Source organism: Bacillus rossius, chromosome 10 (genome assembly GCF_032445375.1).
Source record: "Bacillus rossius redtenbacheri isolate Brsri chromosome 10, Brsri_v3, whole genome shotgun sequence".
NCBI lineage: Eukaryota > Metazoa > Arthropoda > Insecta > Phasmatodea > Bacillidae > Bacillus > Bacillus rossius.
The window spans coordinates 21,591,311-21,663,399 of record NC_086337.1 but is presented as its reverse complement, the minus strand read 5'-3'; the positions used below and the strand labels follow the sequence as shown (position 1 = coordinate 21,663,399).

The window sequence follows — 72,089 nt, the reverse complement described above, 5'->3', positions numbered from 1 at the left end:
CTATTACACACTACTGACATATATTATAGTTTTTTAATTCATTTTAAACTACTTAAATATCCCACAGTTCTAGAAATCTTAAATGTAAATTTTGGATGCGTAACTATACTTGATATTTAGTATGGTGCAGTCTGATTTACATTACTTACAGTAGCTGACTTCTGTCAAATCTTTATAACTGAATGATTATTTTACAAGTCTGTAGTATTGGAATCATAATTTTTCTGCCCTGGCCCCTCTACTCCTCAAAACTCATAACTTACCAACGGAGTGAGTGAGTGCCGGAGACGTGAAGCGTGGGGCGCTGTTGCAGGCCAGCGATTGCGTCAACCGTGTATTAAATGGGGTCGTTACCACAACGCCGAAATACCACAACGCCGAACGTACAATAACGCCGAAAAAGAAATTAAAATTAAAACAAGAACCTTTTTTTAGGTTTAAAGTCGATTTTACAGGCTCTTGTGTGATATAGTTTAATTACTTTCAGGAAAAAAAGTTAATTTAATTTTACCTTGCCTCCTAAAATCATCAGAATTATTATGATATTAAAAGGCTAAATAATATTTAAGAAATATATATTTTTTTAATAATTTTAAATAATACGATGCATTAGTCACCAGAATTTCCTTTAAACCCAATACTTTTTTAAATTATATTAATTCAATTTGGTTCTCCTTATCAATATTGCACAAAAATATTAAACTTTCTACTCTGCCGGCTAATTATGCACTGTCTATATATATATTTTTTTGTTTTGTTTTAATTTTTTTATAAGTTCGGCCACTCGTAAAACCCACACGTTAAACCATTTTTTGCGTAAGAATAAAGCACGATCTGTAACGGGACATAGGCTACATCTTCAAACTGAGGAAACAACTGGCCCTGTATTCGGAAGCTGTGCTGCGCCGTAGCGGCGGGTCCCGGCTAGTCCCGGCTCTCACGGTCAGAGCACCAGTCGCTCTTGCTGGGCGAGGGTGGTGTAAGTCGGCCTTCGGGCTCCGTCCCGTTACCGCAGCGCTATCCCCCCCTGCCCCTTCACCCGTCACTGGCGTGAAATCAGTGTCGTGACAGCGGGGTGTCCGTCGTGTTTTCTGCTCGCCTTTACTGCTCTCGTAAAAATTATAATTTAGAACTCGGGGGGGAAGCTGTGGAAGGGACGCATGGACAGCTAAAGAGAAATAGAGAGAGAGAGAGAGAGAGAGAGAGAGAGGAGCAACTAACGCGATGCCCCGGCAGATAACAGAGATGGATCCCCGAGCCCTCCCCTCAAACCACGCTACTGGCCTGGAGCGAGTCTCCCCCGGGCAACAACGACCCAAGCGACCGCGCCTGCTCTTCGCCATGGTAACAAATAAACCACGTAAATAAAAAAAAACATAAACCCCTTCTTTCCTCGCTTTTAATTTGAAACCAAATTACACGGTCGATCCCGTGGGAATCGGCCGCCGGGGGAGCAAGACTGTTGCAAATTGGTTTTTACGTCGAGGAGAAGGAGGAAGAATAAAAATGGAACCATGACCGGTGGAACTGTGGAGGGCGTGACCATTGTGAGGCGGTAATTGAACAGGCAGCATCGCCGCTCCGTGGTTCTGGACGCATGGGGGGCGAACGGACGGGACATTAGTCCCCGCTTTCCACGTAACGTGTTTCGCTGGAGCACTTGAATCACAAACGATTCCAGACGTTCTGGATAAGTTCAGTTGGCGCCGAGGCTGAGTTGCGAGTGATCTGGGATCGCCAGAACGACAGTGCGTTCCTGGGCCTGATCGACAGACAGTGCGTCAACGAGTGCGTGTCGTGAATCATCGACGTGACTTGGCATCACGACACGGTCAAGCTGAGCTGTCAACTGCCACACAAGTAAACCACCTGAGGATATTCTTATTAAACTCTGAAATCCCTGAAAGAGATCTATTTGCCTGACAGCGTTTTGCCTACTTCGTTTTCGCTAAAATCGTTTTGTGCCTAACAAATTACGTTGTACCTAACTTCGTTGTACCTAACTGCGATTCCCTTGCGTGCTTTTTTCCTAAAGTTCAGGTGAAGACCCTAGGATGCGACTCGTTAATATTTATCATTAATTTTTCAGTTGTGTCTTTTCTAGTTAACCATTTTCATTTATAAGGTAATATATATTAAACTAAAAAAAATTATTTAAAATATTGATTAGTGGGTTTGATGTTTATCAAAATATTGTATTTTATTAATTTTTATTTTAATTAGTTTATTTTATTATTGATTTAATTCTTTATTTTTAATATTTTATATTTTATTGAATACAAATTATTTATATTTAATGGTCCAGTCAACAATAACTGATCGTTTTGAATGAATATATTTTTAAGAGATTCTCTCTTTTAATTTTGTGTTCAGTTATTAAGTTATTAACTATATATCCAATGATATATTTTTTATCGTTTATTTGTTTTATTGTGATGAAACAGCGCCACACTGCTACTGCGGCGGGGTATAACCTCCAACAACAGCGGCACGAGTTCGACTCCCAGTGGGTCCTTCCCGAACTTAGACGTCGTGGGCGTACAACCGGAGGCCGGATTTGTGCCCCTATCCCATTTCTTCCCTTCCCCCCTCTACAGACTTACGTTAGTCGCTGCTCAACGCCTAGTATGTCATATCGCCTTAATCACCAGAATTGGGGAAGCAACTGCTAAAGAATGAAATTCATCCACGATATTTTTGCTGGTGATATACGCCATATTTAATTCAACAGTTTGTTTGCTATAACATTTTTTTTTCGTTTAATATTAAAAATTTATTTTCAGTGAGGTAGAGATCACAATTTAAAATATTTTTAAAGCCAGTAACATAACATATACTAACTGTAGTATTACATCAGTAGTTATTCCCAAAAATTAATTCAATAATAAACGCAACTGACTCCAAAGAGTAAACTATTTGTAGCAGCTGTCACTATTAATTTCAGGAATTTATTTGAATTATTAACAATACTTTAACGAAGCCGAACTGTTCATATTAGATTATATAAAAATTTTACGGCAAAAAAACTGTTGAATCCAAGATGGCACAGTTATGAACCCGCCTGCCTGAAGCTCTCTGAGCAGCAGGCTGGGGTAGAAGGAGCTGTGAGGGAGACCCTGTGCTAGGACTGTCGTGTTCTGTGGGTTGCTACACAGGAAAATATTCCTGTACTTTTTACAAAAGATTCCTTTGTAAACCAGTTGCCAAGAAATGGTTTGTAACTTTGTACAATACATGGCTATGGTTATTTTTGCATGCATGAAAAATGTTCTTCAATTTTATACTGAGTATTTCTTATGAAATTTGGTTCATAACATTATATATTTCAATTGATTTTTCATAATATTTTTTTAACAAATGAAAATATAATCGAATATTCAACAATTTTACTTTATTTTTTTGTTGTGTCATGCTTATTTCGTGCGCGGTCAATACCGGGAAGTTATTCAGGGAACGGTTTAAGTGAATGTGTGTGTTACACACGTGGGTAAGTAGACGTGAACGTGAAGAAGCGCACCGCGCGCCGCGGCGGGTTCTCGAGGGTTGACCAGGGCGGGGGGGGGGGGGGTCACGGGCCCTGGCCCTGCCCTGGGCCGCGAGGCGGGACTGTGTGGTCTCTGTGGTCGGTCACTAGAGCCACTCGCCGCGGTAAACCCGGGGAACCAACCCCTCTTTTCACACTGCCGTCACACACGTCTTTAAACACACAAGCCTCGGTTTTTTCTCTATTCGCATTGTAACCAATTGTTTGATATATTTTAAAAAATAAATTTAATGAAAGGAAGTGTTTGTCGTTTTTTTAAGGGCACCAAAGTGTAACCATGCAAAAGTATAACAATGACGATACGTAACAGCTGTTGAGCGAGGGGATGAAAGGGTTGGCAGATATTTTTCCTTCAAAAAAATATATATTGAAAAAGATTTTATCGATTTAGTCCATCGCTAGTTTGGATGTAACTTCAGGCTTGTTAAGTTTCGTAGCGTTAACTGTCTGTGCAAGACCGTGGGACTAAAACAATTAATTACTGACAGCTTCACTACAACAAGGCGCATGAATAACCAAAAATAAATTACAGTTAAAATATGACAAAGTTAAAAAATTATTTCTTTTTTTTATTAAAACAAAGTGCAAATTGATCACGCGCGTGAATACTCTATCAGAAAGAAAGTGGCTAAGAACGTAGATAAAAAACAGTTTCTCGCAACAACAAAAAATAGTAAGATTCGTACACAGTCCTGCATTATGCTGATATTTCTTTAGATTCACGTCGAGGACGATCAGGCACATCTGACGTCACTGACGGAGCACTCAAAGGTCGAAGGGCAAACTGCGGCACAAAGGGCGGAGCAAGGGTTTTAAACGGCGATCCACTTACTTGTAGTCCAGGGTAGTCAGCGTGGTCCGTCTTCTTCTCACGCCCTCGCACTTCACGATCCTGGATCAGCATGCCTGCGAGTAGAGCCACGACCCTCCCTCTAGTGCATCACCAGCACACAGTACACAGCACACACACCTCGTGAACAGCCGATGCGCAGGCACCATCAACTCCCTACACCGCCGCGCAGCTCCGAACAGTCTAACACATGTCACGTGGACGAAACAAGAGGCACGCCCAGTGACACGTGTCAACTCGCGCCGCGCGGAGACCTGTGTGTACAGCCCGGCCACCGCGACTCGACTCCCAGTTCCAGTCTCCCTCTCTTGCCACCGCTGAGCACCGGCGCTAGTGTCGCACGTCACACGATAGAGACCCGAGTCAAAAGGTCTTACACGTAGAATATATAATCAAACATTGATATTCGCCCCACACAGATAATTATAAAAAATAAAATATTAAAAAAACTTATATAAAAAGTTACAAATTTACACACTAGTAAAAATTACAAAATTTGAATCTTTTAGCGCCTGCCGGCGCTAAAGCCAACCTTAGGTTAACAAAAGCGCAAGGAAAGTGGTAAAATAAAATACTAAAAGTAAAATTAATTAAATTAAAAACGCTCACCAAAGATTTTTTATAAAAAAATGATAATACTTTAAAATTAACATAACAGCATTAAACAACAAAGAAAAAATGTGCCAGTGGCATGATGATGCAACAAGTTGCCACAAGTGTTTCGCGTTTCTGTTGGCAGCGTGTGTTGACAACACGTGTTGCCAACAATGTTTCGCCCAGTGAGGGGAGGAGGGATTGCAGCGTTACCCAATCATTATTGGTGCTCTCGGTCCGCTCTGTTCAGGGAGCCTTCGGCCCACGCGTGGTAGCGCGCTGATTCGCCCGTCTGTGTATAGAAAAATCAAGAAATATTAACATTGAAAAAATCTAAAATGTATTATAATTATCGATTATATACTAAATAATAATGCTAATGTTAGCAATCTGATTATAATCAATCTGGCAACAGAGGGCGCAATTCGCTCTGTACTGCAATCTAAGCGTGAGACAACCTATAGAACCAGGCGCTGATCCCCAACGTGTTCCAGTGGCTTGTTAAGACTACCATACACATGACACTGTCTTCTTCGAGTACAGTCTCTGTCCCGTAGGGCCAACCCCTCGGGATACTCCGCCGGCTCCGGTGTCCCAGAGCTTACCGCGTTCTTTCACGCCCGGTTTCCGCAGTTACGCCGTTACGCCATTGATTCTTCACTATGAGGTGAAGTTCCCGCACCTTCGGCTGTTTCCTGCAGAGAGGAATTTTATACCTCACCAGATACATCTTTATAGTATCCGAGGACTGCCCGGCAGAGCTCACTATTGTAAACTCCGTTAGTGCCACGAGGAGGTAGTGAGATGCCTCGGTGTGGAGAGGCTGTAGGCTGTATGTTCGCATCCTGTTGTATCTGGCTCCGGTACTTTAGCTGGCGACAACTCCGACACCTTCCCCACCTCCCAAGACTGGAACATGATGCAGCGCTAATGGAAGATGCGGTGCAGCGAGGCAGGCGTCCGGCGAGGCAGCGGAGTGCGGCGGGCTGCCTGCCCTGCAGGGGCTCCTTGCAGCCTGGATGCCAGCCTCCAACAGTCCCTCGCGACCACCTGTCCGCTCGCAACCTCTCCTCCCGGGCGTCTGCGGACATCTCAGCACTGTTCCTTCAGAGTCACCCCATGCAGTTCAACTCGCCTCTCGAGAATTACATAACAGCAAGTGAAGCTTTTTGAAGTGAAGCACCTTTACAGCTGGCAGCTGTATGACGTCACCAGAGCGTAAAGACAGTACAACGCTCATACGGCAACAAAGAGTGCAAATATCAGGAGTGGGGCGCTCGATGGGATCATCGCACTATAGTAAATTTGAATATTTACGCATTTATAGACTACATATGCTTGTGCTCAGATAACTGCACACATTATACTACATCTGTGAAGTTTCACTTTTAACGCATGTGGTGGCCACGCATTCATGCGTTGATTTTTTTTTTCATTTTTAATCCACGCTTTCATGGTTTCGTAAAACTCCAGGAATCATGTAATTGTGTCTCAAGGTCCGGGCTGTGAACTGGATTCGGGAATCAATGTACATAGACCATTATTACATAGACTAATGACGATATAGAATAATTTTTCCTGCACGTGACTCCCGCTTGGCTCACGATTAGCCAATAGAAATCAAAATAACGTGATGTAAACGATAGCATGAGCGTTTGCTACCAAATTATATTTCAACAGATTCTTTCTTTTGTTAAAATAATGTAATGTGAAGCGTTATTTTGACTGACTGTTTTAACGCAACACTTTGTTGGAAATTGGACAGAGAAATGTTATCAGGCAAAGTAATATCAACAAGGTTACGCCTGTATCAACCGTGCCATCGAACAAACTTTGGGCTTAGTTTATAGTTTTAACACGTGTGCCGCATTTTTTAACCATTGGTGGTGGTGGTGAGGACGACTGAGAAACAAGTAGTGCATTCAAAATAACGATACTGAGATTTGAAATGGAACGTTCACCGACAAACTCTAGAAGTCGTCTGCTTGCAGTGACCTGAAAGGAACCTCCAGTCAGATGATGTTCATATTGAACTGAACATCCAACTGACATAAACAATAAATGTAAACAGAGAAAAGCTTTCGCCCATTATTAACACTATTTTGTTTAGTGGACTTTAGGGTTTACCTCTGAGAGGGCACAAGGATTATGGTCCTTCGTCAAATGATTAAAACACAAGTGTAAATTATGATGGTAAATTTAGGGCACTCTTAATTTTCAGAATTGAGTGCAGGAAATCTAACTTTGAATACCCATCTTGACAGTACAGGGACAAATGCAACTTACCTAAGAAAAGGTATTCAAAATGAGATAATTGATCTAGCAGGTGGTTTAGTGTGAAAAAGAATAGCACAAATACTAAACTGATGTTTCTGGCACGGGATATGTATGTTGATAAAGACAAAACAGGCGATTACGTAGTTCGTGAGAGATTTTTTTCACGACCATTTCTGTGTTTGGTCTTTGCGGATCTGCTTTGGCTTATATTTAATAGAAAATATTAATGATTTGGAGTAAAATTTAAAAAATATTCACGGATTTGGTTTTGATATAGCTGACAATGTGAGTGGAATGTTTAATGGTTGTGAAGCGAAAATTTTTATTCACTTTTGCCACCAGCTATTTATGTTCACTGTGATAACCATTCGTTAACTTCAGCTTTGAGTCATTAATTTATTGTTCCTCCAACCAATAACTCTTTAGGCAACTTTAAAATAAAATCATTACTTTTTTCAGAGCTTCGCGGAAGAGGGAAAGAGTTTTTAATGACATGATGTTACAGGTTGATGCTAAAGTAACAAGAATAAGACTAATGAAATTCTGCGAGACTCGTTGGGCAGAGAGGCTGAATGCGATCTTCCTATTTTAGAATTATTTCCTCTCATCCTCGAAAATTTTGACTAAAATTCAAGAATTCACAGATTCCGAAAAATCATGTCAAATGTTTTCATTCTTGGCAACAATACAAAACCAATATTCCTTTTTATGGTTGTTGCAAGTAAAGTTTTTAGCATTTCCCGTGGTTTTCCAGTCTACTGCATTCAAAGAAAATGGATCCTTACAAATGTGTTCAGCTGTGTGAGAACTTAGGAAAATAATTCGAGGAATTTTGGTTAAAAGGCAGAAAAAAATTGCATAATTTGCTGGTGTTACACTGCAGATTACGAGAAAAACAGGACGACAAACTCAATGTTCCGACAGACATTTCTGAGGAGTAAATTTTAGGTTGTCGGTTTTTCTTCCCTTCATTAACCATTTCATCAGCCAACTCAAAGATTTTAAACCATGAAGAAATTTTAACATCAATAAAACCTTTGCTGCCTAATAATATAATGAAAACGACAGAAGAAGACTTACATGCTGTCATTGATGCTGTTGTTAACCAGTGGCCGTATGATATTGATGCATCACCAGTTATTTTTAATGAACTAAAAATGTGGAGTGTAAATTAACTCTTTCGCCTTGTGTCATCTAATTTTATTTTATCTCTCAACATGTGCAGTGACATTATTTTCCCCTGCACTCACGAGCTGCTGAAACTGTTTCGTACACTTCCAGTAACCACACCAACACCGGAACATGACTTATCTAAGCACAGTTGCAACAGATCGAATAAATGGGCTGGCACTAATGTTTATACACAAATAAGTGGAAATAAAAGAATGTGAAGTACTAGATGAGATGTGTAAGAACTGTGTCGCCTATGGTTACTTCTATAGGACCAAATATGATTTTTGTATCATTATTAACATAGGTTTTTCTTAATACACAATGTTATAATATTTTTCAAACACCCCGCACCCCGGAAAAACTTACTGTATTCGCTACTGAGCACATAGATAAAAGTACATTAATGCCTAACACTGGATTTTTGCAGGACATGTACGACAATACTGTTACGAGCGCGAGAGACAATACCTCGAAGCGGGCTGGCTGTCATGCACGGCCACTGACGTCAAGCGCCGTCCATTGACGTAAGGCATGTCATGTGTCCCTGGCAGGATTATAAGGGTCCTCGCTACCCGTCCCCTTCCGCTCCCCGCGCACTGTCCCGCCTCGGGCTATTGTCACCTTTTAGCAGCCGCGAGGAGTGGCGTGAATAAGCGTCGCTGTTCTGGGTGTTTCGAGCGTCGGGTCGGCCCGGGATGACGCGACACGTCACGTCAAGTGTTAATGTTGCAGTGATCAGTGTAAGACTAATTGTTGTAGACAGAAACCTTGAGTGCATTGGTGTAGCTGTGTTCATAAAGTTGGGGGGGGGGGGGACAAATAATGATTTTGATGTAATGTAAACCCATTTTCCTCTTACTAAGACGGGGGGTCCGGGGATCCTCCACCAGAAAATTTTGATTTTAAAAGTGCAAAATAGCGCTTTTTAAGCAGTTTTTGTATCTAACCATTGGACACATCGATGTTAAAATTATTATTGTTTCCTTAAGATAAAATTTGAGAGTGAAGAAATTATAAATAAAGTTGGGCAGAATAATATTATAAAAACAAAATATCACGGTCTAGAAAGTTGGGGGGGGGGGGACAGTCCCCTCCACCCAAAAAGTTCAGGGGGACACGTCCCCCCTGTCCCCCCCCCCCCCGGTTCCTACGCCCCTGCTTGAGTGTAGTAATTAAATTTATAAAGTTGACATGAGTAATGAATAAATCTGTAATAATTAATTGGACTATCCCTTACGAACCCAGTTCCCCACATTATACTCGTAACAATATCCTTTATACTGGTTTTTATAATCTTATTTTTGCATTTAAAACACTAAATATTAACAAGAATGACACGGTGTGTAGGCAACTCGGAATTTAAAAAAAAATGAAAAACTTTATTTTAGACTATTTGTTGCATCCATAGTTTACGGGTCAGATTTCGGTTGTGTTTAAAGCATAAAGCGTATTAGTGGACTCGGAGTTATTTTTCAGTAACCTGCCACTATAAAGTCAGGATAAATATACACAGGATAAATTATTATAGTAACCCAACATGGTTAATTATATAATTATAACATTGCATGGTTTTGTGACAAATATGTGTGAAACAAATATTATACTACTTTTTTTAAAAAAAATCAGATTGTTTGACTTTATTGTTTAAGCTGTGAATATCTAGAGTGTCATTGGTCAAACCTAGTATGAATTACCTGAGTACTCTTAAAGGGTTCAACAGCACCGTTATGAAATCAAATGATCTTGTGACGGTTTGGATGGCCCTGGCCTGAACCTATGCCTCCCACGACGCTCCAGCAAAGAGCTGTCGTGGCACTGCCTTTGTGTTGCCATATTTATGGCGCCGCCCGCCCAGCCCGGGCGTTGCGCAATCCCGACCGCTCATCTGCACGTGCGCGATCGAGAACACCAAGATGGCGGCCGGCCGCCCGTCCGCCCGCGCGCCGCCTCGCGGGTTGGCGGGCACGCAGGTCGTGTCGCGGGGGTCCGGCGGTCATCGCACCAGGCCGGGGGGACAGGGAGTCGGCGGCAGGCCGCGATACACCGGCGGGGTCACCCCTCCGGGCCTGGCCAGCCGCGCCACACGGTTCGCATTGGTCACCGCCTTATCGCAGCGTCTTCTCCACGGCGCTATGGCCCATTCCACAATGACACGGACACGGAGACGGATCTCACGGAACAGAGTCTCTACAAAACCACGCCGACGTAGACGGGCCTATTCGGATTGCTGAGCTCTTCCGTTTACATTTCTCCGTGCCGAGCATTTTACTGCGGCGGTAGCCATGTTTATTCATGTTCTAAACATGTTAGAAATTCTTTTAAAAACCAAAATATCTAGTGTTCTATTATTACATTGTGGGTTATTTTCATCGTACATGTATATTCTGCCCATACTGTAATCTCGAGGCATAATATATATTATTTAATTGAATTAATATCTCGTAACTTTGAAATGCAATCTCATTGGTCGCCATCGTGGCGTTTCCGTGCGTTGTGTAAGTAGCAGAAGTGATGGTGATATGTTCCGGGAGATCGTGTCCGTTTCCGTGCCATTGTAGAACGAGCCTAATGGGGGCGATTACATCACCTTCAGTTGCAGCTACTCCATCCCACACTCGGGCTCAAATCCAGGTCCGTGCTTTGTCGGGTTAACCACGTCTTTGTGTTCATTTAGGTTTTACGTTCAGACCACCGGTCCCAGTTAAGCCATGGTGGTTTTCAATTATTTTTTTTATTAAAGTTTCTTTCATAAGTCAACACCTTCTCCTCCCAGGTTCCTAGTTAGCTTTTTGGCACAAAATTTAAGGCATTTATAAAAACCAATTATAATAAAAATATAGCCTATTAAAATGATTTAGTAGAAACATTTTTAGCTCGTTTACTGTGTTAGGCTACATAAGCTAGCAAAGGGTGGTTGTATGTCAAATTAAGAAGTATTAGAAGTCATCAAGTATTAACACTATGTATGTTGTTTGAGTATCATACTAAGTAATATAATAATAATGTGTATTGGTATTAATGCATTACATAGTGACCTTGGTGGAGTAATTTACGTAAAAATAAAAAGTATCAAGATATGTTCCACTGGTTCAATTAATTATTTATACATTGCCAAAAGCAAAACATTTATCAGCATACTAAAGAAATATAAGGTAAGTTAATCCGTTATACTGTAACGTACAGAGGTTAGATGGGCTCCAAACCACTTGGTTGGCGATTCAAAGCTCGTCGATTGCAGCCAACCCGTTGGTTAGGATTTGAACCCGTGATCCTCGCTACATGAGCGAAGCAAAATAGCCATCAGGCCCCCGAGGGCATTTTTCTACTAAAAAACATAATACATTATTAATGTTTGCGTTTTTTGACTAGATAAATGCATGGCGTATTCAGTTGCAATCGAGTTTTGCTCGTTCAAACTTTTTTTTCGACTGCAAACTCCAGCAGAAACAATGTCAACTAGCTTCTTTCTAAAAAGGCGTTCAAACGTTACATTTATACGCACTCGCTAATCGTCTTTATGGTTAAGAATAACATAGGCTCTTAAATTATGTTTATAGAATACAAAATACGCCAGAACGTTAAAAAAAAAATTGGTGTCTTTGTAGCGTAGAGAGAAAGTCAAACGTTATCAGATTGTCTGAGCGACAACTCGTGGCATGAAGTTTCGACGTGGAAAGACTGAAAGAATTTCCGCTCGATGATAATTTCCTCGTCGCTGTCGCCCGGACCCCGACACGTCGTGAATGAGTACGTAAGCTCGTATCTGCAGCGAGGATCGCGCGCCGCGCTGGAGAGAGCTGTCCCCGCCCCGGCGGGGTGTCCCCTCGGTGCAGGCGAGGGTGCTCCGGAGATGTGGGGAATGCACCCCCTTATCGCCGCGGCGCTCCCTAATTGGCTGGCTGCCCCTCGGGCGGCGTGCTGAGCGGCCGGTGCGCTGCCCAACTGCTAGAGGAGCGGCGAACAGGCGACCCTTCTTCCGGACCGCGGGTGTGAGCTGGTGCGCACAGCCCAGGGGTGGACACGTCTGCATGGCTACGTGGTTGGTGTGTCAAGCCGTTTATATACTACTCGGCTAACCGTTGTGCCACATTAGTTAAAAGCCCAAAAACACTGGCTGAAGTGAAGTGTTTGCAGTGTAGAAACAGTTTTAAATTCTTACTTTGTTTATGAAAGTGCCTGTTTTAACTGACGGAGATTTTAAATGATACTTACTGACTATCAACAGACGTTATCAAGCACCATTCCCGCGATATTTTGGGCGATGGCGAGGTAAAAAAAAAAAAAAAAAAAGTGACCTCAACTACCTCACAGAATTGCGTCTCCCGACAATTCCTAACTCCATGCCGGGCAGTGTGAACGTGGCAACAGTGTTCGCCAGTTCCCCTGTACGGCAGTCTAGGCGTGAGACAGACTGTAGGGGAAGTAGATCAGTCTCCGCGCCTTGCGCATCTGCCGTGAGGGCGACATCGGGGCGCGTCCAGGTATTTTAACAAATACAACCGGAGCCGGTGCTAAGAGGAGGGGGGCAGGAGGTTGAGGAGGGCTAGATCGGTTTCACCTGACGGAATTCCCAACGACGCGAATAGGACAAGGAGGGAACCCCGACCGCAGGGTAATTGGGAGGCGATCGAAATACTAGGCTCTTCCCCTCCCCCATCACCGACATCAATCCAGAGCTACGGGGCCGGTTCTAAATCTCCCGTCAACACCAGAGTGTCCTCGGAGACCGACCCCCCGAGCGTCCTCATTAATTACGTAGCTCATTAGCGGGCGGTAAAGTCGCGGCCACAAAATGAACCCTGCGTACCGCTGCGTTACCTGCGGATGCCATGGTATGGTATGTTATGGTATTGTATGATACACGGGTTTTGTGCCTCACACAATGATCAAACACAAGTGCCCTTGACACTAGTTAACCAAATAGGTACTGCGTGTGAGGATATAGATCGCAATCACAGTGTGCTAGGCTGCCATGTGGATTGGATGGTATGGTATGGTATGCTAATCTGTGTTGCCTCACATAACAATCACAGGTAAACACAGGTAAAATGCCTTTGGCACTAGTTACAAACTAGCTACTTGGTGTTTGAGCAGGTAGGTATATGTCACAGCATTCTACGGTGTTATTCGAATGGAATGGTATGGAATGGTATGCGAATGGGTTTTGTGCCTCACACAACGATCAGCCTTAAGCACTAAGTGCACTGGGCACTAGTTTGCCAACTATAGCCCGTCCCACTCTTAGATTGCAGTACACGGCTTATGGCGCGCGCTGTTGCCAAATCTCTAACATATTACGAATTTCAGGAGATGCGTGTCTTTGAAATTTGGATCGAACAAGAAGCATTTTAAGAAATCATATCGTAATTTATAATATTGTTACGACCGCTCTTGGCTGCAGTGCTTGGGGTCGCCGCTCTCGTTCGGCCTGTCTGCGCCCCCTTCCACCCGCATCCTCTCCCTAGTATCCTAGTGTCATACTATCTCGCAAAATCCTGACCTTCGCAGCGCGCACCTGCCTCAGATTGAGTTACTTAAAAGAGGCCGCAAGGCGGCATAAAAGGACTCAGACATGTTTATCGGCGCGTTTTGTGGGAACACGATGCTTGTTGCGTTCATCGGTGTTCTTTGAGCAGCCGCCGCATCCTTCGACAAGACTCACGACGCGTTTCTGGACATTTCTACGGCGAAGGTCACCCGATATCTTGGAGACATGCCCGATTGTTCTGGACGGGAACCCAAGGGCTATATAAGGAGGTAGGCCCGAGGACGAGAGTTAGGCAGTTCAGTGGGGAGTTCTCCCGCGGCGGAGTTTCCGGGCGATAGTGCCGCGGGTGCGGCAGAGTGGCGAAGTCCTTGGACGAAGGTTCCAGGGCAGGGAGTGAGTGAGTGAGTTCAGTGGAGTCGGGAGTTTCCGGGCGATAGAGTCGCGGGCGCGGCGGAGTCCCGAGTGAAGTGGCGAGCGAGTCGTCGTGTGGGATCTCGGCGAAGGGTGTGACGGCGGCGGCGGAGTGCGGCGACGGAGTCCCGCGGCGGAGACCCACGAGGGGTGCTGCGGCGAGAGTTGCGCCGGAAGTGCGGCCCAGCGATATGTGTGAAACGAGTGACTGGGGAATTGACATTTCTTTAAGTGTAGTTAATATTTGCCATCTTATAAGATTAATTGTAAGTGACATAAGTAGTGGAAATAAATAAAACTGTGTGTGTGAAATAAAATCTATTAATTGGGCTATCCTTTACGAACCCCCGCGGTAAATCGTAACAATATTTTATACTATTACACATATAAATTTGTAATAATGCCACTTTTATGTAAATTTCAAATAAAAACTACCTATTGCAGACGAAAATTTCTTATAGTTTTCTTTTCTGTTCTAAAAATCATATATATATATATATATATATATATATATATATATATATATATATATATATATATCACATTTTCATGGGCCCGATAAATGCCGTATTTTTGGACAAGTCATGTCCAAAATGATAAATAAAATACGGTAATGGAAATTCTCGGTCGAGTAAGTTAAATATGAATAATATCGAATCCGTTTTAACGTATGATGACTCGGATTACCTAATGCCGAAAAATGTTTTCTAAATACATGGGTTCGAAAAAAAATTTCACCGGACAAAAAAAACGTAACTGCCTTAGTAGACACCTTATAAAATCTGTTTAAATTGTTTGTAATAATATCATAATTATTTTCCAAAACTTTGTCTAAAACAATGTTTGATAAGATGCTTGGTGTTGAGAAGGATAGAAAAATAATTCAAAATTTTGTACCATGATCGCTATTGAATTCCTTCGTATTTATTTTATACATTTTACATATTATGTTCAAGAATCGATTATAATATTTTTTGTTGACTAAGGAAGCCATGTATTTGAAATTGCTTGTAGGACAGAACCCCACTTATCTAAACACACGACCCTGTTTCCTCTTACGACGGCAGCGCGCGCTCTTGTACTGATTAGACACATCTTTAACAGCTATTTCCACGGAAACTGTAGAAGCAATTGAGATGGGGCTGCTTTTAAAAACAAATTCAATTCATTGTGAACATTTTTCTCGCTTTCGTCCCCCATCTATCTTTAATAGAAAAATTTTTTTCCGCGGGTCGACTTTTTGATGTGTCAGTTTGTGAGAAAATGCATTTCAATATATTAAAAAAATTATTTAAGTGAAACCTGTACAGTTTTTGTCTTAACATTTGTTCGGTGGCGTCCTAAGGCATTAATTTACTAATAAAAAAAATCTGAATGAAATACACATGTAGGTTTTCTTTTTTTGATGTGAAACATATCGGAATACTTCAAAACAGTTCGCAGCGAATAAGTTATGTTTTTTAATTTTTTCGGACACTTAAAATATTGTTAAGTATTCAAAATAAGCATTGCCTGATGCGTATTTTGATTCTATACAATATGAAAAAAACCTTGGTCCAAAAATTAAAATTTTAAATTTCTTTTGATATTTGGCAACAACGGACGAAGAAACAAGGACAGCGCTAACGGCAATCGGCGTGTGTTAGAGAGAGAGAGAATGCGCCCATTTACTTCCACACTGCAATCTAAGAGTGGGATGCTCTATAGCTACTGGGTGTTTGATCAGTTTGGTAGCTATAACAGCGTTCTACGCTGTCATACGAATGGAATGGTATGGTCTAATATGTGCATGGGTGTGTGTCTCGCACAAAGATCAGAGATAAGCCCCAAGTGCACAGGGCACTAGATTACAACTAGCTACAGCATTGTTGTGCCTCTTTAGGCTCCCCTGCCTTTTATTTTACCTATTTATGTATTTTGCTGTAGGTACCTTCCATGAATTGTAAAGTGCTTTATGCTAATTATGAACCCTGGGGGAGAGGCCATCAACAAGGCCTCTGCAAAAATATGCTACTTACCGAAAAAAAAAAAGCTTCATTTAGATAATTTTTTAAAAAAAATGTGTCCCTTGTGTCATGTGGCCCGGTAATGGTTCTGTCGCCATCTTGTTCTGGAAGAAGGAAGTTGGTTCTGGTCCGAAGTTATGGCGAGGCGGGTGAGTATATAAGGCCCCTCGTAAGCTTTCGGAGGAGAAGCCCTCGGAGAGACTCGTCGAACCGAAGACCACCGCAAGGCCACTCGTTCCGGATGGTCACTATGCCCCTCGTCGTGCTGCCATCAACGCCGCCGCCGAAGAAGATTCTTGGTATTTTATCATCACTGTGTTAATGTGAAGAGAAAGAATCATTTCGAGAAGCTAGCAGTGGGACTTAGAATAATTTTCAAACACCGGTGATAGAATTTTTGAGAGAAGTCTTTTTTAGGTGTAATCTCACGTCGAAGTGACAAGACAACGAGGGTTCTAAGGACTTATGATCCACTTTGCTGTGTCGACATCAGTGACGAATCTGTTGAGCTGGAGTTGGCTAGGAGTCGGTAAAATAAATACTGCGACATTCATAGGCCTTGCGTTGGTCGGCAAACCAATAAAGAAAGATGTGTACGATATTTATGATGGTTACTTACGTTACATAAGGAAGTAGACTATGCTTATTTGAGGTCCTCTCACCTGTATCAACAACATTCTCACAAGCCAGAACTGTACCTAAAAGTTTTCTTCGACATTTATAACGGCTTACGTCAGGTGTACATAAACGGACTTAGGTTTTTGGCCTCCGATATGTGTCTTTTATGAAGATATTTCTTTGAGGCTACCATACAAGACTGCCAGTCTATTTGTGTTCTGCAGTGTGCTAATTGCTTTGTACGAGCTGTGCAGTAAATTACACAGTTTTCGCTTGGGCTAAGCCGCCGAAGTGGAAGATTACCTTAGGGCGAAACCTCAGGTGATCCAATGACTGCTAGCTATGAGTGCTGCCTGCCCTGGACTTCAGCTAGTACGAGGCATCATGTCGGCCACCATCTGGCAGCGAGAGCCCCGAGTGGAGAATTTCTCTGAACAGCTTTTTTATAAGGAGAGTTGTTATTTTTGGTCGTTGGCACCAACTGCCAGGTGCAGTCTTACTGCTTATTCATTCCTGTTCTATTTCTCTTGTTATTACTATTATGCGGTCTAATCATTGCAGTTAACGTGGTCTTAAAGATATATTTTTAATAATGTTGTTGCAAGCCACTTAATACTGTACCCTTTTGATGGCTTTGTGGCTTGAGTTGTGCTCTGTAAATCTTACTTGTGCCATTTTGACGATTTAAAGCTATTTTGTAAATTGAGATTAGTATGCCTAAAGTTTTACTGAATACGCTGAGTGTAAGTGCCCAAAGTAATTTTTCATAATGATGATATATTTTATAGGCTTTTTATATAACTTTTATTGTGAGCTTCAACTTGCTAGAGTCTTAATATTTATTGTCTTTCTATTGCTTGGTTTATGTATTCATGCATGGCTCGTGTGTAACAGTAATTCCCATGCCAAATCACTGATGAAAGTGATGGTAGCAGACCCCTCTGAGTTCTTCTATTTTCAGCATATGAAGTGTCCTATGTTTATAACATTTAATGTTTAATAAATGTACTATTGCCTCTAGTCGTCCCGCTCTATTTTGTTTGCCCAGTTCCACGCTTTGACACAGTGTGTTTGAGCAGGTCGGTAGCTATAACAGCGTGCTATGCTGTCATTCGAATGGTATGGTATAATATGTGGATGGGTTTTGTGCCTGGCACAATGATCAGAGATAAGTTATTCAACTAGCTACTGCGTGTTTGAGCAAGTTGGTCGCTATAACAGGGAATGTGTATGAAACATTGTCTGTTAAAACTTGCTTGCTTCTTAACAACAGGGTTTTACAAGAGGTTTTTCCTCTAAATCTTTAATCTCTTTATTTCATAGCTTTTAAATTTCTTTTTAATTAAATCAAACAATAGTGACAATGTTACTTACAAAACAGTCATTTACTTCAACTGTTGATCATGACTTCACAACCAATAAAAATACAGTAATGGCATAGTGAGCATGTAGTGCGAAAATAAGACCAGTCTCGCTGGAGCAAAGCGAGTAGCCGTGATTACACTGAGCAAGTGTATTTGCAGCAAGTTAATTCCTAGGAAAGTAGCTACTCAACTTGCCCAATGTAATTAAAGCTTTAGTTTCTGAGTTGACAAGTGAAACATTTTGGACATCCTTTACAAGGGGCCACTTTAAAGTTCCATTAGAAATTTTTATCAGAACCACTCACACTCACACTCACTCTCACACTTGTTAATCAAAATCACTGGCACTGCTGAATAGCCTGAAACATGTCAAATGCTAGGATTGATTGTAGCACCATTGGCAGGTTCTGACAGTGTTCACGGGGTCACAACATCAATGCTTTTCCTCTAACGCTATGAGCTAATTGAGTAATGACAGAATGAATAAGTGGGGGAAGCGAGAGTACTATGAGAAAACCCACTAATAACAGTAACATCCACCATGTTTTTACCCTTGAGAACAATTTTGGTGTGAGCTCGCTAGAAATATAAGATGTATCAACTTGGTAGGAAGCAAGTGAGATCACCAATCAAAAACTGCTGTCCCACAGAATGAGTACGAATTTATTAAATGAAAACTGCATAACTTAAAACCAGTATAACAATTCTCCCAAACGCTTATGCTTGAACTTTGTCCACCTTATTTTGAAAGAACCACATCACTGCAAATAAAAAGCCTCCAGGGCTTAGCACTTCTTTGCGTTGCAAGTATTCTCTCGTCTCTTGAAGTCCCATTTCACACACATCAATGCATTCTCCTTCTTCAGGATTGCCACCACCTTGAACACAATAAGAAATGGTGTAATAACAACTAATACACATCAGGCAGCACACCAAATACCTTAAAACAAAGACAAGACATAAAACAGAATGTTTAAAAACGTGATTCATACATTCACTTTGCCGCTGAGGCAAAACTGATTCTGCGTCATCAATTCACAGGATGACTTCTTCCAAAAAAACGAAAAATTTTTTTGTTGTATCTGTATCTGGCATGACCTCAAGAAAAAGTTAAGAAGAAATTGGGTGTATGTACATTTTTACAAATACCGATATCCTGTCTACACATCAAGAACCAATATTTTATTCACCAATTTAATTAATTTTTCATGATTTCTCACCTTGTTCTGTTGTAAACTAAAGGGCTCAGTTCAAGGTCACGGTTGCCATTACTGACTGTTTACTTCTGTTTTAATCTTTTAATGTTCTATTTACCCTCTAGGCCTGCTTCAGGAGGCAGACAGCTTAAATAATAACTTATAACCCTCTTTCGGGACTTGGGAAACTAATGCATGAGTAACTTGTCAGCCACAAGGATGACTGACTGCCACAATACCAATTTGTGCCACGTGCCGACAACTTCTGGTACTGGGTATGTGGGACACCTTTAAGATCCCACTCTTCATGCAAGAGTGTTTGACGCTCAGACCAGGCCTGGAAGGCTTGAGGAGGTTACAGTAGGGCAGTCCGAGTCTCGTTCCACACGGGAGATGCCACAACCCTGTTAAGGAGTCTCCGCCGGGTCCATGTGACCAATAAACATACGGTGGCGCCCAGACACAAACTAACATGCAGTTAAAGGCGTGTAATAACCTACATCATGCCATCACAAAAATTAAATACTTACCGGAACTCACGCGCATATCATCAGTGACTTCAGCATAAAACAGTGTTTGCTTGTCTCCACTGATACCAATTCCAGACCTGAAAAAATCATGAGTTAGTTTATTTTAAAACTAGCTGTGCCCGCGACTTCGTCCGCGTGGAATAGTGTCTTTGGGTAGCATTTTTAATTATTTAGGCTAATTATTTTACAAATACGACACATACGTATAAATACTTTAATAAGCTATTTGCAGTGTTTCACTGCAAAGAGCTTATTAAATTATTTAAGTATATAAGTACATAAGGTATAAAGTCTGCCCGTACAGGTAACACACTTAGGCATATTTACCCACCTACACCGTGCCGTACCACGATGCGGTTCCCCCCCCCCGCGCGACTGCACAGCGCTCATTGTGTACGGTGCGGTGCTTAGCAAGTTTCTTACTCGCCTTAACTTCAATTTCACATTTTGTAATGACTCCGTAAATGTTACATCAGAATAGCTCTAATATTTTGTCTCTTGTCGCAAATTTATAAAACATTCACATAAACCTTACATATTTCCATACAAACTTTCATCCCCTAATCCCTATTGTTATTTTACACCCTTGAGGGTAAAACTTTTACAAACTTTGAATGTCATATTTATTTATATTGAATCAACAGCCTAAAAAATAAATTTCAAGCTTCTAGCTCTAAAAATGACGATACTTCCAAACAACTTTTCATCCCCCCTTTCAACCCCTTACAACCCTTTTTTCGCATTAAAAAGTAGCCTATGTCCTTTCTCAGGCTCTAGACTATCTGTGTACCAAATTTAATTTAAATAGGTTCAGTAGTTTTGGCGTGAAAGCACGACAGACAGACAGACAGACAGACAGACAGACAGACAGACAGACAGACAGACAGACAGACAGACAGACAGACAGACAGAGTTACTTTCGCATTTATAATATTAGTACGGATGTATATGGTTTTGCACATGCAACACCCTAAATACAGTTGTTTTTAATATAAGAAATACATTTAATTGTACTATAAATCTCAATTTACGAAGGGGCTACCCAAAGATCATACACAGTTTGGTGTGTAACAAACATGCAGAAATTTAATTATTTATACATCTATAACAAGTCTGGCACATACAACAAACTCAACTTTGCATAAATTCTTAAGGCTCATTATGAAATGCTGTAGCGCTATTAATTAACTATTCCTATAAATTCATCATGAAAGCTCTCTTGCAATTTATGTTTAATCACAAATTTTTTAGCCAGATATTTACTGTGTGTTATCTAATAGCAGTGAAATGTAACACAAGCATTCATTCTTGTGAAGACTTGCCCGAGATTCTACATTTGCAAATAAATAGCTGATACAACAAATTACAATGAAAAATAGAACTACCAAAGCACAACACTGATAATAACTCAAGTTATTACCGAGAAAAATAAGGTGTTAGTAATTACAAATTTCATCAAAGTTTTTATGTTCATATTTTTGTTAGTACATCAAAAACTTCACTAACTTACCACTTCTTAGATTTGAATTGAGATTACGACTGTAGATCAAAATGTGCCGGACATTTCAGCAAGCCTTGTTCAAGTAATCTTTAAGGAGGTTAACAACCATGATTTACTAACTCAGGTTGAAATAAATGATATTTGTAATCATATGCAACATATTGTTTAGTTTTGTCTACCAAAAAAAAAGAAGTTTAGTGTCCCATACTCAAAAGGAGCCTTTACTGCTACGAAATCTGTACTATGTCAAGTGTTAATTTGTACCAAGTATTAATTTGTTTCTGTAGCTTACTCTTCTTTCTTCCCACACAAATATTTGTCTAAATCATTATAGTATAATTATTTAAATTTTATAACACACTAATAAAATAAATAAATAAATAAATAAATAAATAAATAAATATAATACTACACTATTAGTGATCAAGAATTCATTGCATGTTCAGTAGACCTATATAACTATTTTTAATTTCAAAAATAAAAACCAATTATTTCATTACAAATACGAGAGTCGTTCAAATATAAGCCAGAATTTGGTTCATTCAACTCGAGTATTGACGTGAGCGGAGAATCGGTTATGGGAGAATGGAAAGGGGATAGGCACGCACAGCCCTCACACTCAAGTCCATCATGTCAGTATCACTATGGGTGACAAAAAGTACCAGCATCAGTTGCGCAATATGTTATTATTCGCTTTCTCGCTAACAAAGGTGTGAAATTGAGTGAAATTTTGAAGACTCTCCTAACACAGTTCGGTGATGCTACTCTGACTAAAACCCGAGTGTTTGGTTGGACCCAGAAGTTTCGAAATGGTCGTGACAGAGTGGAAATCAAAGCCATAAACGGCATTTGGGGACGAGCATCAGATCAGGCAGTACGTGAGCTTGTGGAAGGCGATCGCCACATTACTGTTAACAAGAATGCATCACAGAACCGTATAAGTGTTGGATAAGTACTTAACATCTTATTGAACACACTTGGATATAGGGTGGGTTCCACTTCCACTCAGCAAGGCACAAAAAATGTACAGAAAGACATCTGTCAAGCGACTTTTGAATTGCTTTGAACAAGGAGAGCAGCTTTTTCTGGACAGTATATTGACCTCCAACGAAACGAGGGTCCATCACTTCCCCAGAGAACAAGCGGATGTGTCTGGAGTGGAGGAAGGTTGAAGAGCACCGATCAAAGCCAAGACTTGGCTGTCAGCCGGAAAAGTTTTGGCTACTGTGTTTTGGAACTCTAAGGTGTGCTGCTGATTGACTTCTTACATGAGATACGGATGGTGAATGCGGCCTACTACCGCCAGCTGCCGGATGAAGCCAAGACTGCTTTTCGCAACAAACGACACCAACAACTGATTCACCATTTCCTCCTTCTGCAAGACAACAGGCAGCAACATACAGCAGCTTTAACTCGTGATGAACTCACTAAATTACACTGGCAACCCCTTGAACACCCCCCACGCAGTCCAGACTTGTCCATATGTGACAACTATATGTTTGGTCCACTGAATGAGGCATAAGAGGGGAAAGATTTGAAGACAACGCTACGGTCAAACAGTACGTGCACAATTGGATACTCGGACAACCATCTTATTTTGTTCATGGAGGGATCAAAATGCTTCCTATCTGATGGAGAACATGCAATTATATTGAAGGAAACTATGTAGAAAAATAAGGCATTTCATTTCTATTTTCATAAATCACAAATAAGACTACAAAAAAAAATTACAGTTTATGTTTGAATGACTGTCATACTTCAAAATAAAATAAAAATATTTAATTGTATTTGAAGTGTAGTGAAGATGATGCACATCACATGTTGTAACTGCCAACAGTGAGGTTGAGGGATTGTTGCATAATATAAATGTGCATGTAAATGTACATGTATAAATGAGTCTGATATTATTAGCCATATTTTTATTTCAACATGTGTATATTTAAAAGCAGAATGACCCAAGTTCAGATAACAGAACAATCCGTAATATGAAAGGTTTTTTTTGTAACATCTGACAAAAAAATCCCTAAAAATTTGAAAGATATTGTTTTTGCTTGCTTTTTAGTACATATTCATAACCATTAACTTTAAATATCTATTGTCTTTGCACAAACTGGGTACAAGCAAGGGCGCAACAACAAGAGGGGGGGGGGGGGGGGAGCAAGGGCGCAACAACAAGAGGGGGGGGAGCAAGGGTATTTTGCCCCCCCCCCCCTGAAACCTTGAAGTGGGGGCAAACAGGGGCAAAGAAAGTGCTGTGTAATCAATTTTTAGATAATAAAACTGCTTAAATAGCACCATTTTCCACCTTGAAATACAAATTTTCCCGCTTCAATAGGGGGGATCGATAATTCTTTATAAAAAGGTATATGGCCCCCCCCTTTGAAAATTTAGTTGTTGCGCCCCTGGGTACAAGTATCTGTTAAATGATTACTTCTAAACTATCATCTTGCTATTAGAACTGGATGATATTTAGATAGTTGAATATTAGTTTGATTGTAACTGAAGACGTGACCTGATGGTGATGATGCGCTCCAAGCTGGACGCAGGAACGCTGTAGCCACACTCCTCCAGCACCTCCAGACGCGCCGTCTCCTCGAGCGAGACGTCCTTGTCCACTATCCCCGCGCACAGCTCGACCGTGATGCCGCGCTCGCCCGGGAACCTGCTCGTGTCGACGCTGTCACCCACGTCCTCCTGGGGTATGCTGCTGTAGTAGACCGCTGGGCACACACACTTAGAGGTGGGTTGTTACAGCAATTTTCGGTATCTGTTCCAACCTGTTACTTATACAGTAACGTACTAGTTACAAGTAGCTGATACTTCTGTATCAGCTAGAGCAGTAGTGGTCCCAGGAAGCAACAAGGTATCAGCATTCTCGTTACAGGTTACACATCCTCCGTGCCGTCATCACCAGCGTAAAAAGGTATCGGTGTTCTCTTTCCATGCCTTTCGTAATCTGCAGCCCCCCCCCCCCCCTTTTCGGACATTAAAGGAGTATTTCTCACCCTCTTCCGACCTCCCCTCCCTGTTCTTTCTTCTCTCCAACAGTAAAAAAAACGTACGCAGACCGTGCGACCGTAAGGAGAATCTGATACATTATTTATCACGCCCCGTAATTCTCTACCTCTGTTACGCTCATGCCCGCCTAATACAGCCAGTATCAATCAGTTCAACATTCACTGCAGTCCTGGCCGTGTATTACCATGTACATTGTTGCGGGCTGTCATGCCTTGTAGTTAGTATCTTTATAGTGAAATAAGGAATGGATAAGTGCAGGAAAAAACTTAATTTGTGTGGAATTTTTTCACGGAAAATAATGAGTTTGCTAAGTGTAATTTGTGTAAACAAAAACTGAGTTATAAATCATCATCGACTAATCTGAAGAAACATTTGAAACTTAAACATCAAACTGTACAGTTACCTGATCAGAATCAAGATAGTTTAACATCACTATCACTGTCCAGAAGTAGGAGCGATGATCCAGACATCGCAAATACGACACCGTACCTCAGCCAAAAAAAGATTCGGCCAGATATAGGAATTCCTTCTACAAGCAGTTCGTCAGTTCCCAAACAAGCTGTGTTGGAAAGAACCAATGTGCATGACTGTAAAGTAAGTGATTTTATTGTAAGAAAACTTTTTGTTTCTGCTAAGAAGAAAATTCATGACCAACTGTTCAATTTATTTACTGTAGATTTTCAACCATTCTCAGTTGAGGACGAAGGGTTTCGAGGATTTGTTTATGCACTAAATATGTCGTAACAAATTGCCAAATAGGAAAACTATATCAAACACATTGTTACCAGCTGCTTATGAAACTGTGTACAATAACATTCAAGAAATATTAACAACCACTGAAATTAGTTCTGTCACACTAACAACAGATTGTTGGACTTCAAAAAAAGAAAGTCCATATGTTGATTATTAGGGTCAACTGAGAATTTATTTGCATTTTCATAACTGTTAGGTGCACAAATATAAATATTATATCTTTTATTAATGTACTTTTTAATATTAAAATTTCATTAGTTTTATTATTGAACGAGACGGTGTTTTAGTTTTGCTCCCTAGATCTTAGATCCACATATCTATCACCTAAGGATGATGGATCTAGAACCAGTGTCCTTGGTCTTGTATCGCTATTAGCGTACTAGCTAGAGTCTTCAGTCTTCGCAAGAAGCACGCACTGCGCACTGAGCGTACTTTGATGTGGGACAATAAACAAAATGACTCGTAACAATTTCGCTCTGGGACTCTCCTTCAACGCCTTCCCCTGCGCTTCCTCCCCTACATTCTTTCCCATCTTTATCCCTTATTCGTCGTGCCGCTCCCTCCCCTTTCACAAGCTCCGCCCAAGTGACCGTCATCTGCGATCGGGTTCTGTGCACATTGGCCGTGGTGTTGTTCCAGGCGAATTCTAAACTGATACTAAAGTACTTGATATTTGAATAGTGTACTCATTTGCAGTACCTGATACAGGTGTGTATCAGTTACAAAGTAGAAGGTTGATACTCTGCAACCCACCTCTACACACACTGCCCACAGTGGTTCCCAGTCCTTGTGCTTCCCAAGTGACTTGACTCCATCTCAAATACACCAAGTTGATTTTGTCGTTTTTTTCGTCACTGGTTTTTTTAGAGGTCTATTTATAACATACCTCCCTTGACTTATTGTTCTGCCACAAATATTATTAACAGATGTTCACTTAGTTAAATATCATTAGTCTTTGTATTTATCATTACCATTATCACCAAGAACAGACTACACCGATGCGAAGCAAGTGACCCAACTTATGTACTTTATAAAACTATACCACAATATAGTATTTTCTGGTGATGAGTCACTAATAACAATAATTATCTACGCATTATAAAACTTCATTTGTTTACCTACCCACAGAATATTTTCCTAGGAAAAACTAACTTCCTGGTTATTTCATTGCTTGTAAGCCTATTCTGTAATTACGTAATTTTTAAGAATTTGAGTGGTCAGAACACTCGCCTCCCACCAAGGAGATCTGGGTATGATTCCCGGCGGGGTCAAACCAGGAATTTTCGCAAGTGGGGAATGTCGCGGATGTTACCGCGGTCTGTGGGTTTTCTCGGGGTAGTCCCGTTTCCCCCACCAATTCATTCCGTCGCAACTCCGCACCCCATCTCACCTCGCTTCGCACACGCTCCAGGCTGGCCGGACCCACAGGCCTGTCCCTCGGGTAGGGCAGCCGGCTCCTGTGTCAGCCCCATTCCATCCATGTAGACCCTGCCTCATTTAGTTTGGAATCTATTTTATAAGTGAAACATGTTCATTATGATACAGAAAGAAATTATGCACTACAATTTGCATAAGGTTCTTGGCGGCAGTGCTCAATAATGTGTCGAAGAGAGGTCGTGAGTTCCATCCCAACATCTCAGCATGAATCAAATGTTAAAGCACTGAATTGGTTCCCAAGTGGTTTGGAACCCACTATAACCTTGAAGGTCCTGTCGCCTTAAGCCCCTGTACACCCCCACGCCACGTAAAACCATATTAAATCAAAATATAAGTACATTTATTAACATCTAGCTACATATTAACTAGGTACATATTAACAAGCCAATTCAACATTACCTGCGAAACATGCACAGACAGTGCTGCAAATGCACAAGATGCAACTCAAAAAAATAATATTAAAGTCCATAAAAAAGCAAAATTAAAGTATGAACTATTATAATTAAAAATTTTGATGAGTAAAAATTACTTCATTTAAAATTATTACATAGTTAGTTAAAAAAGCAAAAAATTCATCGCAAGGCAATTTATTTCACAATGAATGTTAAATTAAAAATCTTAGATGAAAGTGCAGTTCCTACTAGTATAGTAAATGATAAAATAATCTTCCTACTAACCTGGTCGAAACTGTTTAACAAACACCAATACCTTTCTTGAAACATTATATATCAGGATACATACACTAAAAGAAAGAAAAATGATTAAGTGTGCATTTTTTTAAGAAATGAGAGAATACATAATACACAATCAGTGCACAGTTTCTTTACATAAAAATATTTTTTTCCCATTTTAATTGTTTTATTTTATATACTTAGACAAGCAAATTCAGCCAATGTCCAGTTTTCTATAGTATATATTTATGAACTAAGTTAACCAATCTGAAAAATAGTTTAGCTAGGTACAAAACAATACATTTATGTATATTTTAACTATAAAATTTAATGCATTTAGAAATCAGTAAATAAATTATATAATGAAAACATAAGATGAATAAAAACATTGATTTAGCTCCATTTATTTTAAAAAGGTGTTATGCCTTAAAAGCAAAACGGTATTTAATTTTTAACCATTTTTAGTTCATCTATTTTTTTTTTTTTATCTGACAGGCCATTCCACACACATTATATACATAATAACTGTATTAAGTTCTGTACAAATATTTGTGTTAAGTGGAAGTACAAATTTAATGTTTATTATTATTATTATTATTATTATTATTATTATTATTATTATTATTATTATTATTATTATTATTATTACTGATTTGCGACATGTACTATTGATGAAGGAGGTGTTTGTAAAGTTAAAAAATGCTAGTGCCAATACTTACTGCCCCAACTAACATGGCTTCATTCAAAATTCATGAGCCTGCAACTAGACATAGAATAAATTTATTTCTTGATAATGGTAAATCCTTTTATTGTTTTGGAGAACGGAATGCACACGAGAGAAGTGTTGAAGGGAGGGGGGCACGACCACAGCCAGGAAGGGAGGACCTGTGACATGTAAGAAAGCGTGGAAAAATATGAAGAGCATTATTTGGTTGCAAAATAAAACAGTATATGAATGAAGTTGCTTAGCTTCTGGGTTGTGGTCGCAAATATATATGGATGCAGCTACAACCCAGAAGCCACGCAACTTCTGACAATGGCCGCGAAAGCTTGCGATATTTATTAATACATGAATGTGAAGGAAATAAGTAAGTAATGTAGTAAAGTGCAAGTGAAATTGATTATGTTAAGTGACACACAGAAATGCTTTTAAAATTTTGTCTGAGGCAAGCTGAATAAATTAATATATTTTTTTTTTCTTTTTCACAAATTGGATAGTTATATTCATAATTATGATTGGTGTAATTATAAATTGTATTTGTTACAGTTATTAGGTATTATAAGTGGCAGTAATTTCAACCTCTGAAAAGAGGTTGAAAAATAAATTTTATATTTTCTCAAAACCTTTTATAAAATTGGCCGCTGGATGGACGTGATTATTATTCAGTTTGTGAGTGTCTCCTATGTTCCCGTGCGCCGAGAGAGTAGTGGCATGTCCCCGGGCCATGACATGGTAGACGAGGCAGGGCTCGATGGGCCACGAATCTGCCCCACCTGCATGGGCCTGCTAAACACTGAGCTGGTGCAGGGCATATTTCAACTTAACCACATCGAAGACCTCCACCACGCTTCTCTCACAACGTGAGGCATGGTCGTAACATATTTAAAAATAAAATAAAATATTTCAGCAAAAAATTATTTTATTATTGGTGGATTTCATTTGGATTCACCCTAAAGTTGTTTCATAAGGAAACTACGAGTGTATAGCAAAATAAATTACATTGGTTGAGAGTACATTGCATTACAAAATAATTAAAATGATATTACACAATACTCACGAATGATTGATTCTGTAGCATATAGAATGTTCGGAAATATAACTAAACGTATGTTGAGGAATCTCTAAATAAGCAATTTTTGTAAAGTAACAAAATCCGGAAACACTACTCTGCAAAATTACAGACATAAACAGTAAGTAGCGTGCAATTTGCATGCATTAGAAGCCACTCCAATTGCTAAGAGGGTGCACGGTCGCAACACAGTGATGTGCAAAAGTATACTGCATCTGCTGCAATTCCTTTCCCCTTCCCATGCACCAAGTACATAACGGCCATTTCTATGCAAATGAAAAGTCTTCTATGCTATTGTTTCTCATATCTGTAATCTGGAATTGACCCAAACCCAATATTTAAACATACCACACTGTGCTGTTCTCTAGACTTCTGGTTGATAGTGTGCATTGATAACTTTTAAAATCTGCAACCTTCTCGTCACCCTGCGTCCCGCGGAGAATTTAAACATTATGACGCTGCAACAGCACATGCTTGTAATCAATGGAGTGGCTTCTAATGAGCACAAAATTCACATTTGTGCACTAATGTTCGCATCTTTAACTTTGCAGGCCCACATTTCTGAAAATTTGCTCCTTGACAAAAATTGCTTATTTTGGCATTCCCAGACTACCAACTTATTTTTATGAAGAAAAAAAGGTAAATCTGTATTGTACGGATTAGCGGCAAAAAAAATTGTACAAATATGAAATAACTTTCATTATATGCTATCTTACGTCCTCTTTTCAGAACCGCCTGCGGAGATTAAAAATTCCAATTACTTTTGGAGATATCGAATTTTTTAATATTCATTTTTTGGCGATTTTTTTAAAAAAAAAAATTTTAAAAATCCGAAAATACCTTTATTCTGTGCTCTTTAACTTCCTCTTTTCATTAAATCCGGCGGAGATCAGAAATTCCAAATACTTTAGGAGATATGGAATTTTTTAATTTTCGTGATGTGCACTGATGCTTTGTTGCTTGTTGCTCCATTGTTGCTTGTTTACAAGTATGATTTTTTTTTTTTTCGCGACGTAGTTGAACGACTACATCACGTAAAAAGAAAATTACGTGAGTTCCTACTGTTCATCCTTTTTCCCGGTTTGTTAGGTCAGGTCAGCTACATTATAAATACTTTAAAAGTAAACAACCATTAAAATTAATTTTATTATTTTTAATGTCCGTTCAGTTTCAAAGTATTTATACTGTAGCTGACCTGACCTAATCTACCTTTGTCCCGTTTTGTTAGGTCAGGTCAGTTACATTATAAATACTTAAAACTATACAAGTAAAATTAATTAATATTATTTTTAATTTCCGTTTTTTTTTTTTTTAAGTATTTATCATGTAACTAACCTTACCTAATGGAAAATTTCTGTTATTTAGGCATTCACGCACACACGGCAAAATATAAAATGGCGTCTGTTGAATGATTACATAGGGCTTGTATTGCAAAATAAGAACGGCGATATCTCCAAAAGTAATTGGAATTTTTAATCTCCGCAGGCGGTTTTGAAAAGAGGACGTAAAAGAGCATATAATGAAAGTTATTTCATATTTGTACGATTTTTTTTGGCGCTAATCCGTACAATACAGATTTACGGAAAAAAATGTTCTTTGTTCATAATCACCATATTTTCGCGCTTATCCTGTAATATGGTAGGGATGGTAATGAGGTAAGCACCGCTTTGATTTACCGTCACTGACATTCTTAGAGAATCGTATATTATACTAATCCCAAAAATACATATTTAACTTTAGATTAAACTAAGGCTCACCTGTCATGGATTTTTAGTAGATGCCACTCTCTATCTTTCCCATTCTGAAAATTGATTAAAAAATGTAATTTATAAAAAATTATAATAGAAACATGTTTATGAAAAACTTCCGAATCACCGTACTGTACTTAAGTATCAACTGGAACCTACCTGCTTAAATTTCATTTTCAGTGGTTTGACGAAAGCTGATTCTGTAAGTGGCATAATAGAAACATTACTTATATCGTCAATTTTTTCCATTTTGTTCATATAGTCTTCAGGCAACTGAAAGTTCTGAATTTAAAATATTCATCACAGTACTTGCAATGAATTCTAGTTTTGATTTTGGTATTCTGCCCTCTGCGGTTTCCGCAACGGTAACAGCAGACAGCACCAGATGGTACCGGCATCAGCTGGTCTAGCAGGGTAGACAGCATCTAAATATTAAACGCTTATTTACAATGCGATATGTATACTTTATACTTATATAGCGGAAAACTACGTCAGAAAAGCGAACATGTAGCAGATTAATTTTTAAAGTATGATGAAAATATAAAAACGTAGATTAAATATTTTATTTGTATGTTTAGAACATTTAGACTTCAGAGTATCCCTGTCAAAAACACAGTACTTGTTATGTTAGTGACATTGGTTTACCTAAATAAACACTTCGTGACTTATATAATGTATGGTTATGTCATGTTGGCTTTAAAAGCATGACAATACATGTTTTTCAAATCCGACCCAGACACAATTAAGCAATGTTTGACTGGCACGTTCACTTTTTGTCGTGAAAGTTTTTCAAACACGAGAGGACATGAATAATATTACTGATATAACTGTTTCGCCTCTGACGAAGTCTTCGTATTTGAAGCCAATTAAAATTAAATACTCTCAGGTGAGGAGTAATTCTATTTCTCCAAGAATGCCTCATTAAGCAGGTGTAGGCGTACGTATTTTTTGTAGGTGGTGTTTTAAGGTGGGTTTATTTTATAACACTAATTGAACCAAGCTAATTAATACGACTTCCCTTATCTCACTCCTACCTTAGCACATTCTGACAGTCGCTTGACAGCCATCTTCAGTTATAAATTAACATGTAGAGCTACAATGACAATTTGTAACATTACATGTGCTATTCATTATGACTCAAACCAGGTTCACATGGAAGATTGCCTAGTTTGCTTTGAGGTCATGATTTGGATCAGTCTGCCTGCACAAGGGGGTGATTTCTTAGGGTATTCCCAGCCCCAACCCATGCTTACGTGACTTGATTCTTACCCATCCTGATGCTGGCTATGAAGTGATGGTATGCTTTTCTCAGCCTTTGGAGTTGGAAAACATATGAATGCTTGTTTGTTAGTTTTTTAGTGCAGACAGTAAATTATTTTTGTGTGGGTATAATTGTATGAAGACATTGAACAAGTTACATGATGTGAACATATATATAACATAATACATAGGAATTACAGTGATGATAGAGGTTGTATTTCTTCCAGCATTCAATCTTCATTCTGTACCTAGAATGTAGAATTTGTTTTGCTCTTATTTTTGATAAAAATAGTATTGAAAACATTTAAATGCATGATAAGTACCTTGTTAGTGTTTCTCAAAAATTTTTAAATAGTCGTCTGCTTTTCTCAACTCACCTCAACAACCCGTTAACCCTGAAGTGATAGAGAAAAAGATTGAGTCAACCCAATCCAGACAGCAATGTGGCTTTCTACTCTGGGTTATGTCACCAGGTAAACTTTTTCTCTGGTTAAGTTAACCTGGTAAAGTTTTTGTTAAGCATCTTTGTTTTATTTTAACTGTGCAATTGAAAGTAAAGTTTTAATTGCTTATTTTTTGCAAGGAAACACTGGCATGTGTGTCTCGTACCAGCAGCAAAGCACAAACGTATTTATGTATGTACATAGACACCACCTGTCTCTCCTCTTCCATAAAGTGCACCATGTACTTAGATGTGTTTAAATGGAATTTTGCATTGCTGAGAAATATGGCTAGTGTTGCATGGGAAGAATAAACTGTATTATCTTCTTCATTACAGAACGGTGTCGACAAGGAACAGCATTTGCTCAAGGTTCATAACAGGTGACTGTTTTACGTTGCAAAATAAATTTTAAGGCACATTTATTTTAGATTTTAATTAATGGAGAACATAAGAATATTTTTAATAGGCTTTCAGTGTGAAATAAAATTATTGTTTGCAGTGTGGCAGTTCTTCTTTTCAATACTTCAAGAAATGTGTTCGTTTTTGTTAAACAGTTCAGGCCAGGTGAGTGAAACCTTTGAACAACATATTTAAAACCTTTAAAAATTATATCTTGTTACAGGTAAAATAGCTATATGGCAAAATTTTTGACAATTTGGTCCATTGTTTGTAATGCAACATTTTTTTAAACTTGATAAATAATTTTTTTTTCTCGCTCCTTTTATTGGTGACAGAAATTTTACAGTTTCTATTAACATAATGACACTGCTACATCAGTAAAGTTAAAAAAATATATATATTAAATAATTTTCTTATATAAAAACACAGATAAGTTATATGCTTATAAAATATTGTACATATTTCAGTAGCAATCAAGACATAAGCCTGTATATAGAGTACAACTAAGAAATTTAATTATAACATGGTGTTTGAGCCTTATTTAATTTTTATTTATTTATTTTTACTACGGGATGAGTCAGAATTCGACAGACAGACTTCGACTGCAGGATTATCTCAAAATAAATTTGGAAATGACTTACCTATGGTCTTAGTTGTTCCCAAGGTAGTTATACACCTTTAAAGTTGGAGCTGAACAATTTTTTTTTTATTTCAAATAATAGAAAAAGTATTTAATTCAAAATACAGAGCATCTGGATAATGTTTAAAAAAAATCTATCCTCGCAAGACTTGTTGCTGAAGTAAAATGATTTCATTTAACTAACTGGGGGGTTACAAACAACCTTTATTTAACATAAATTTTTCGGACATCTTGTTACCAATAATCATTTCAAAGAAATCATTTTATTACAGCAACAAGTTTTTCTGTGGTTGTAGACCTGTGTTTGATTAAATATCATCCAGTTGCTTAGTGTTTCATCAAATACTTCTTCTATATTCTACTTAATAAAACTATAACACCGGCACATCTTTAACCGGTGGGTCTACAAGCATGACACATTGCATAGGAGTTCCTTATGTAATGTAGGTGAGCGCTAAGGAAGTATTTTTGAAAATTCATCCCCTAATGGGGTTAAAGATGAAAGTTTGTCATTTTTGAACATAGTAATATGAAAATTGGTGTTTAGGCTTCTGTTTATAAATATATAAGTCAGGTGTATCAGTGTTTTTGGTAATTCATTAAAAATTAGGAAAAAATACTTTCTCATCGGGCACACGGCTAGTTTACAATAAAAGAGTTTATCAGCTCCAACTTATAAGGTGTATAGATCTACCAGCCTTGGGAAACACTTTTAGACCAAGTTGCATTATGTTTTCAACTTACTTTTCCGTGATCAAGCAAGCTACAGCCAAAGTTTGTCTGTCGAATTCTGACGCATCCTGCAAAAAGAAACTTCAGTTCCTTTAACTCCATTTAAATGATGTTTCACTATCTTTAACAATAGTCAAATACTGAAGGCCTACATACTATAAGAAAAATAATTAATACCCATGCAACGCCATTGTTAAAATGATTTTCACTTGAGGTTGGCTATGGTTATTGTTTCAAGCTGTATACTACGCCAACCTTCCAGCCCACGAAGATAATGCTGAGATTGAAACAATAAAATATCCCAGTGAACATGGATTCACGTTAGAGCTGTGTGCGGGAATTTTGGATCAAGAGCTTCCGCCAGAAGAAATCGCTCGGTTGGAAGTGCTGGAAGAATGTGGCTATGTCGTCCCTGCCTCTAACTTCAAGCATATAATTTCCCTCAGGTAATGCAGAGCCACTCTAGTAGTGACTGGATGAATTTTTGGCTGTGGTCACAGTTAACTACACTCATTATGAAGAGAGCATGAGTGTGTTTGTAAGAAATAAACTAGCAAACCACTAGACCAATTCCAAAACTCCTTTCACAGTTGTAAAGCTACAGGCATAAGCTATTTTTTATTCTTAAAAATTGTGTTTCTTTTTATAAATAGCAATATTTATAACACAAACGAAAGAAAAATGACCAGTGTTACTGCTTTTTGGGCTTATGTTGATTGAAACGTTAGAGGTAAGCACAAATGCATTCAAAATATATAAAATCTTATATACCTTACAACTTATTTATCTTAAATATATAGGTATGTCTTGCATGTCAACATAATTTTCAGATCAGTCCAATCTTTCCTTAGGAAAACATCTTTGCTATCATATTAACACAAAGTGCAAAGTGGATCAAAATATTAATCTGAGTACACAAAATCATTTGAAGAAAAAAAAATGTTACGTACATGTTTGTGTTGTATGGTATTACATTACTAATTTTAAGCTTATTTCAGGAATACTGCTCTCACTGGAAGCAAACAAGCAATATTCTATGCAGAAGTTACTGATGCAATGAGAAGTAAGTACTGTAATTTTCCCCATTTGTAATATTTAGCGTAGGTATGTAATGCTGTTTGTAACATAACGATGCCCCCCAACTTTTAGGTACAGAACCCACCAAAGAGCACAGAACGATTGAAGTGGTGGAACTGAGTGTTGAAGAGGCTAAAAAATACCTTCATAGCAGTGAGGTCCGTAGCCCTGCCATTCTGTTGTTTAGTCTGATGTGGTTTTTCCAGAACAAACAAAAATGATAGATGTCATCTCGAAGAAAAGGAGCAGCAAAGTAATCATCATGCACATTGTTACGCAGTTAAAATGTGTACAATTGCAAGATACAATATGCATACGTATTTCTAGTGACGAAAACTGGTTAATACATGTTGTCTTACAACTGCTAAATAAACCTGATTAATTTTTCAACAAAAACTTCTTTATTCAAAACATTCTATGTCTACTGACATCACCTCTCACTGCTAAGGGCAACTTGAATTGCACATCTTGAGACCAGTGGATAGGCAGAGGTTTGCTTGGCGAGGCCACTGATATAGCCCACTCGACACGGCTCTATAAATAATTAAATTAATTAGAGTTTAAGATGGGATCACACCTCAGCATTATATATGTATTTTGTTAAATACTAGCAGCAACTGGCAAACACTTTTTTTTTTCTACTCAACAAACCACGAATCTAGTTTGAACAATTGTTAAGGCTCAGTCTCATGGTTCAATGCTGTTTGTTTTGATTATTACTATTAATTAAGGGATTCTCCTGCAAATTTACTCTAATAACTCTCTTTTATTTGTTTTTGGCTCATAATTTTTCTCAACAGATATTTTCTGAACCTAATCTTTGAGCTGCAGAAAGTCAAGCAATTGATCCTAATAATAAACACTTGCATGGCTTTTTATCTTTATTAATTAACATTTAGAAAATATCTGTTGAGAAAATCTAAAACATGGTATGTAACACAGACCTTAAAGCCAACATTTGAAGCTTAGTGTAATTATTATTGTCATCTCCAGTCGCTCACGAGAGTAATCGCTAATCAGTTATTTTTTACCAGCAGTTACATGATGGAACATATTAGTTTACATTCATTGAATTTAATATGGTATTAAAAAAATAAATTTTTATAATCTGAGTTGAGTTTTGATTAAATATGCTGATAATTCCATGATTTTTTGTTGCATTTTGGTGCTTTATGGTGCATTAACTAGCATTCCGGGGTTATAGGGTGTATTTTCAGTGTTATTTTGGCTATAACCTTGTCCCTAATCATGGCTGGTCCACACTCACTGGCTATATTTCCCACTTGTCCAAGCCCTGGGCGTGACATCGCCGGGACCAAGCGCACAGCCGGCAGCAGTAACATGCACGTTGCACGCTGACTGGATCACTAGGTGTCCGAGCGGCACCAGCGTGTCTGTTAAAAATCATTCGCAACTGAAAGTTTCCAAAATGTGAGTGTTCTGTAACTCTTATCACAGCCACGAAGTTGATTTCTAGAGAAAAAGGAGAGGGAAGTAAAAGTGAATCCAGTGAAAGGTCTTTAATCCGGCATGCCCAAAACCGCTGTATTAGTGGGTTTCCTGAATTACTGAACGTCAATATAGTTTTAAATAGCATACCAAAATTAATTTTTAAGAGAGGATATTTTGGTGTCATTGGTTTTATTTTCTATGATATATTTTTATTAAAAAATTGCATATTACTATTACTGAATATATGACAAATGTTCTATAATACTAATTTCTCCAAATAGTGTCATTTTGATTGACACATGATATACTTATGTAATATAGTGATTTTTAATAAGCATGTCTAACTATTCTGAACAAATAAAATTAATTTGTAGTATTTTATGGGTTTGAAAAGTATACTAACATTAACATCGTAATGTAAAAATGAGTTGCAAAATTAAAAAGAAGTAAACTTTTACCTTTTTTTTTGCATAAAATTTTGTACAATCTTTATCCTAAATAAATTATTTTCATTCAATTTAATATATAAAATACTACATACTTATTAGAGTTAAGTTTTGGTTGAAAATACTGATTAAGTTCATGATTTAAATTGCATTTCATTATTATATGTTGTATTTGTGTGCTTTTTGAGTTTTTGGTGTTCTTTCGGTTTTACAGCAATTTACCATAATTTTGTCCATACAAACGTGAACTGTACCCCGCTAGAAAACAGAATATAATATAAATGTTGAATGTTTGTGAGTTATCTCTCTTTCCAACACAAGTCTTCCATTATAACATTTTGGTCTTTAAAAAAAAAAAAACACTTAAAAACTTATTAAGCTCAGTTTACTGTATAAACAATTAACATACATAAAAAAATAATACTACACAATATCATAATATATACACAACTTCCACTCTTAAAGGTAGATAATAATGAGTAATATGTAACTGCTAGAGACAAATTTTTAATGGTTTTATTTTTAAACCAATTTTATTTTTAAAATAGATTTTAGTGTTCTTTTGTTTATTTTATTACGAATTCTGTTTATTTATAAAGATAGTATTTTATTCAACAAATATGACACTTAAATGTTTCATGACACTTATTTCACCAAAACAAAGTCATTTATACCAAAATCAAATTGTAAAAATTTGTTACAATAAAAAAAAAGTAACATTTTTTTCCAAAATATTTAGTTTATACATTTTAGTACAAACTTTGTGCTAAATAAATTAAATTCATTTAATTTAAAACAATATTAAAAAGATTAAATGTTTTCAATTTAATTTTTTACTAAAATCTAATTGATTTATTGAAATCAGTTGCTTTTTGGTGCTTTGTGGTGTATCAACTTGAATTTCAGTTATATGGCGCTCTTCAGTGTTATTTCGGTTATCGCAATTCACAGTGTAATCTTGCCCCTAGTTATTCCCACTGACCAGGTTCCAAAGCTCCACACGTCTCACCATAGAATGTACAGCTGCTCTAGTCTCGTCACAGCACGCCTGACTCTTGAACGATACTTGGTGAATATAAGTGCTGAGTTTACTTCAAATACTACCGTGGCTGGTATGGAAATCAGGGAGCAGCCTCTTGTACAGAGCTGTACAATTAGGTCAATGAAGATCACTTCGTGCAATTTTTGTAGCATGGGATTTACAGAGCAACAGCTGTAGACTTGAGACAGTTAAAAGTGTAATTGAAGTGAAATGTTTTACAATTGTGTTTGGCTTCTGTTAAATTTTGTTCTATTAGTTTATGTTTTCATGTTTGCAACACCATGTACCAAATTATGTTCCAAAGAAATACTTATTCATTAGACTAGTTTTATAAATCTTGAAGTAAAAAAAAAACTGGAATTTCATATTGCCATGAGTGTGGCAACCCTGCTTTAGTAACTTTAATCTCAACATCTAGGAACAACTATAAATATTCAGCAACATCAAATAATTAAAATACAATCAATTTAACACTATGAGCAAATAATAAATATTTCCTATAGTAAAATTATATTTATAATTGTACTTGATGTATCAAATCTATTTTAAGAAGTCCAACTTAATGTATCTAACTTTTACCTTAATCAAACAATGCATAGGTAATTAACCTATAAGTATTTAATTAACAAGCTTAAATTTCATTATCGCTTCAGAGTTTTATTGTGGCAGAGTACTTAGTTTTCTTACAATTATAAACAGTATACAATTGGCTAAAACTCAGCTCTTTTCCCACAAAACATATCACATATCACAAAGTGCTCAATTTCAAAGACTGGAACTGTATACACTAGAGCTGTACAATTCACAAATTTGTGCAGATACGCCGATATGCCAATTCAACTTTAGCCGATTCACTGATTCCGAACTGATTCAGGGGAAAAAAACACATTAGTTTTAAGTAAACAAATATAATTAAAATAAAAAAATTACCTTTATAACTGAATAGGATTTCTTTTTTCAAACTGCAGTAATATAAATACAAAAACTGAGTACTTGCCCACAATCCTATCCTATTGGCACAGCTCTAGTATACACATACTTCTGTATGATGGTGTTATCAGAAGGCAATGCTAATTGTTGATGAGGCTTTACAAGGCAATGGGATAGCTATTTAGTACTTAAGTTATTCAACAACACGTGGTTTAAATCTGCAGCTCATAAAATCAAGTTTCATGTTGTCATCACAACAAGCAGCCATTGAATTGAAGGTGAGATGTACTAACTGACTGGCTGCTAATATTTATTGCATCCTAAAGGAAAGTGGAAAAGGGCCCTTAAGTAAGTAGTAATTTGTTTTTTTCTTTCTTGCAATTTCCTATGTGGTGTATAATAATACTCAGTTGAATAAAACATTTCTGAATAATTCAAGCACACTATGCATTTAACAAATCATCATTTTACTTACAACATTAAAAAATAATATGAAACTTTTGTTCAAAATTAACATTTAAAAAACATAATAATACAGAATCTAGTCACTGAAAAGAAAAAAAAAACTAAATATATATATATCAATAAATTCTTAACAATTCTTTCAAAAATACCCACAAACTTTATTATCTGTTTCATTAAAAACTTAATAATGGGTAAAAATACATTAAAATTGATATTTTACTGTAAAAGAATGCTGCTTAATAAACAATAAAATTATCATCATAATTTTTGTTTAATTCCACTGTACATACTGATCTTACCCATCTGTCAGCGTTCACAAGCAATAGCAATTAAAAATTTCGCTATACATAGCTGAAATTTTATATTAAATTTAACACAACAGACTGTTACCTGTATCAAAGTAAACGCGTAGTACCAATTAAATACTCTGAACACAGAGAAAAGGTATACCTGACTATTCAGATTTTCTGTTTTTATTTAATTTAAAGCAAAAAGTTCTCATTTGATTGTTGACACTCGTAAACAGAGGTTTGATGATGCGGTAAATATGTTCAAGTCCGACCAACCACAAGCAGTGGCATGCGACCGGCATCTTCACCGGAGGACTGCACGTGAACAGTGTGAAGCTGGAGACTTGTGTTAACGTGGTGGCACCTCTGCTTCATCTTTGGTGAACTGAGAGCTCACCCAGGCAAGTCCCCACTTCAGATTTGTCAGCACAAACTTGAGTGCTTTGGTCCACTGCTCTTCAGAGTTCAATTGAATCCTAAAAGTATTCCCATGTTTGTACATGCCCGGATAAAAACTTGCCTGTTTAGAAACTGCAATTACCATACAGTAAAACCTCATTTATCCGGCCCTCTTTGATCAGGATCACAGTATAATCCGGATCAGATTCGTAGACATTTTATTTATGAAAAGATGTAGATATGTGAGAAACCAAAATGATAATGTACCTGATCTTGCTTTATTTCAAACACTATACACATTTGAAACAGAAAAATGGATAAATTCTTTGCTCAGAAATGATGCGAAAAGTTATTTTTATATTTTTTGAATGACTTGTAAACAATATAGGGAATGTATAGTATGGAATTTTGTAACAAAACATAGTTTACCATAATGAACAATAAGTCTGCTTATTTAAAAATTTTATTTTGCTTATTACCCATATTACCTGGATTATCCAGTTTTCGATTGTCCAGATTGCCTTTGGTCCCAGTTAGTCCGGATAAACGAAGTTTAACTCAACTTACATGCGTATAACATGTAATTTTAACCTAGTTTCATGCATAGCTAGTAGCAGTTATGCAATCCCAATCAGGACCCGCTGCTATTATTTGGGATCCTAGCTAAAGAAAATTGATTAATACTCATCAATTACTTTGACCAAGCAAACAATAATGGAACATAATGATCCCAAACTATGTGGTTGTGATGTAAGCATAAAATTTTATGCAAAAGGCTTTGTGAAGATTGCTGTAGACCAAGACAAACTGTTTTAATAGTAAATTGTTACATTCCAGGTTGGCCCAGCTAAGCAACTGTGAATAGTAACAAGATACTTTAAATCACTTGAAAAGTTTGTTGATATACGATTTTAAATTTTTGTTTTTAAGTTCGTTTTACTGCCAACATTGGAGATTAACCCTTAGGATGAACATTTGTATTTAGTTGTATTTAAAATAAATGAGTTTTTTTAAGGCAATCTTGTTTATTATTATTTTTCAAAGAAAATTATAGATCACAACTTACATAACAGGTCCAGACAGCGTTTCACAAATTCATTGTAGCGCGTTGCTTGATTAAAAACATGAAAGTCCCTTTGTTTAATGTTGAACAAAGGTATCAATAATAGGCATAAAATATCCCGGGAAGGCGATAATGGTCACCCTGGGCCGATGCCAACGTCTATGGTCAAATTTCAAGTTAAAGTACAAAATTTTAAATTTTAAAAAAAAATTTATGTTTTGGCCTGGCCCCAACCAGCAGACGTGAAGTTAGCTAATCGTAACTTTACTTCATTTTTGTGAACTGCAGATAACGCTGCCGCACGCAGTGACAATTGAGCAACAACTAGTTGGACAACATGTTGTCTTCCTTTACAAAGGCTTAAACAAAGGGGAGGCAACTCCATTTGCCATCTGACCAATCACACGACAGAATAGGAAAAATGACCATATAAGAGAAATAATGGAAAAACATTTTTCTCTGAAAGTCTGGAAAGACACATCACACCATCTCAAAGATAGCTTTTGATTGGCTGATGAGGCAGCGCCCAGCGAAAGTTCTAGTTCATTGCGGCGCAGCCGTGTGCCCACGTGCTGGGTTTCCCCACTAATCTGAGGCGTGAAAAGAACTTACTGGCGACAAAGTGTTGCGTCCGTGTCTTCCATTCTTTTTAAACCTGTCTTATTGCCCAGAATATGCTTTAAAATTTGACAAACGTAATTATTGAACTTGTTAATTTTAAATGATCAAACAAACTACATATAGTGAAAAAATAATAATAAAACACACTATCTTCAGATTTATATCAAACCTAACCCACATTAATAATAATTAATATTTAAGCACAAACAAGATTACTTAACTGCCTATACATAATATAAGAAACATAAGTATGAATTATGAAACATTACGAAAACCTCATCAACATAAAACATTCTCAGTCAAAGTGTTATTGGTAGCAGGGGGCAAGAATTATGCTATGTTACAAGGTTCATGAATGCATAACTGCATCCAATTGCAAAAAGGATACATTAAGATAATAATGAAACACTTCAGTCTATTTTCAAATTAAACAAAAAAAAACTTGTACTCAAAACCCTTCTCAACTAACTGTCAAAACAATGAGTAAACTTCCACGTTCAAAATCAATTTGTGATGCGTGAATAAACGAAACTACAGTTACATACTAACTTTATTGAATAAGAGTTCCCGGTGGACACATCTTCAATTTTGCCACGCTCCATCCTGTACGGAAGACTGAAGCCGGAGTCTCCTTTCTCGACTTCCTCCTTGAACTGCTGGAGGCAGTCGAGGAACGCGACCATGGCAGAATCAAACTTGGTGTCCCACAGGTAGCGGAAGCCACCCGACCCGTACAAGGGCAGAGCCCTGTGTTCCGCGAGGACCTGCGCTCACAGGAAACAGTTCACACCTACAAGTTCATCCCAAATAAACACTTAAACTCCAAGTACAAAAGCTTACAGTCAATTTCACTTCTTGCTGGCAGGTTATTCCGTACCTAACAAACCCATAAACTGGAAATTATCTTAAAACTGTAAGTTCCAAACAAATGCAATTGATTTTTGTACCAAAATACATGCTGAATCCTATGAGACACAATGTAAAGAGCTAAAATGTTAAAGTAAGGGTTATCAGGGTGTCCCACAAATCTGTAAAAACATTTCCCTGACTTTTCCGTAACTGTCCATGACCCAAATTACAAATTTCCCTGACGAATGTTTTATAATAATTAACCTATTTTGCAATTTTCTGAAAATAATAAAGGCATTCCAGCCTCCACCATCCCTATAGCTGCATTAGTTCAAACAGAACCATGCACACGCCATTTTACAGTGTATGCCTATGCACTGAAACACCATATGAAAACAAAATGTATTCAAAATCTGGGTGATGGCATACCAGAGAATGACCTTTATCCCTCAAATTACTATCACTTTGGAATTTCCATAACTTTTCCAGGTTTCAATGCAAGTATGAAAGTACAGTAGAGTCCCGCTAATTCGAACCCCGCTAATCCGAAAATCCGCCTAATCCAAACAGGGCTGGGACAAAAAAAAAATTATTTTTATAACATTTAAGAACTAGGAAAAGTAAAGAAAAACATGTTTTTTTTAAGTAATGTTTTACGTTTATTAATATGTACATAAGAAACTTATAATTTATCTATTTCACTGTCTAACTGAAAAGAGAAAAAAATAGGATTATGTAGGCTACATAGTACTTAAATACATATGTACGTATTGAAAATTTTTGAATTTACTTACATATTATATGTAGATTTCATGTTCTGTACAGGATTGACACAAAACAAAAAAAAAGAAAAAAAAAAGCAAACCATTATCTAAGAGGCAAAGTCAGTGATCTTCCTTTGACGCAATGCACTAAATCGGCTTGAAGATGAAATGTTTCGCCAATGCCGCATAAACATAACATCTGTTGAGGTTGCATCAGAATATTGCTCGACGTAGCACAAAGCCAGATCAAGGGCACTGGCTGCGGCAGTGTGAGAAACAACATCGGTCGGCGCGTCCCCTTCCTCCTCACTGTCGTCTGCATCGAGATCAGTTGACGTTCCCTGCACAGCTGCTACGTTATCTTCATCTGTATATTCCTCGTGGCCACAGTCTTCAATGGCCGTCCACTTTTCAACGCACTCTTCTGCATTTTCGCAACCTGGTATAATTTTTTTTCACTAGTTGAAGTTCAAACTTTTCATTTGCCGGGGGGAAGACCATTTTGACAAACTCTAAATCAGGCCAGAGATTTTTCCATGATTTCTGTAAAGATTCATTTTGTGTTTCCTCCCAAGCTTCTGCTACCCAATAAATGACATCTTTGATGGTGATTTTCTTCAGTTTATGCAAGATTCTCAGTTCTTCATTCTCTTCAAGCAGGCTACGAAGAAGCATTTTTCTGTAATTCTGTTTCAAAGCCTTCAAAACTCCTTGGTCCATTGGCTGCAAAATTGAAGTGACATTTGGTGGGAGAAAAATGGCTTTGATATCACCGCAAACAAGTTGCATTTCTTCAGGATGTGACGGAGCATTGTCTATGAGTAACAAAGCACTAGGAGGCAATCCATTTACTTTGTTAAAAGCCTTTATTTTTGGCACAAACTGTTTTTCAAACCAGTCTTGGAACAAGACACGATCCATCCAAGCTTTCTTTTGGTTTCTGTAAAATACAGGGAGAGTGTTCATGTTCATGTTTTTAAAACAGCGTGGTTTTGCCGATTTGCCGATAACCATCAGTGGAAGCTTATTTGTGGCGGAAGCGTTGCAGCAGGCTAACAGTTAGGCGTTGTTTAACCATTTTAAACCCTGGTGCAGATTTTTCCTCTTGTGATGCAAGACTTTCGGTAGGCAATGCTTTAATTTAAGTACCGTCTCATCCGCGTTATAAACTTACTGTGGCGAGTAGGAAGAAATGATATCTTTGAACTGCTCGAGGTATTCAATAGCTGCTTCGTTATTCGCTGACAGTTTCTCCCCAGTTATTGTAAGCTGCCTTTTTCCATGTTGTTTCTTCCATCTGTCTAAGAAACCGCAACTAGCCGTAAATGATGCGTCTCCATCCATGAACTAGTTCAATTAAAGCGCTTTTTCTTGGATTCAGAGGGCCAGTGATGGGGATTCCTTTTTTGTCTTTCTTGGGTAAACCATAAAAAAGTGCTTCTTCCAATTTTTCGTAAGAAGACACTGTCGTTTTGCTACGTTTGTGGTAGTACAAATCTGCTCAATTTTACATCTGTTCTTTTTCCAATCGGAAATGGTTGCTTTGCCGACACCCAATTCTTTCGATAACAGAGTGGCATTTTCACCTTTGTCAAGTCTTTTTTTCAGCACTTCAAGTTTTTCTTTCAATGTACACGAGTTATGTTTATGCTCGCTTGTCATGATGACCAACAGCAGGGACAAGCACAGAATGTAAAAAACCACACTACACACCGCTCACAAGGGCTCACTAAACACAGGGCAAGTGCGCAGTAGCAGGTGAGACACTGACTGTCTGACTCATCATAGTTGGGAACGGAAGAGGAGAGGAATGTGTAAACCTATGTGGGAAGGAGGATGGGGGCTTTATTTACTCTGGTTGAAGGTCACTGCCCTTCCGCTAACACACACTCACGAACCGCCCTTCATTTCGACTTAATGTTGTCACGTAATGTAGGCTGTTGGATTTGTTAAACTTAAAATATTTGAAATTGCAGTTTAGGCTATGTAATTATAATTAAAAATATTATATGATACTAAATATGTACGCTAAATAATAAAGGTGTATTTTTCGTCTGATCTTTCATACATATTTGACATATAAGACACTAAATACGCCTCAAAAAGACAATATATGACATTATATGACAAAATTCCACCTAATCCAAATTTTCACTAATCCGAACAGGGTTCGGTCCCAATTAGTTCGGATTAACGGGATTCTACTGTATGTACATATACTCTATGTATGCTTACCTATACTCTATACATAATGTAAATATGGGACGTTAATGTTAATTATTCTATTTATACATGCTTCAGACACTCTTAATGAATAATTATGTTTATATCAGAGTTTGCTACCTTCAGGTATTATAATACATATCACAGTTCTCCGAGCACAAAAGAACTTTTCATACATTCTCACAATTTTACAATTTCCCACATTTTACAACATTTTCAGACACCCCCTTGAATAGTGTAAATAAGGGGTTCTCCTGTACATTGGATGTTGACAACTAACCCTTATAGTGATGTCTCAGCACTACTTAGATGCTAAGTTTGCTCAATAACCAAAGCCTGGCCTGCGGGTGGGTCTCTATCGGTTACCTGCCACCTGCTTTCCTCATGACTGCTCATAACGCAGACACGACGACACGGCAGGCAGAGCCATAAAGAACCCTGCTGCTCGCCCCTAACATGCACACCTCGATGTAGGAGTGGTTGCCGTACGGGACCAGCCGGAACCTCTCGAAGGTCAGGTTCATCTTGCGCGCCAGAGCAGTGAGCAGAAGGGTGGTCTGTCCCCAGGCCGCGTTTATCTCGCTCCAGTCCACCGGCACGCTGGGCAGGCGGCCCAGCCGGAAGTTGTTGATGGTCCCGAAGTGGCCGCTGTGCCAGATGTGGAACGTCGCGTTGAACACATTGGTTTTCTTCAGCTTGTCCAGCTGGGCTTGAGCGTAGTGCAGCTGGCACTCCAGGCTAAGGCAAGACGTTTGCTCAACATTAGCACGTCTAAATGCACGTGAAATTATAGAATAATATGCAAGGATCAGAAGGTCTTTCATTCTGCTACAGTCTACAGTTTGACACATTATGTAATCCAGCACCAATTAAGTCACTCTCATTCAGATTTTTTCGGGTGGACTTTGTCAGTTTACATTTTAGTACAACATTGCCAGTTTTCTAGCAGCAGTTATATTTCACATTTCACTGAAACATTACTGTATTGATTTTTGAAGACCAATGCTCATATCTGTATTATTTTCTATATAATAACTAATTACATCTTATTTTAAATACCCTTTTACTGTACATACATTTACCTTTGGTATTAATTTGGTAATATTACACTGATGATAGCTATTCCAGCAAAATCACTAATATGGTGTGGCCGCAGTCCTAAACATGTCAGATTAAAGATTTTTTACTGTAGTTTGCTTGCAACATTAGATTTGTTTATCCAACAAGGGGCAACAGTGACTGAGGAGCAGGATTACTAATGCTATCAGGTCTCGATTCCCGGCTGGGTTCAATTTTGAATTTTTCGTAAATGGGAAATGTTTCAGATGTTGCAGCGAGCCAAAGGATTTTCTTGGGATACTCCTGTGTTTCTCACTCATCCACTACATGAATGCTCAATTCTCATATCATCGCACATCATCTCTAATGACCCCAAAGTAAACAAAATTATAAACTCTCGTTCATTATTATTTTTCAAACAATACATTCTCACACAATTATTTACCTCTTGGACTCATCTTCTGTCAAGGTGAGCTCCCATCGGTGCTGCGTGTACTCCCGCCAGTAGCGCTCCTCTTCGCTGTCCAGTCTTTCCTTCTCTCTCTCCTGCTCAGCGATGGCATTCTCCGTCGCCACTTCCTGCTCCTTCAGAGACGCCAGTTCCCGCATCAAGCGCGCTTCCTCGGACTGCAGCTAGGGACGTCACCAAACCCACTGCCATGAACACTGCATGACAAGTGGTCATCTAACTAGCTCAAATAATGCAGCAGTGAAGTAGGAACTTTGAAAGCAAAAGCAGTGCCTGCTTACTGTTACATTAGTTCAACAAGAAGACAACTATCAAACATGCAGACCAGCAATCCAGCCTTCAAGTTGAGGATCAACCATAAATTTCTCGCAATATGGCTTCCACTGTCATTACATACAAACCTGCTGCAACCTTGAGGGATCCACTTGAGCTTATCAGAGCGTCAGCACTTACCCAAACAAATCTGGACTTCTTGTGTTGTGTAAATACAACACCGCTAATGGAATTTATACATTAATAGGAAGACTGGTAATCAGACAAATAATTATTTCCTTGCTTCATAAATTAATTTTGTAAATTTAACTACAGTGAACAATTTATACATCATAACATTATTTTAAAAGCAACATATACTGTATATACTTGCAGAAGAGTCGCCCCTGCGAAGGGTTTCAACCATAATTTGGATCATAAAAATACAACTTTTTTCACCGTAAGGGTCACCCTCGAGTATGAGTCCCACCATGTATCTGTCTACAGTAAACTACAAGTGAAATATTTGTTCCGTGTCTCAGCTTATTGTAAAAAGGGAGGCCAGCCCACTTTTCTCCACCTCTCCCTACTGCTTTACGACCCCTTTTAGTAACAAGAAGACAGCCGTGTATCCCTTCCCAGCTATTGTATATTTTAAAACAGTCCTCTTCCAGAACAGAAAAAACAAAAAGTAGCAAAGCTACCCTTTCTTGTCAGTATCTTTTTTATAAAAACCAACACGCACATTACAGTCAGCGAGAAATTCATGCGGGAGCTGAAGAACATAAAAAGCCGGGCTTTGAAGTGCAGCTTTCAAAGCACCAACGATGGCTGTAGTTTTGTCATGAAATGTTGCACTTGAAAGTTGAGTAATATCACGCAAAAAAAAAATTATGTTGGGTCACGGTTGCATCTTAAAAACCTGTTGAAATAGACACGTGGTGATAATGCCAGTTCACAGACATTTACAAGTGTGGAGGAGGGGAGGGAGAACTGTCAAAACCGTTACATGGCCACATGCACTTACAGAACACACACACACACAAACTCGCTGATTTATTTACAGAGTTCCCTTCCTCCAGTCAAATGCCAGCTGCTGTTGAGTGACTGGCACCGGCCAGGCAGACACAGCACAATGGCACCATTCATAGTGCTTCTCATGCATGGCTCAGATATTTTAACTATTCAATTTATGCTTACTCGTAACATTCTTATTAAAAACTAACACATACTCTAGACACACCGCAATTATAAATTTTATTTTTACACCCAAAGTATAAATTCACATAAGAATCTCACTACACATTTTTAAACTAAAAATCGGCATAAAATATGTGACCCATGTTGTGCAGGTAAATAAGCAATGCGGTATTGGGTATCCTTAACTTAAACTTTCAGTCACCAAAATCATGTTTCACAAAAAGAAGAAATTTTCTTCCAACTCAAAAATCTTAATCTTTAAATGTGATCAAAAGCGTAAATATTGCAAATAAATTGATTTCTGTATTAAATTTTTTTATGATTAGGTAAAACTTTTTTCTGTAAATACCTATTCAAACACTGATTTTTCTTTCATTTGAATGTTATGAACTTCAGTTCCATTAGGTAATAATTTTGTTTCAATGCTATGCATAAATTACTTAGTTTTTTTTATATAATTTAAGCACTTACATCTTGAAGCTCTTTTTCTAAAAGGTCTAAGTTTTCATCTTTGTCCTCTGCTTCTAACCTAGAAAAAAATTTTAACATTTTGGTTTTACAATTAAAGCCATTTTCTCCTCTAAATAAGAATAAATAAAAAATAGCCAATGTAATTAATAACTATTATGAACAATGGCACAAAGTGTACCTGAATAAGCCAAATGTATTTTATTAAATTAAACTCAAGCACTCAAACAATTTGTAAACTGTCACATAAATCATGAAAAAATTTATCGTTATGTATAATATTAAGTGGCCAAATACACTATTAGAAATAATCTGTGTTCTGTGTTAAATTCTAACAAGACTTTAGAGTAATAAAACTAATAATATAGTAACAATAAAATGTATCACATATGCACCTTTTCAGAAACATGCTGTAATCATTCAGGTCATCTTCGGTCAACTTGAGTTGCTGGTCCATAAGTGAGAGAAGTGTGTCTGTGCACTCATCACAGAGGGGATGGTCTATGTCCGAGTTGTTTGACAAAATGTCAAACAAACTTGCAGTAACCTAACAAAACAAAAAAAAATTCAAAAAGTTTTGATAATCACACATCCAAACTTTGGTGCATTAAAGAACAAAGAAGTACCAGCCACTGCTCTTCAGTGATATAAAAATAAAAATTACTTTGACATAAATACCCAATATTTCCAACATGCATTTTCACACATCCAATGGTTCAATACACCAATCCCTCACTTAGCACGTCTTCAAATTGCGTGATGTTAAATATGGCACGTCTGTAAATTTCAATTAACACGAAATCAGCTCAGGCAAAAATAAAAGCAGGGTATGATGCCACAAAGTCTGCTTGAACTTGGTAAACAACAGATGTACAGTGACATGCAGTTAGCCTCACGAGGGGGGAAGAGATGTGCACGCAGGTCTGACTACGCTATCGGCTGTTGTACACATAACAGCTATGGCAAGTTCAGCTGCCGCTATGGAGTGTGAAGGATCAAATGTTTTTACGTATGCCGCCATGCTGTAACATTGTCTCCCGGCCTCAGACCGGGCTGTGATGAACTCAGTCTAGCCAGTGGCAGGGAACTCGCTCGCACAAACACAGAGCAACGTCTCCCCATTCGTCTGTCAGTAACTGTACGTGCGCAAGCACCTGCATTTGGAATCATATTGGAATTATGACTTCCAAGTGAGAGCATAATGCATCAAGTTAAGTATTTGAGACAAAACTATAAGTATTACAGCATGCAGAAATGTCATGAAGGACACACTTACGATGGTCACACTTTAGTTTTAAGCATGTCAACTGTTCACACCATATTACGAAATAAGGACTCTATCAAAAGTTTATATGAGCCTGATGCTGTTGGTTGTACTAGCGGGAATATATTTGACATTAGATACCAGAATAGAAATGAACAGATGATTCACATGGAAAAGGTTGTTAAATGAAAGGTGCAATGAAAAAAAAAATCATTAATCTGACAGGATTGGTGTGAACCAAGCGGTGATAAGCGAATAAGCATTTTAATTTTTGAAAAAGTAAAATGTAAATATCCGAACGGTTTCACTGTATAAGTTGAAAACAACAATGGTAGTTCTTGTAAATTGTGAGGAAAAAGTCTCTACTCATCACTTGGATTTTGATAAAATCACATAAATGTAGTACTGTTAATTCACTAAACTAAAAAAATAAAAAATGACTGAAATCACTAAATATGTGATGCCGCACCCTCATCCTGTGACTGAGCGACTCCTGCTCCCCATCATCCCCCACGAGCATGAAGCCGTTGGCTCCATTCCCAGACTCCGTCAAGCGAAACGCTGGCACGAAGTTGTCCAGACTGGCCGCCTGGGACTCCAGATCAATCTCTGGTGTCGAGTGAATCGGCACTAAAACAATGAACAGTAACGTCCTTTTTTTTTGCCCCAAAAAATTTTATGGCACAAAACAAATCTTTCAATAAAGCATATTTTTGGAAAAGTAAGTACATTTGTTTATAAAAAAAAATTAACCATTTTTTTTAACAGATTTCTACATTCTGGAATTGCCAACATAGCTATTTACCAACCAAGAATTTACCCCTGTGTGTGTTTCTTCATACTTAAGTCTGCAATGTTTATGTTTGCCTATGTTCATTCTAATGATTGTCTTTATACTTAATGTATTTATCTCTAGTAATGACTATGATTGTTGGCAGGCACTCAAATAATAATAAATTTAAAAAAAAATTATCAAAACCTTCAATGAAGTAGATACCACTTAAGTATAGAAAATAATTTTAAAATGTTATTTTACTAAAAAAAATTTGTTCCATAATGTGTACGTATCCAATTGTATTTTAACAAAAAAAAATTCAATAACGAAAGTAAATGGATGTGTTTAATAAGTAATGCTGTATAATTATGAAAACATACTTAATTTTTAAATTTGCATAAAACTTTTGAGGAAAATTGTTCCTAAAGGCAATTGTTCTGTGTAACACATCCAATTGTATTTTAACGTAAAAAAATTAAATTAAGTACATACGCAGTTAAATGTGTTTGAAAATTGAAATTGTACGAAAACTTTAATATTTCTTATTTTGAATATATACATTATAAAGCTTTGATAAAAACTGAATACACGATTAGGAACATTGTCCCCGGGAGAAATTGTTCCGAGGAATTACATACCAGATCATCCAGGGGTGTCCACCCCACCACGTCAGATTTTGATGAAATTTGGTACATGGTATCTTCAGACAAATATAAGAACCCGTATTTTTCTTTTTTGGAACATTGGCTCTAGTTTGTAATCTAAAGCCCTCCAAAGTTTCCTTCTATTTGGTGGAATTTTTTTAATCTGCAACCAGAGTCGAGTGACACATCTTGCTTCAACTTACATTTGTAATAACATTTATTAATGTAGAATCATGAAATTCACCATACTTAATTTTACATAGATTTCAAATATCGCTCATAAAATGTAATTAAATGCCCAGAAGTACGTGCAATTTATGTTAGAAATGGAAGCAATGAATTACCAAAAATTGTCAACATCAGTTCAGTAATCGTATTATAATTATTTTCTATTAATCTATACAATCTCGGGCTTGGTACCATTAGAAAGAGCACAAGATTTGATACAAAATTGTGAAATAAAATTTGTGGATATTTACCTTCCTTCTTTATTAAAGCAAGTTCTTTGTGAAAGAAGTGGTTAAAATGATTATAAATCAGTTTTAAGTTTACAAAATAATAATTTTTACATGTAAAAGCAAATATGTAGTAAAATTTTTATTGCAAAAATTTTTTAATTAATAATTTAGCCTTGTTTGAAATGCACATTTAATAAACTGTAGGCATATATATAAAAAATAAAAAAAAAATAGAAAAATGTTTGAAGGAAAGTTATGGTTCAATTAATGTTTGGTCACTCAATCAGTTTGCATCTTCTTGCTTAAATGTAGATGATGTAATATATTGCATCATCTAAATGTTTACTGTAGGTTGATCTTTTAGAAGATATTAGTCAGTCACAGGTTGTCCAGTGTATGGGAGTCTAAGACAGGAAGATAATTCTTATAACTGCTGAACTTCCTGATAAAAAAAAAAAACAATTTTGCTTTGGAGGCGAGATGGATTCACACTGCATTCATTCAAATTCAAGTATATGTTCACACCACTATGCATCACTCATTAAATATTACTGGGAAGCTTTGAAAAAATGTTGTGACACAGCAAAGAAACACAAAAGGTCTATAAAAAGTTGCATACCTCTCGTATACCTCTCATCAAATGGCCAAAGATGTGAAAAGGAAAGCTGGTGTTTTGTTAGTTCCTGGACAAAAGCTGTGTTCCAACTGCAGGACGAAGTTATTTTAAGAAAAATAGTTTCAAAATTCATTGAATGATTCTAACAAAGAGGAAGGCCCAGACCCCCACAGGCTTATATCTACAAAGGAAGACCTTAGGGACACTACACCGTTTGAAAAGAAAGATTCAAATTTAAGCATCAGTACTCTTGAAATATCAAGCACCCTTAAAACTAAAAGGACTTTCAAAGCATTCAAAATTAATGTATGGTAAAAGAAAGATAGCTGAAGTCAAAATTAAAGTGAAATCAAAAGTAGCAGTAGTTTTGAAGCTACCAGAAGATGAATTGCAGTCTGAAGGAAGTACCTACTGATGAAGACTTACCTGAAGAGCCAGTTATTAAGAGAAATGCAAGTGACTTATATTTTATAGTCAGTCAGTTAGTCCATTAGAGAGTAGTTACACACTTTATCAGTTGCACCTAATTCCTGGTCACAAAATTCAATGTTTATGTGTACATGGGAAGAAAATCATGCCAGCTGATGAAAGAAAAAGGAATTCTTTCATATTGCGAGGTTTGCAAGGTCGATAAATTTCTGCTGAAGTTGTTTAAAAAGTTACTAACTTTTACCAAGCAGATTAAAACGGCAGACTTATGCCAAGTGCCAAAGATAAGGTTAGTGTACACAAAAATGTTTATGAACAGAAGTGCCTAATACTCTGCAATCTTAAGGAACTACACACAGCATAAAGAGAGAAATTTCCTTGTGATAAAGTAGGATTTTATAAATTCTGTGAGCTGCGTCCGAAATGGTGTGTCACAGTTGGTCAGCCAGGTACACATTCGGTCTGTGTTTGCTCAATACACAAGAATCCAATCCTTCTTAAGTGCTATGAATTTATAAAAATCAAAGCTAAACGACCTTATCAATTAATTGGTATGTGATACTGAAAACCGTGATTGCATGTTAAGAATATGTTGTACTGTCCAAATTCTGAAAAAGTATTAGAATATGTAAGAAATATTTTTAAAGACTTTCATGATGAAGATGAAATTCAGTTTTGACAATGGGTATGAAATTCAGTTTTGACAATGGGTAACTACTGATCGCAGCCATTTACAAATGTTTGTTCTTCCTTTATGCGAGTTTATTGATCTGCTTTTGAAGAAACTACCTGCTTTAATCCACACTCATTCGTCTCTAAACAGCAGTCAAACTATGTGAAACAGATGAAAGAAAACATTCAGGAAATGAAATACCTACTAGTTTTCATGGTCTTTGCAGAAAACTATTCTTTTGTTATCCAAGATGAAATTCAGTCATATCATTGGGTGCATTCTGGTTGTACATTACATCTAGTCATTCTGTACTTCAGAAAGGTTGGAGAAACATGTAATATGTCTCTGTGCTTTATCTCAGCTTACCTAAACCATGCTGTTCTCATTCTAAATAAGGTTCAGAGAAGATCGAGCTTACTAATTCATGAAGAATTCTTTAACATTAATCAAGTGGAGTATATCACAGAAAGTAGTGCAGCACAGTACAAGAATTTGAAAAATTTGGACCTCTGCTATCACTTGGAAGATTTTTATTTAAAAGCTTCTTGGATCTTTCATGCAAAATGTTGGAGGATGTGTTAAAAGGACAGTATCTATAGTGAGCTTGCAAAGACCGTATAAAGATCAAATTTTGACAACTGAGCAGATGTTTCAATTTTGCAATTAATACTTTATTAAAATTAAATTTCAGCTCATCAATGAACGTATCACGCGCAGTGGAAGAAAGGCTTAACAAGCGTTTCTCAGAGTTCACAACTCTGCCTGGAACAAAATTCTTGCACTAATTCCTCTCACTATCTAAAACTAAAATAGCAGCTAAGTGAATTAGTTCTGATGAGAATTTTTCATTAAAGTACTCTTTGACTGAAAAAACGGAGAGCCTCAATATTTTACCGGGCCAGAAATATTTATGCTGCGTGCCATTATGCAACATTCTTTGCACTGTTGATGTTCCAGAGATTCAGGTTGGAAGTGTGCATTATAAATGGACATCAATCAGTTAGAGAAAAATTACATCAAAATGGTCAAAATGGAATCAACTTTTTTCATAGATTACATTGATAAAGAACTTAAAGTAATTATGTGACATTTAATAAAATTATTAGTAGGTACACTTTCAAAAACAATAGGTATAAATATATGATTTGTTCCACAGATTTCTGACCATTGATCATAAATTAATCTATTTTGATTTAATATTATACTTGCTTGATTTAATCGTCCAGGTGTTACATCAATTTTAACTCCTCTTTATGGTAATGTTCATGAATGGGTTACATCTATAGATGTGCCAATTATTAGGATAAAAGTGTTTGATGGTAATACTATTCTATTTATCTACATCTATTAGATGAAAGTTATTATTTTCTCTATTAATTATATATGAATCAAATTCTGTATTATCAAAATCTGAATATTCATATGTTCAGTATCATTGACTTCTGTAATACTGTAATTTTATTTCATTTATATAAATTTATGTACTGTATGTATGTACAGTTAACAAAAATTCTAGCCACCAAAACATTTCTTTAGATCGGGTGCTCTTTCTAATGGTACCAAGCCCAAGATTGTAAAGATTAATAGAAAAAAGTTATACAATTAATGAAATGATATTTACAGTTTTTGGTAATTCATTGCTTCCACTTCTAACATAAATTGCACATAGTTCTGGGCATTTAATTACATTTTACGAGTGATATTGTAAATCTACGTAAAATTCTGGATAAGTATGGTGAATTTCACGATTCTACATTAATAAATGTTATTACAAATGTAAGTTAAAGAAAGATGTGTCGATTGACTTTGGTTGCAGATTAAAAAAATTCCACCAAACAGAAGGAAACTTTGGAGGGCTTTAAATTCTAAACTAGAGCCAATATTCCAAAAATGAGAAATACCTACGGGTTCTTATATTTGTCTGAAGATACCATGTACCAAATTTCATCCAAATCTGAAATGGTAGGGTGGACAATGTGTGTCTTGGCTGGATGATCTGGCATGGAATGACCCTTACATGTAATATATCTAATTTTATTTTAACGTAAAATATTCAAATAAAATTATTGATTGAATGTGTTTGTGATGTGAAACTATAACATAACCAAAATATATTTGATTTAAAAATACAAATTATAAAACTTTTGATATAAACTGGATACACAATAAGGAAAATGACCTATTCTTTAGTTAAGTTTTTGTATTAAGACTTATCATATTAACAATTTGAAGCATTTTTGGATTTATGTTACATAATTATTACATGATTTTGAATCCCTGATCTTAATAGCGATCTTCACAGTTAAGTTTCATAAAATCCTGTCAGAATTTAAAAATTTGCCTTTGCAGAATAATCAAGCAGCATTAGGTCCATTCTAAAATAACACGAAAACAGATATGATCTCACGGAACAGTGTTTCTACAATAGCACGCAGAACCCGTATGGATTAGCTCAGCAATGCTGAGCTCTTACGTTTACGTACGTATACACAAGAGTACTTAGGCTTCATTGGTTGCCGTGTTTGTTTAGTTTCTAAATACATTTAAAAAATGTTTAAAGTACAAGAATATAGTGTGTTCTAATTTTTCATTTGTCATTTATTTTATAATATTTATGTAAATTCTGCACTTGCTATAGTTACAAAGCATATATTATTTTTATTAAATTATTTTGTAACCTTGAAATGCAATCTCATTGGCTGACATTTGTTAAGTTTCTGTGCATTGTGGATACTAGAGAAACAATAGTAAAATGATCCGGGAGATACGTCTGCTGACGTGAACCGTCTCCGTTGCCGTGCCAATGTAGGACGGGCCTTAACAGTGCTAGATAATACAATGACCGTAATATTACTTGCTCTTTTTAACGCGTTTTGTACTTAAAGACGAAATATAAAATAATTCAAGTATACAGTATCAAAGACTTACAGGCTAATTCTGCCAAAGTATGTTCTCCTAAATTTCCAAAACTTGAGTCAAGTTTCAAAGGCTGAAGACATCTCTGACAAACAAAACTCACACTAGTTTTTGGTTCAACCATTGTATAATTAGTTAGACACGTATGATATTACCCGCATTTTAAGTTTTGTTTATGCCCCACACAATACGTTTTTCATAATAATATGCATTTCGTTTAAAAATGTATATATTATATAACAAATCCCGAACACTACAAACAAATATCCCTTCGAACGGCTGATAAAAAAATGTACACAAAAGCTTTCTGTTTGATTAGACGACCAGGCTCCTACTTTTTGCATTTTTTTTTTTTGCTATCTTCTTATGAGTTGTACAGGGGGTGGGGGATGATTGGCCTACAGTGCAAAGCCCGCAGCCATGGTTCAGACAAAGATTAACATATTAGAAGTAGTGATGGGTCGTTCGCGAACGATTCGTTCAAAAAGACCGAATCTTTGAGAGAACGAAATCTTGCGATTCGTTCGCAATGTAAAGAACCGGCTCTTTGAGAGCCGGTACCTTGAAAGATTCGGAAGAACGAAAACGCGGAGAGAACGAGAGAACGAGAGAACGAGATGAGAGAACCGGCCACGCGCCCGTTCTGATTCGTTCGTGAAATGATTCATGACGTCAGGAGTCTGAAGAATTAGTAATCACAGCGTGCGCATGTTCACAAGAGCAAACGATAACTGATCAAATAAAATAGGGTAACATGAAAAGTATCTATACCTGAAAATGTCAACTGTTAAGTAGTGGTTTAAAATTGCTTTTTCACATTACATACACAAATTTGGAAAAAAAAAAAACATGAATTAAAAGTAACCATTTAGGGGTTAATTAATGTACTTCATTTGTTTCTCTTCATACTGAATCGCAGTAGTAGTATTCAATTTTTGTCTTTTTTTCTCTAAATGTGTTGGTCTACATGTAAACACTTTACTGTCTCTAGAGTGTAAATAGCCTGTATATTAATATTTGTAACTTAAAAAGTAATACAATGTCATGTCCTGCATTTGCCCTCGGCCTCCTCTCTCTGCAACCAACATGGCCGCCTCGCAAAGAAAGCTGTATCCCAACAGGCTTCTCTACACCAGCCATGGGATATAGGCTAAGAGTGGACACCTGATAAAAGAGCCAGATCCTATACACAGAAAAGAACGAAATGACCGATATGAACGAATCGTTCTGAACGAATCTTTTACGGAACTGATCCGAAAGTACCGATTCGGTCAAAAGAACCGTTCTGCCCATCACTAATGACTAATCTCTGAATGAGATGTCTTCTAACCAGTTAGAAGGAAGTGACTACAAGAAAGGATAGTAGAATCTAACTGTACTTGGTAGAGGCCCGTCTACCGATACGGAGTAGGCCGTCGCACAAAGGAACCTGGTGACGGGGGGTGCCGGTGGTTAGGCAATATAATAAAAGAAACCCAATACTCAAAGGCGGATGTCATGGGAAAGAAAAAAGTCCATAATGACTGTGTACATGCTGTGGCGATAATTATAGATCATATTGGGCACGTCAGTGGGAACGGCAATCCTAAGTCATGAAAGCACAATACAATTGAGTTCTATAACCCTGACGTCGTCCGACCGAAGGCCACCCTAAAGCCCGACCTGCAACCGCCAATATCCGACCCCGCTAACGGAATGCACCCCTAGCCATGGCCCACCCGAATCACGCAAGCACCGGAACAACAGGTATAATCAGAGACCATGCCCTAATTAACCAGCCACCGCGATCCCTGTGCATTATAAATTAACATAATTTAATGGTAACATAACTTTTAATTAAAAACCCTGTCCAAGGGAAGTGTAACATAAGAGTGCCCGGGTCACTCATGTGTGAATTTATGTTAATACATTTGTGAGTGTTCCCCTTGCGGCCTTCAGCCTAAATTAATTAAAATAGTGTGTGACGTAATTATGACCTACCCATTTTTTGTGTATAACTCGCCACTGGAGCATTCAACATGTGACGAACAGTCTCCAGTGTGACTCACATTATTTAAACTTAATTAATGTCAACTTGTTAAATCCAATTCCTAGAGAGTATTTGTGTATTAGGTTAATTTTTATTATTTAATGTATGAATTTAGAACCACTTTCAATCTCCTTTTAATTTAATAATTTCCGAATAAAGGAACTTTAGAAACTTTGGCGCGAGGGGATACTGAGGCCTCCCCTCACGCCAAGGGCAAACGCGAGTACCAAACGTCTCGCGGACCAAGGCGGACGTGCGTCCCACTGACAGTCATCATCTTTTGTCTTTTTATCTTTAAAAGATTTGTGCAATGGGAGTGCATGACTTGATGTAAGTTTTTGGACATACGCCATTGCTAAGAACTTTTTCTGTTTGAAGAAAAAAAAAACTAATAAATAAAATAAATAAATAAAAATACTCAAAAAAAGACAAAAAACACACAAAATTAAGCAAACAATTGCTGTTGTCAACAAGGATATGAACACCACAAAATATTCCGAAACAGGAATATGGTCAGCAAACAAACAAAGAAAAACAAAGAAAAATGTACTAAGAGAACGAAAAAATCCCCACAAATGATGACAACACAAAAATATTGAAACCCAAAATAATTCAGCACAACAGTTGAAGCGAAACAAAAAACATGACAAAACGAAAAGACAAACAAATACAATAGTTTTACCTAAACAGAAACAAGCGACGTTTCGGGAACTGCTATCTGCTCCCGTCCTCAGGCAGAGACGCACATGGTACGGAAACACAGGTGCGACTGAGAAGGGGCTGGAAAATGAGGGTATTTATCAGAGAAAGGGCTACATCTTGCTCAGCCAATGACAGACGAGCTGTCTCCCCATTGGCTGTGCACCATGTAGTTAAAGCGGATTGGTTATGGTGGGTTGAGTATTGGCTATTGTTTTGTGCTGCAGGGATGTTTCTCTCTTTATCAAAGGGATCCACATATTTTTTAATTCAATGCTCTGCTGGCTGAAAATATTTTTATTGCTAATAATGAAGGCTGATTCTTTGATTTTCCTTTTTATTTTATCGGATTCCTGTATGAGTGGTGTGGAGTCTTCCCAGAGAATTTTGTGGCTATTTTCCCATGTATGTTCAGCAAGTCTGGATTTTAGGGTTTCACCCTTCTTGCAGTTGTTTTTGTGTTGTTTTGCGAGGAAAATGTTTTGCAAAAAGGCCTCAATTTCAGCATTGCTCCACGACACATTCCTGCACTTGACATAGTTTCATCTGTTGAGAGTGCAATATACAAACTTCCTGCCGCCAAACAAGATGAATTTCGTTGGAATGTGCGTACAGCAATCACTTCAGCTGGTCCGCCTAAACCGAATCTGCCGCCTGATGAACTCAAGGCCATCAAAACTCTGAAATCCGACCATACCATTGTAATCCTCCCAGCCGATAAGGGTCGTGCTACAGTCATACTTGACAAACCAGACTATGAGCAAAAAATTACTGATTTGATCACCACAGATCAATATACAAAACTGGTAAAAGACCCCACAGACAGCATTGAAAGAAAAGTGTACCAAACTCTAAAAAAACATCAGAATCACATCCCAGAAAAAACTAGATCAGAACTGACACCACACAGCAGTAAAGCACCCCACATTTATGGTCTTCCAAAGATTCATAAACCCGACATGCCTCTGCGCCCGATCATCAGTTGTTGTAATTCCCCATGCCAGAAACTATCAAAATATCTCCTGAAAATTGTTGAGCCACTAGCAGGACAGACAGATACATTTGTCAAAGATTCTAATCATTTTATTTCTATAGTCAAAACACTGAAAATAGAAAACAACGATACCCTGGTGAGTTTTGATGTCCAAAGCCTCTTCACTAATGTGCCAGTAGCCGAAACACTCAGCATTGTCAAGGCCAAATTGGAAGCTGATCCAACCCTAAAGGACAGAACTATAATACCAATCCCATCCATCATGGAAATGATTACCCTCTGTGTCACCACAACATATTTCCAGTTCAAGGATATTTTCTACAAACAGACCGATGGCATGGCAATGGGCTCTTCTCTTTCACCATTTATGGCCAATATATTTATGGAAAACTTTGAGCAAGAAGCACTTAGCAAAAGTAATAGCCCTCCTAAAATCTGGCTCCGTTATGTGGATGATACCTTCACTGTCTGGCAACATGGACCTGAAACTTTGGAGGAATTTGTGAACCACCTCAACTCTCTGAGGCCATCAATAAAATTCACATATGAAAAAGAAACCAAAGGTAGCATTCCTTTCCTGGATGTACTAGTCAGCAGAAAAAACAACAGCCTGGAAACAAAAGTATACAGGAAACCTACGCACACAGGCCAATACCTTAATTTTGCATCCAACCATCCCAAAACAACAAAAACTGGCATAATTTACACACTAACCAACCGAGCTGAGATTATTTGTTCTGATGAGAAATCCATTGCGGTTGAACACAATCATATAAAAAAAGAACTCATAGCCAATGGTTACCCTGTCAACACCATCAAACAGCATTTTAAATCCAACAAAAAAACACTCAAATCCACAGAAACTGAGAAACCTGCAGGAACCCTAGTTATTCCGTATGTTCAAGGGCTTTCAGAAAAAATAAGACGCCTAGGAAATAAATATGGACTTCAAACAGCATTCCGTTCTAAATCTACTATTAAAAGTATTGTTACCAAGGTGAAACCAGCCACAGAAAAATTACAAACCCACAACTGTGTGTATCAAATCCCCTGTGAATGTGGCCACATGTACATAGGTGAAACTGGCAGAGCTCTATCCACCCGAATCAAAGAACACAAAAACAACTGCAAGAAGGGTGAAACCCTAAAATCCAGACTTGCTGAACATACATGGGAAAATAGCCACAAAATTCTCTGGGAAGACTCCACACCACTCATACAGGAATCCGATAAAATAAAAAGGAAAATCAAAGAATCAGCCTTCATTATTAGCAATAAAAATATTTTCAGCCAGCAGAGCATTGAATTAAAAAATATGTGGATCCCTTTGATAAAGAGAGAAACATCCCTGCAGCACAAAACAATAGCCAATTTTTTTTTTTTTCCTAACCTAACTAAAACTAAGTGTATTTGGGAGGGGTCCGGGTTAGGGAGGGACCTAAGTGCGTCTCAGGCCGAAGCCTATACGCCTTAGTCATGCTGGGATTAGCCATGCAGGGAGAGGGTCGCATGCATCGTGTGCTAGGAGGGGATTGGCCAGCCATGGCAGCGATTGGCGCCATGACTAACTCCCCTCACTCTTAACTCTAGACTAAACTACTAGATAAGTTGGGCCCAGGTAAAACCTGCATAGACACAGGGAAAACCCTGGGCACTTTCATGCGGGATGCCAAATTTCATGCATTAATTTCAGGCAGGTTCAATACGGGAGAAAGAAGGATGGTTCAGGAAGAAGAGTTGGTCAGAGCAGAAAGAGTCTACCATGCGGGGTTTGGGCGCTTGGACTTAAATGTCCGCATTGTTTGTTGTTCTGCAGTTCTGGATCTTCTGACCAGGGACGCGAGCGCCCCTGGTGGTGGCTGGCCACACCGGGCCACCCACTCCGCCTCCAGTAGCACCTAAACTAAAAGTAGAAAATTAGAACACCTTACTTACTAAACATACACAAACAGAACATATTTCACTATGTGTACGCTCTGCTAGTGCGGAGCGTAGGCTACATTATTTAAGATATCTTAAAGCTAATAACTTAATATGAATTAAACTATTATATTTTTGGTATTTTATTTTATTTTTTTTTTGTTTTTATTATTTTTAATTTTTCTCTCTTAGCCTAATATATTATATTACTTTATTTAGTATCTTAATATCTACGCACTTAAATATAGTGGTAGAACTGCCAACATATAAAGTCACAGGCGAATGGGAACAGAGCACTCGTATTATTGTTTTAAATATTCAAAATTTTAAGTAGCCATGCCCTGCAGCAGTGGTACCCATCGGAAAGCAGCATGCCACTCGTATCGGCAACCCCAGCTCGATCGGTGTTTATTTGCACTAACTATCCGGGCAAACACGTATCACAGGACACGACTTCTACCACTAATTTTAAATTATATCGTCGCGACGCACCACAGGCCTACCATGCCCGGCAGCAAGCAGCATGCCACTCGTATCGGCATCCCCAGCTCGATCGGTGTTTACTTTCACTGAATGCGAGGGCAGAGGGCAGGTTTAATGCAGTACGACACTCTTTGTCGCTACGTTTGGTAGCCTAACTATTTATTATTGTAATTAAGTATAAATTAACTTGAAGTTTCATTTTAATTCACGAGTAGTATTTTCATTGGCCGGACGAGTCGGCCAACCACAGCGCAGCTACGGGGGCCTGTGAGCCAGGATTGAAACCGGCATTTTATATTTCCGATGCAAATCCGGATCTTTGTCGCCAAGGGAGGAAATAAACGGATTTTCACTTAATTTACATTTATCATAGAATTTCTGAGTAGTCCTAACATAATAGTCCTTTAATAATTCGAGTTTTAGCTCCCTATGCATGGCCCTGACGGGACAATACACAGGTGCTTCAGTCGCGATACGAATGCTCTTGTTCTGTATTCTCTGTAGCTTTTTCAGATGGGATTCTGCTGCTGTTGCCCACACTGGTGCCGCATAGGTAATAATGGGTTTAATTAGCGCGTTATATATGGTTAATCCGTTTTTAACTGAGCTACCTCGTCGTCGACTCATGACTGGATAGAGTGTCATTAATCTCGTGAATGCCGCCTTTCTTTTTGCTTCTATATGGTCGCGCCATAGTAATTTACGATCCATATGTACGCCTAAATATTTTACTACGTTTTTGTGCGGTATTTCTGCATTGAATAGCGTTAATTGCGGCCTATTTTCTAGTGGCGGGAGATGTTTCCGCGTAAAAACAATGGCTTCGGACTTTGTAGGATTAACTTTAATTCGCCATTTCGTGCACCAATTTTCTAGTGAGTTTAACGCAGTTTGAAGCCTTTCTGTTGCAAGATTTAAGTTGCGTGACCTACTAAACAATACTGTATCGTCGGCGTATAGGCCGAACTGTACTAGGCGATGCTCAGGTTTAGGCATGTCGTGTATGTAAATGTTAAATAAAACGGGTCCCAGTATGCTACCTTGCGGAACGCCTGCTCTGATTCGTTTCTCGTCTGACAGTGCCCCCTCTGTAGTGACTCTGAACGAGCGATTGGCTAAATACGAGGCTAATAATTTTATATAGCAGTCGGGGAAATCGGCTTGGTATAGTTTATAGATTAAGCCTGCGTGGAAGACTCTATCAAAAGCTTTCTCTACATCTAGAAACGTTGCTACATTATAGCTGTTCCATGTAAACGCTGTTACTATTTCTTCCGTCATGCGTACTAGTTGTTGCGTAGTGGAATGCGCGCTGCGAAATCCGAATTGTTCATTCGGCAATATGTTGCGTTCTTTAATATGAGTATTGAGTCGTTGCAAAATTATGTACTCAGCTACCTTTGACATTATACTTAGTAAGCTAATTGGCCGATAGTTTTGTGGCATTGTTTTATCTTTACCAGGCTTATGAAATACCATTACGTTGGCCTGTTTCCATTGTGAAGGGAAATATTGCAATTTAAACATGGCATTTATTAATTCAGCTAAGTACTCTAAAATTTCATCAGGCAGTTTCTTAAGGACAACTGCCTGTATGCCATCTATTCCCGGAGCTTTACGCGGTTTCATACGTTTAATAGCCTGCTTAACTTCCTGAGATTGAGTTAGATAAGGCTCTGAAGTTAAAGGCTGATTTAGTTTTATTCTTAATTCCCTATATATCATTGCATTAAATATTGGGTCGCAGGGCTCGATATTAGGTTTAAATGCTTCTTCTAATGTGTCCGCGAATGCCTGTGCTTTATCTATTGGTGTATAAGCGACTCCAGTATGGGTTTGTAATGGAGGAATTTTATCTGTCTTGTGGAGGAACCGCTTTGTCATACTCCAGGTGCTACCATCTTGCACCTGGAGCTGGGAGACTTTCGCCTCCCATTGGCTGTCCCTCCACAGAGTTATCTCATCGGAAATTATTCTTTGTAATTCATTAATACGCGCTTTAATGTCACGCTGTCTACGCCTAGTATGTTCGCGCCTTAGTCTACTTTTCTGTGATATTAAGTCCCTTATGTATGCCGGCAGCTCTCCCTGCTTAAACTTAACCTCCTTTTCTGGGATGCACGAGTTTATTGCAGTTTGTATATTTACTGTGAGTTCTGTTACTGCTGTTTCAATACTTTCTTTAGTTTCTAGGTTGGCAGCATCGGCTGCGGGCACGTTATCTAATAGATGCGTCTGAAAGCCTCGCCAGTCAGCTTTTTTATAGTCTTTGATTTTTCTCGGCGGATTGGTGTCAGTGTCCGCGTCATCGAATATTAAATGTACTGGGAAGTGGTCAGACGACAGTTCATGGACGACTCTGAGTTCGAATCCCGTTTGGACTCTCTTATTTAAAACGATATCTAGTATGTCGGGGGTTTGCCTTAGTGCTCCGCTATCGTGTGTGGGCTCTGAGGGAGCATAAACTTGATAATTTTTATTAGACTCATGCCGTTGCAGCAGGAAGCCATTGGCTGTGTTGCTCCGACAGTTCCAATCCTTATGCTTGGCATTAATATCGCCAACTGCTAAAAATGCAGGAGCTGAGCCATATAATATGTCCAGCTCATTCAAAGTGAGAGACCTACCCGGCCGTGCATACATGGAAATAAGTACTATGTGTTGGTTGTTGATTTTAATATTTATTGCAACAGTTTCTAATTCATTAAATGCAGGTAAATAAAATTCTGTGTGCCTAATGCTTCTGTGGACCACTAAGGCCACCCCTCCGCTTCTGGTGTCACGGTCGCGCCTGTAAACATTATAGTTTGATATCGTTAATCTATCTGTTGGTATTAGGTGAGTCTCATTGATGGCCGCGATTTTAATCTTATATTTTAGTAAATGATCTGTAAACTCGATTATTTTGTTTCTAATTCCTCGTGCATTCCAGTAGAGGATGGTACCTAAACTACTGTCTACGGGATTAGTGTTCGTGACAGGACCTAAATTAGGGGTGTGCGGCATTGAAGCTGGCCGCTAGTGTCTGCACGAAGCTCATGGTGGCTTGTATCTTTTCCTCAAGGGACATGGCCGCGTCGCACCAGATGGCCATGAGTTGGCACATTGGCTCAAGGGCCTGGGACAGGTTTGGGTCCTCAATAAATGTTTTGGACTGGCCCACGACCTTTAGAAATGCCTTAGGGTCGGGACCTGGCTTACGAGTGGAGCTGGGCTGCAGCGGAGCAGTTGGCAACACTGCAGGCGCTGACTCGATCTGCATTCCAGTGTCCTCGTGCTCGTGATTCACCCGGGGCGCCACTGGGATTGGCTTCGTGCGTGGTGCGATGGGTGGAGGGGGGGCGGGGTGCTGCGGGGCAGACTGTACCTGCCTTGGAGCAGGCTGTTCCTCCGGGGCCCTCTTCCCCTTTCCATTTTTATGTCCCGAATGGTGTTTTTTCGGGGCTCTCTGGGGCTGTGGCTGCCCTCGGGGCCTCCAAGAGTTGGCCACAACAGGGTATTCCAACTCGTACCTGTCGTCCAGCACCGAGTACTGGTTGGGGCTCTGCCACTGTTGAGGAGCAGGGCAGCTGGGGCCGCGCCATACCTGTCTGGGGGGCTGGGGCTGGTAGCTGGACGAGCCAGCTTGTTGTGACTGAAAGTGTGTTTGCGCCGCAGCTGCAGCTCGCTTGTTTTCGCGAATTGCACGCTTTGACTGCAGCTCCCTTTCCTTGCGTTCCTCCTGCGGGAGATAGCGCCAGTTTTCACGCTTGTAAGCCTGGCACCCTCTGTAGTTGGCGCAGTGCGGGCCCTTGCAGCTCGCGCACTTTGCCTTGTTCCTGTCCCCTCCCTCGGGGCAATTCTCTGTTTTATGGCCCTTGCTGCACCAGCGGCACACAGGAGATGCTCTGCAGCCTTTCGTGGGATGCCCAAAACGCTGGCAGTTGCCACACTGCATGGGACCTTTCGGGTGGCGGTAGTCCTCGACACGAATGCTGAGGTTACAGAATGTTTTTATGGCGTAAATCCTATCTGAGTTTACGGCCTTCGGGAGCTCAACCACAAGTTTATTTATTGGGCGCCTGGTTTGCCTGTTGCATAGGAACCAGAAGTTCTGTACGGGCAGGCCCATTTTTACGAACTCTGCCTGAATAAATTCTTTGTCGATACTGCTGTGCACCCGACAAAAGACGAATTTATTAGGGATCTCGTCTGGCTGCAGTAGAACAGAGTGCTGCACACCTGCCTGCTCTAATGCCTGTACTGCACGATGGTAGTCCTCTATCGTGGCAGTGTGGATCATTAATTGATCGTGGCCTCGACTTACGCACGTCCATATCATATGGAGAGCTGCGTCCAGTGCAGCTTTGATGACCGGGTAGCTGTGGCCTTGGTCTACAAATACAAACAGGGGTTTTACCTGTACTTTCTTTGCCTGAGGGGCAGGGTTCTGTGGCGCAGGGATCGTGCCTGTATTTGCACTCGCAGCCGGCTGGCTGGCTGAGGCGCCACCCTGTCGCCGCGGTTGTTTACGCGCACGCTCAGCGTGCTGGCGTGCGATGGCGGGGTTGGTGAGGGGGGGACGCAGCCTGTCGCGGTTTTCCCCTCTTTTCACCTTCTTGCTCGAGACAGTGATGAATCCGTCATCGCTGCTCATCTCTGCCTCGTCCTCACTCGGCAAGGGCACATTAATTCCTTCCATCTGTATCTCTGTACTGTTATCTCTCTGTACAGTAGACATCCTACAACACACTCGCACCCACTGACCAACAAACCTGAAATTAATCGAGGTTTGCGGCTAGGCTGTAGGGGCAGCTACGCCCCGGGCGTTTTGTGTGCTTACACTCTTAGCCTATATTCTCTATACCACCTCTGGCCTGTGTACAAGTACACAGGCTATACTAGTGCGCGGAGCTCCTCTTCTCACGTCCGTCCTCTCTCGCGTCGCCCGCGCAACTCCAATAGCCAATACTCAACCCACCATAACCAATCCGCTTTAACTACATGGTGCACAGCCGATGGGGAGACAGCTCGTCTGTCATTGGCTGAGCAAGATGTAGCCCTTTCTCTGATAAATACCCTCATTTTCCAGCCCCTTCTCAGTCGCACCTGTGTTTCCGTACCATGTGCGTCTCTGCCTGAGGACGGGAGCAGATAGCAGTTCCCGAAACGTCGCTTGTTTCTGTTTAGGTAAAACTATTGTATTTGTTTGTCTTTTCGTTTTGTCATGTTTTTTGTTTCGCTTCAACTGTTGTGCTGAATTATTTTGGGTTTCAATATTTTTGTGTTGTCATCATTTGTGGGGATTTTTTCGTTCTCTTAGTACATTTTTCTTTGTTTTTCTTTGTTTGTTTGCTGACCATATTCCTGTTTCGGAATATTTTGTGGTGTTCATATCCTTGTTGACAACAGCAATTGTTTGCTTAATTTTGTGTGTTTTTTGTCTTTTTTTGAGTATTTTTATTTATTTATTTTATTTATTAGTTTTTTTTTTTTTTTCTTCAAACAGAAAAAGTTCTTAGCAATGGCGTATGTCCAAAAACTTACATAAAGTCATCTTTTGTCTTCACTGAAATTCGCTACTGGTAATTATAGTTATTCTTGAAACCCTTTTTCGTTTCGTAAATTCTCCATGCGCACTCGTTCCTTTTTACGGTGCAGGGCCTAACCCAGCCGCTTAAACACAAACTCCACACACTAAACTTTAAGCGGGGCAGTCCACCGCCTCCAATCGACCTCCCTCTCAACCTCGACTGGCGTGAGGAATTAGGATTTGCCGTCAGCTGCGGTCTCGTGTTCGATGTCGGGCGCAAGTCCTAGCGGGGTGGCTGCCTTTCTTAGAGATTTCTGTTCCGCGGGAGGGGGGGGGGCGCCAGGCTAGCTCGGTGTCTAACCGTGTGATGGTCGTGGGTTCGTTGCCCCAGTATGGTCCGCTAGAACCGTCGGCGGTGATGGAATTTGGTTCCTGATTAGGTTGGGTTGTTTATGTTAATTTACATACACTGTTCTGTTTGTTTTACGGGTCGCACGTCGCGCACGGGAGGTGCGGGGTGGATGTTTTATTGTTCACGATTTACACTGGCTCATTACATTGGGCGCGAGGTCTACTCGGCGGTACATGACTGCCAGTGGGGCGTCGGAACACGTAGAAGTTTTGTTTACACTATTACACGATTACACTTGAAAAAACTGCACACTGTGGTGCTCTTACGTACACGATTACACTCCACACGTTATCTAAGAGGGACACCTGCGTACCTCTACGTGTGTTTACTTATTAAGCCTTCACGCCAGTCGAGGGTGGGGGGGGGGAAGCTTGATTGTTTGTCGGCCAATCCCGTAAATCGTCTCTACGTTGCGGGCCGGGCCACTTGCGTGGGCCGCGGTCCGTAGGCTAAATTAGGTTCACAAGCGAAGTGTCGTTGTGGCCGGTGCCGGTGCACAGGCTTTTAGTTAAAGTTCTGCGGTGGCGGGAGTCGGCCCGTGCCGTACTTTGAACTGCCCCTCGTAACCACTGGTGCGGGGAGTTTATTAATGAGCGGCTGGGTTAGTCCCTACACCGGAAAAGGACCAGGGACACACGGGGAGTTTAATTGTAAGAGAAAAGGTTGATGTTTTAAATGACTATATTTACCAGAAGTGCTCGGTCGGTGATCAAAGGGTGATGACTCCCCGTGGAACGCACGTCCGCCCAGGCCCGCGAGCTGGTCTCAACTGGCGTGTGACCCTGGCGCAAGGGAAGGGCTCGGCCGTTCTCTCGCGCCAAAGTTTCCCAAGTTCCGTTATTCGGAAATTACTATGTTTACAAAAGACTGAAGGCCGCTTAAAATTTCTAATACGAGAATACATTTAATTTGGGAGTTTCACCGGGGGTCCATGTGGGTACACGGCACGCTCTACAAGTCCGCTCCGCGGTTCAGCCCCGCTACAAAAATTCTCACCAACACTTGTTAAGAAGGAAAAAAAACACAACACTACATGACAATGGTTACCGCGGCAGTCTCGCGGGACGTGGGTCGATTCTCGCTGGAGACGGCCAGCGCCGAAAGTTAACGGGTGCAGGGGGGGCTCTATGAGCAGGCTCCTAAATTCAGCGAAACACTTACTTGTGTGCAGCCGGCAGGCATATGCACGGCGTCCTTAAGTATAAACACATTCGCTGGAGTCGGCCAGTACCGTACGTTCTGTGATACGATACGTAGCGCGGTATCACACTGAAGACGGTCGAGATAGGCCCGGCTCCGCAAAATACGCGCCTAGTCGACGTGAGCAGCGGTGATTAACAAAAGGTATTAAATTTAAGGATTTAGTACAGAATAAAAATAATCAAAGAAAGAAAACTTGGATGCTGTCCACGGACACACGTCTGTTCCCGGCGCGGAGTGGTTGGAAACTGCCGAACATGGCCGCCTTGCAAGGAAGAGAAACTTTCTCTTCTTTGTGAGTCGGCGTCAAAAAACTTATATTAATTGAATTTACTCTATTACCAATTAAAACATGTTCCAGGTGCCCAATTAAAATGTAGCACCTGGTAATTGGGTGCTTAAGGCTTAACAATGGTTTTAATGTATTTAATTATTTAAATTGTGACATCAAGATGGCGACTGTAAATTTACTAACATATTGTTCCACTGCGAATTGTTTTAGAGGGATTTCTCCTATTCTGACTTGATCATAGTCACTGGCATTTTAATTAAGGCCAGTGGCCGCGGTGACTGTTAATGAGGTTTGTTGTCTGCTCCGTGCGTTGTGTACTCGCCCGGAGTGGCTACGACGCACTTATTACATGTCGGGTAATTAGTAATTTCGTACTAATGGCTTTTCCCTTAATTGAATTATGGGTTCGAGCCTCCGGGGTTCCGTACCTTTAAATTTCATTATGTCTATTGGGGTCACGCTCGAGGCGCTCGCCTGACTCAATCCGGCTGGGCAAGGGGCGCGCTCCGAAAACGGGATACGGTACTGGTGGTGCGGAGTACGGGCTTAACGGCCATGGTCGGTACGACGTCAACCTGAGTCAAGTGAGCGGACCGCAGCCCAAGGTAGAGAATAGCGAACCATTTTAATTACACATGCAACGCACTCCCCGTGCCTAAAAAATTCCCCACACAATAATTAATTAATCAGAAACAAACAAAAGCCCCTAACTAATAGAGTGCGACGTAGGAGTACCCGGATCACTCACGTGTAGCTTTCTACTAAAACAGCTGTGAGTGCAACCCTTGCGGCCTTCAGCCTAAATTCAGTAGTGAAATGTGTGATGTAACGCAAACCGCCCCAAATTAGCATTATCACTCGCCACTGAAGTAGTCATCAAGAAACAGACAGTCTCCAGCTTGACTCTAATATTCAAACTTATTTTAGACAAACTTATTAAATGTCAATTCTAAAACATATATAGATATTAAGTTAATCATTAAGTTTTATTGTATGAATTTGGAGCCACTTGCTTTTTATTATTAACGTAATTTTTTACGAATAACGGAACTTTAGAAACTCTGGCGCGACAGGGAGCTCACCCCTCCCCACGCGACAGGGCTAGACGCCAGTACAGCGCGACTTCAGGACCGGGACGGACGCACGTCCCACAGGGAGCCATCACTTCTTTGTGTTCACCGAACGTCCATCTGGTAATTATAGTCACAACCGAAACCTTTTTTTAAATACTCCCCGTGTGTGCCCAGTCCTTTTCCGGTGTA

At 38.8% G+C, this 72,089-nt stretch overlaps 3 protein-coding genes across 7 annotated transcripts; 1 reads left to right on the top strand and 2 right to left on the bottom strand.

Moving 5' to 3' along the window:
* Positions 1-18,967: 18,967 nt before the first annotated feature.
* LOC134535831 (uridine diphosphate glucose pyrophosphatase NUDT14-like) lies at positions 18,968-31,394 on the bottom strand. Its single transcript, XM_063375135.1, has 6 exons — positions 31,129-31,394; positions 30,979-31,022; positions 27,438-27,502; positions 24,065-24,272; positions 20,052-20,128; positions 18,968-19,203 (listed from the first exon to the last, which is right to left on the bottom strand). The coding sequence occupies exons 1-6, from the start codon at positions 31,225-31,227 to the stop codon at positions 19,043-19,045; spliced, it is 654 nt and encodes a 217-aa protein (XP_063231205.1). The 5' UTR covers positions 31,228-31,394; the 3' UTR covers positions 18,968-19,042.
* A 207-nt stretch (positions 31,395-31,601) lies between these two features.
* Positions 31,602-40,528, top strand: LOC134535830 (uridine diphosphate glucose pyrophosphatase NUDT14-like). 4 transcript variants are annotated; one of them, XM_063375132.1, is made up of 7 exons: positions 31,602-31,855; positions 33,008-33,051; positions 33,171-33,235; positions 34,705-34,888; positions 35,441-35,505; positions 36,812-36,950; positions 40,411-40,528. In XM_063375132.1, the coding sequence occupies exons 1-7, from the start codon at positions 31,775-31,777 to the stop codon at positions 40,526-40,528; spliced, it is 696 nt and encodes a 231-aa protein (XP_063231202.1). In that variant the 5' UTR covers positions 31,602-31,774. The 4 variants fall into 4 exon arrangements, with proteins under 4 accessions (XP_063231202.1, XP_063231201.1, XP_063231204.1 ...); XM_063375131.1 differs by having other exon boundaries at positions 34,681-34,888; XM_063375134.1 differs by lacking the exons at positions 36,812-36,950; positions 40,411-40,528 and adding an exon at positions 35,592-36,805 and having other exon boundaries at positions 31,604-31,855.
* Positions 39,096-57,654, bottom strand: LOC134535829 (beclin-1-like protein). 2 transcript variants are annotated; one of them, XM_063375129.1, is made up of 8 exons: positions 57,299-57,654; positions 51,245-51,405; positions 49,907-50,058; positions 49,515-49,572; positions 47,568-47,755; positions 46,528-46,801; positions 42,777-42,991; positions 39,096-40,620 (listed from the first exon to the last, which is right to left on the bottom strand). In XM_063375129.1, exons 1-8 carry the CDS (start codon positions 57,408-57,410, stop codon positions 40,494-40,496), a joined length of 1,287 nt encoding a protein of 428 aa, XP_063231199.1. In that variant the 5' UTR covers positions 57,411-57,654; the 3' UTR covers positions 39,096-40,493. The 2 variants fall into 2 exon arrangements, with proteins under 2 accessions (XP_063231199.1, XP_063231200.1); XM_063375130.1 differs by having other exon boundaries at positions 57,442-57,632.
* Between the last annotated feature and the right edge of the window lie 14,435 nt (positions 57,655-72,089).

What these genes read in the sequence shown, in the direction of transcription:
- LOC134535831 (XM_063375135.1), bottom strand. Translation starts at nt 31,227, where the DNA reads ATGAACAAAATGGAAAAAATTGACGATATAAGTAATGTTTCTATTATG. An exon ending in CTACTAAAAATCCATGACAG is followed by an intron (nt 27,503 to 30,978) that starts GTGAGCCTTAGT and finishes TCTTTCTTTTAG; the next exon opens with TGTATGTATCCTGATATATA. An exon ending in TGTTAAACAGTTTCGACCAG is followed by an intron (nt 24,273 to 27,437) that starts GTTAGTAGGAAG and finishes GTGTGTGCCCAG; the next exon opens with CGGTCTACTACAGCAGCATA.
- LOC134535829 (XM_063375129.1), bottom strand. Translation starts at nt 57,410, where the DNA reads ATGGTTGAACCAAAAACTAGTGTGAGTTTTGTTTGTCAGAGATGTCTT. An exon ending in TACTTTGGCAGAATTAGCCT is followed by an intron (nt 51,406 to 57,298) that starts GTAAGTCTTTGA and finishes TCATTGTTTTAG; the next exon opens with TGCCGATTCACTCGACACCA. An exon ending in CGCTCAGTCACAGGATGAGG is followed by an intron (nt 50,059 to 51,244) that starts GTGCGGCATCAC and finishes TTGTTTTGTTAG; the next exon opens with GTTACTGCAAGTTTGTTTGA.
- LOC134535830 (XM_063375131.1), top strand. Translation starts at nt 31,775, where the DNA reads ATGAATAATATTACTGATATAACTGTTTCGCCTCTGACGAAGTCTTCG. An exon ending in TTAAAATTAAATACTCTCAG is followed by an intron (nt 31,856 to 33,007) that starts GTGAGGAGTAAT and finishes TCTTCATTACAG; the next exon opens with AACGGTGTCGACAAGGAACA. An exon ending in CAACTGAAAGTTTCCAAAAT is followed by an intron (nt 36,951 to 40,410) that starts GTGAGTGTTCTG and finishes AATATGTTCAAG; the next exon opens with TCCGACCAACCACAAGCAGT.